Source organism: Pleurodeles waltl, chromosome 6 (assembly GCF_031143425.1).
Source record: "Pleurodeles waltl isolate 20211129_DDA chromosome 6, aPleWal1.hap1.20221129, whole genome shotgun sequence".
Taxonomy (NCBI): Eukaryota; Metazoa; Chordata; class Amphibia; order Caudata; family Salamandridae; genus Pleurodeles; species Pleurodeles waltl.
The window spans coordinates 1685042229-1685114317 of NC_090445.1; positions in this window are offsets into that span (position 1 = coordinate 1685042229).

The following is a 72089-nucleotide window of genomic DNA, read 5'->3' on the forward strand; positions in this document are numbered from 1 at the left end:
TAAATTGAAAATAAAAAGTAAAATAGTGGACATAAGCGAGCCGGTTCAAAGCACCACGGCCGCCATGAGCGTGAGCATGAAGGAGAGACACAAAAGGAAAAAGAAGTTCGCTCCCTGTTAAACATATCGTCAATCGTGCAACTATCCATGTAACAGGGTCAATAGCCAAGGCGGTAACAAAACTGCTCCAAGGAAGGACAAACGTAAAACATTTACCATTGATGATAAAAGATTTTTGAAAGGCAAGCTTATGAACAAGTGATACTGATGGGTGTGCCGTGGCCGTGGTTAAAAGCCCACATTGATACCAACATGTTGGAAAAGCAGCATTGAGCACTGCTATGCTCGACCTAAAAAAGGATATGTGCAAAAGTAGGATGAACCTAAAGCGTTTAAGCTTCAATGCTTAATCAGGGGTAGTAAGCACTATGGGCCAGATGTATCAAGGTTATTTGCATTCGCAAACGGTGCGAATGCCCGTTTGCGAATGCAAAAAGCCCTTTCAGAATGTATGAAAGACATTCTGAACGCAATTTTAAGGAATCGCTAAAATAGCGATTCCTTAAAATTGAGACCCTGTTTAGAGAGTCACAAATTGCAACTCTCTAAATTAGAAATCGCAAATAAGGATTCCTTATTTGCGATTCCTTAGCACACGTATGAAGCAATTCCTAAATGCGATTTGGGCATTTAGGAATCGCTAATTACCACCAAGTTGAACTTGGTGGTAACCATGTGCAAAATAAAAAAATGCATTTAAAATGCATTTTTAAAATGTACATGTAAAGCACACATGCACTTTTGGCATGTGTGCACCTTACATGTCCCCCCCAAAAAAATTGGGGTGCAGCAGAGGGTGCCTTAGGCCCCCAGCACGTTAAGAAATCGTAATTTTGGAAATGCAAAAAATGTGCAGATGTGCGAATGGGGCCGGTATCACAATTTGCGATTTGGTAATAGCATTTGCGATTTTTAAGAAATCACTATTACCGATTCGCAAATGTGATACATGGCATTTTGCGAGTCGGAAATAGCGGTTTCTTAAAAATCGCTATTTCTGAATCGCAAAAGGCCTTCATGATACATCTGGCCCTATATAAATACAATTACAATTACAGTAAACCCCAGAGAGACAGTGCATCACCCCAGGTGTTCCATCTGTCGCTGTGAGATGAGCTTCAGTAAACAATAAGCATTAGCAATGCAAAGGGTCTTGCATTTGCTCAATTAGAGCTATTAGCGTTGTAAATTCCTAACAGGACTTTTCTTGACACATAAATTGAAATGAAAAGTAAAACAATCGACATAAGCAAGCCTATTCAAATCACCATGAGCTTGAGAGCGAAGGAGAGACACAAAAGGAAAAAGAAGTTCGCTCGCAGTCAAACGCATCAGCAATCGTGCAATTATCCATGTAACAGGGCAGTCTGCAGTGTGGTAACAAAACTGCCCAAAAGAGGGACAAACGTGAAGCATTTACCAATGATAACAAAGGATTTTTCAAAGGTAAGCCCACGAACAAATGAAAGTGATGGGTGTGTGATGAGTGGTTAAAATCACACACTACTTACAACAGGTCAAAGTGCTTGAGTGCTCGACCTAAAAAAATTTGATGGGTGAGATACTTGAATCACACTCAACCGCTGGTAAATACTTAGGGCTGCATCCCAGTCCCTTGCTTTTTTCCCACAATGCCATCTCAGTTTGGACCAAGCCTTATGGAAATTAGCCTTGATCCTGCTCCAGTAGGAACCGTCCAGTCCAAACTTCCAGGTGCTGTATGAGCTGGAGCACACGCAACCCAAGACTGGTTTAAACTTAGTTGGGGCTCTTCAGTTGGGTGCAGCTTGGTTCCAGTGGCAAAGTGAGCACAGGACCCAAGTCTGGGCATCTGCACTTACGGCGTTACACTACAATAAACAAAAAAACCGATGGGTGGTATGCTTGATTTAATCTCTGCCACACCCTAGACCATATGGCTGGGTCTAGTATGAGGTGGCATGGTGGGCAAACGAGCCATGGGTTGCAAGGCTACCCCAGTGACTGCCAGCGGTTAGACTTATTGCAAGCATTTCTTCCATCGCTTTTGTGGTCTTTGATGGACCGCCCAAAGCAGTTTCAGTGGGGCAGATCAATGCCTGTGTTATGCATTGCGTATTCCAGGCCTTCACTACCAGTAATGTTGCAGAGCTGGGCACTGGGGGCGGCACACACAGCCCATGCATGTGTGGCTCATGTGGATGGTGTGTGTGGGTGGGGGGTACCAGCGGTCCTTGTGGAAACCCTCTGGATATTTCTAGGGGACCCAGCTACCTCCAGTAGTTAGTTCAAGGAGCACCCTCTCAAAAAATATACTCCTTCCAGGCCTGCCAACCCTCCAGCTGGCAGTGCCAGGTCTGCCCATCAGTGATTTTCTTCCGACTCTACATGGGGCACATCAGATGTCAAAATGGGCCAGACTGCCTGCAGGGCAGAGGGAGAGGGGTTTCTCTACCCAAGCACTAACTGTGCTGTACTGGCACCCGAGTGGCACTGTTCTCACGAGCCCCTGGCACTATTTGTTAACCATAGATCAGGGTGGGTGCTGGGCTCTTCCTTGTGTGAGAGTCTAAAGTTGGCTTTGCCACACAGTGGTTTCCAAAAAGTTGGTGGAGGGACAGCCTCGTCGACTAGCTGAAAACCTTGCAAATCCAATTGGGGGGGAATGTCAAGCTGAAACTGTGAGCAAAGGTCAAAGGTCGCAATGTTAGTAATTCACAGCCTAGACCTTACTGCTACCTATGCAGTAGTCCTGGGCTTGTGATCCCCTGGACTCCAAGCAGGGCTGACCTAGGCCACCAGGCTCGGACTCATTATTCACGCACGCCTGGTTGTAGATGCTACCCAAATATTGACTGCTGGGGACAAGAGGGGGTCCACCTCCTGTCTCCAGACCCTTAAAGCACTTCTGTGACTTCATGTCCTCCGGGGGTGGGCACTGGAGTCACTGAGCGTGGTTTACTGAGATCACCTGCATTGTGACTTTATCTCTTGTCGGCATGTGCTGTGAAGCGACAAGGTCGAGACGCTGTGTAAATCCTTGTAATCCCTGCTTTTAACCAAAGCTAACGAAGCGCTTCGTGCTGCTTCATTAATAATTGGGGGCTGCATTTCTTCTCAATGCATTGCACACGGAAAGTGGAATTCAGAGTCAAACAGAAGAGCGAAGTTATTTCAACTCGCGGTTTAAGAAATTTCAGTTTTTCACGCCAAAGTTGCCCACAGTTTACAAACATTGAAATAATTTCGAACTTGGCGACGCCCCACTTTGAACAGAGGCCCAATCTTGTCAAAAAGGTTTGCAGGAAAATTCTCAAGCAAAAAAATCTATTTTTTTTAGGAGGGCCAGAGTTGAAAAACTCCGAAAACAATGAGGAGGCTGTTTTTCAGTGAAATAGAATGCAGGCCTTTCTCATAACTCTGATTGGCTGTTGCCAGCCAATCAGTGTGAAGGTGTGTTTCACAAAACTGAAAATGTGTTGGCATGACTGAGGGATGAGGATTAGGGATGATGGATGAAGAGTAGGGATGATGGTTGAGGCATGAGAAGTAAGAATGATGGAAGATGGATGAGAAGTAGAGATGAGAAGCAGGGATGAGGGATGAGAAGTAGGAATGATGGAAGAGAAGTAGGGATGATGGAAAAGAAGAATGGATGAGAAAAAGGGATGAGGGATGAGAAGTAGGGATGATGGATGAGAAGTAGGGATGTATGATGGATGAGATGCAGGGATGATGTATGATGGATGAGAAGTAGGGATGATGTATGAGAAGCAGGGATGAGAAGTAGGGATGAGGAGTGAAGAATGAAGATGTCCTAAAATGGATGCTGTACCTTTGTCTCACAGATATGCATTAGCCTTGGGATAACTGTGGCCCACTAATCGTTTTGGAGGTCCCTGGAGAGTCTTCACACTTCAGGACAACATTGATTACACACAGTAACATTTCCTTCAGACCCATGCCCAAATCGGACATTACACGCCCCACAGCCACGTAATGTATGTATTATGAAGATTACACACGACCAGAGTCAGGGAAAAATACATATTTATAAAAGATATATTTGTTTTACATTTTGTCGCACCGCACCAGAACAATTTACTTTCGCGTGTCAGGCACTCCATCCTACCTATATGCTGTGAAACTTACATGGATTAGTGCATTGTCTTGCACTATATACACCATTATTGCACTAGTGAGTTGGGTGTAATGTTAGTGCTCGGAAGTGTTGTCAATGCCTTCAAAAGTACTCACTTGGGGTGGGGAGTCACCTATTTTGCACTGAATTTCCCTCATCACTTACCTGGACCTCTGCCATAAAACACCCACTTCTAGGCACTTATTTGAAACTTAGGAGTGCCTGTGACATGCGCACTTTGAGTCAGTTACTCACGAGGATGCTGTCTCTGCCCAGAGCCTTCATGTGATACCAGTGATCAGGGTAGACTCAAGCTGAGCTTTGGGTTTTTCATTTGGAGTCCCGTACTGCGCATAGCAACCTCTGCACAAGTTCTCGTATTCTGCCTTAACTCACATGAAACCAACCATTCATACAGCGGGCGGTGTAGAAACCAGCATAAATCACCTATAGATATCACACCACCCCCAATACATATGTCCCTTTTTAATAAGCCCCTCAAGAGACATTGAAAGAGCTCAGTAGAGCTCCTGCTGAGAGTCCGATGTGCTTCATAGTGCTTTTTCAATGCCACAGAAATGTGTTTTCAACGCCTACTTCTATTCTTCAGATCTGGTTTCCTCAAACCTCAGTGAACAGACCTGCACCAGCCTGCACCAGCATTCACCAGCCTTCACCAGCATTCACCAGCATTCACCAGCCTGCACCAGCCTTCACCAGCATTCACCAGCCTTCACCAGCATTCACCGGCCTTCACCAGCATTCACCGGTCTGCACCAGCCTTCACCAGCATTCACAAGCCTGCACCAGCATTCACCAGCCTTCACCAGCCTGCACCAGCCTTCCCCAGCATTCACCAGCCTGCACCAGCATTCACCGGCCTTCACCAGCATTCACCAGCCTGCACTAGCCTTCACCAGCATTCACCAGCCTGCACTAGCCTTCACCAGCATTCACCAGCCTGAACCAGAAATCACCAGCCTTCACCAGCATTCACCAGCATTCAACAACATTCACCAGCCTGCACCAGCCTTCACCAGAATTCACCATCATTCAGCAGCCTTCACCAGCATTCACCAGCATTCACCAGCCCTACACCAGCCTTCACCAGCATTCACCAGCCTGCACCTGAATTCACCGGCCTTCACCAGCATGCACCAACATTCACCAGCCTGCACTAGCCTTCACCAGCATTCACCAGCCTGCACTAGCCTTCACCAGCATTCACCAGCCTGCACTAGCCTTCACCAGCATTTACCAGCATTCACCAGCATTCACCAACATTCACCAGCCTGCGCCAGCATTCACCAGCCTTCACCAGCATTCACCAGCATTCACCAACCTGCACAAGCATTCAACAGATTTCACCAGCCTTCACCAGCATTCACCAGCATTCACCAGCATTCACCAGCATTCACCAACATTCACCAGCCTGCACCAGCCTTCACCAGCATTCACCAACCGGCACCAGCCTTCACCAGAATTCACCAACATTCACCAGCCTGCACCAGCATTCACCAACATTCACCAGCCTGCACCAGCATTCAACAGCATTCACCAGCCTGCACCAGCATTCACCAACATTCACCAGCCTGCACCAGCATTCACCAGCATTCCCTCACTGGACACAGATAAGTGATGCCCTGGTTCTACCACCCCGCCCCCCCTTTGATTAACACAAGAGTGGGTTCCACGGGCCCTTGTGCAAGAACAGAAAAGAGAGGGGAGGCGAGTGGCCAAGCAGCTCAAGCGGCCACCAAGGGGACCCAGGTTTGAACACTCGCCGCGGCACGAGACCCAACATCATGTGATTCTGTGCAAATCATGTACTCTACCTGTGTTTATAAGGGGTTAAAATGTATCTGTGTAATCCCCGCTTGATGTAGACAATCTACCCCTTGATGCTTCAGAGCTACTACTTTGTGCTATATACATTTCAATACATACGAAAATGACCCCAACAGCTCTGGTTGGGAATAAAAGGCTGCCTTAAGTGAGATGCAGTGAGTCCTTCACGCCCCAGACCCTGGTGTCACTGCACCTGATGCACTAATGATAGTTACAGGTCTCTAAGTTTCTCGTTTTATCTGCCATTTCCTCTCTTCAAGTGACGTGCAGCTGGTATGTGCACTGGCTGACACACCCTTACCTGGTGCTCCACTTCACTGGCCTCGGGCCGTGCCAGTCTGTTATGGGCACAAGAACATGGCCGTTAGCCAGCCCCTGCCCTTTGCGTTTGGTACAGCCAGAGGGACTGGATGACTCGTGGCTCATTAAGCCTGCCTGTTTGTGCCAAGGCACGCCTATCTTAGGAAACTGCACTGTGCCAACCACAGTTCACCCCAGCTTCGTGCCACTGCATGACAGTAATGATCACACCAGCTGGCACCACCTGTGCACTTTCTTATGCAGGCCGAGTGTGCTGAAGGAGCACATATGTTTGCACCGCTCAGGCCTGTATGGGCTCGCCTGCAGAAATCTGTCTGTATCGCCCCAAAATAAGGTCATGTGTATTTCGCACAACTCAAGATCGTGCCACTTGTCACTGTTCTAGAGATGCCAAGCAGCATGGCGGCCCCTTTAGGCCCTGCAAAGTCCTACAATCATTTAACTCAATGGGCCTGGCCTTGGCAAACTGGTCTGATGGTTAATTTTTTATTGCAGTGTATGCCACAAAAATAAACCATCCCATATGCTTGCAATAAAAACGTTACATTAAAAAATAATAACCATTACATTTAATTTTAATAGAACAGTGTGCATGTTTTCTAGCAGATAAGTAGAACCGATGTAGAAACCACTTTTTAGTTTTTTCTATATTATAGCAGAATTTAGCACTTATTATGGCAAAGAAAATATAATCTATTACTGTTGCCTGGAAACATTGGTTAAATACACTACAATGGCTAAACAATATAAAACGGTGACAAATGGAAAGCCAAGAGGAAAGGGAAAGTAAAATACTGGCCCATGAGGCCTGGCACTGATGGGGGCTTCTTTTTAGGCGTACGTGCACATGTGACTTGGAAAAATTACTAGCACTCACAGTACATGAGAGCCAATGAGTGACGTCAGCTGGCCCAATGCTCCGCCCATTGCTCAGCAGAACCTAAATGGGTGTGTCAGTTGGAAAGACCAATCGGCGAAGACGGATGACCCAAAGCCTCACTACGTGTGTGTTTGCATCTGTATTCTTTATGTATGCGTGTTTTGCTTGAATGACATTGGCCAGACCCTAAAAAGTAAGGAAACTGCTTATGCACGTGTTTTTGCACTAAATTTGAGCACGTGCTTGGTGCAAATTATACTTACTCCACTCTAAACACACACATTCAACAGGCAGAGCACAAAATTGTGGTTGTAATGTGGGAGATAGACATAAAACTGTCTGATCATCAAAAGATCTCACTACATGTGTGTGTAAAAAAGGGTGTAAATTAGCGACTGACTAAATTACTTCTAGAAAGAGGTTCCGTAAGCATTGGGGCGGAATTTGCACTGATCTAGAGATGCAAAATTTGGAATGAGATCTTGCAGAATTGCGTGCAGTTTGCACCCAGGCCTTAACTGCCACGAACCTTGTGGGCAAACCCCTGCGCGAGGTAGAGTTTGCACCCAGCGTGGAAATCAAAGTTTGGTTGCACAATGGGTTTTGCCTAAAATAGCAAATACCTCCTGCGTTGTAAGGTAGGACTCAGTAAATCATTTACTTCCATATTTTTAAATGCTTATGTTTTTGCATTATCATTGGAAACATTTAGTAAAAAAAAGTTTAAAACAATTTTTTTTTAAACATTGCTATTTTTTCAAACTAGGACTTGCCATAAGTTTGACATTTGACCATTACCTTCCATTTGCTATCACTTTAAGCAAGCAAACATTCTGTTTTCAACACCAGACACATCAAATTTAGCCACAAGAGCCGAGTCCATCTGGTTAACTTGAAGTAAAGGCCAAATATTGAATTTAATTTATTTTTCCCAAAGTAAATGCTTTTTAAAATAAACATTTCAAACTAAACGCTCCTAACACTAAGGCCCTCATTCCAATTCTGGCGGGCGGCAGAGGCCGCCCGCCAGAATTCCCCCCTCCAAAATACCGCGCCGCGGTCAAAAGACCGCGGCGGGTATTCTGAGTTTTCCCCTGGGCTGGCGGGCGGCCGCCAAAAGGCCGCCCGCCAGCCCAGGGGAAAACGGCCTTCCCACGAGGATGCCGGCTCGTAATCGAGCCGGCGGAGTGGGAAGGTGCGACGGGTGCAGTTGCACCCGTCGCGTATTTCACTGTCTGCCAAGCAGACAGTGAAATACTTTTAGGGGCCCTCTTACGGGGGCCCCTGCAGTGCCCATGCCATTGGCATGGGCACTGCAGGGGCCCCCAGGGGCCCCACGACAATCCCTACCGCCATCCTGTTCCTGGCGGGCGAGCCGCCAGGAACAGGATGGCGGTAGGGATTGTCAGAATCCCCTCGGCGGCGCAGCGAGCTGCGCCGCCTTGGAGGATTCTAAGGGGCAGTGGAAAACCGGCGGGAGACCGCCGGTTTTCCCTTTCTGACCGCGGCCAAAGCGCCGCGGTCAGAATGCCCCGCGGGGCACCGCCAGGCTGTCGGCGGTGCTCCTGCCTACAGCGGCCCTGGCGGTGTTACACCGCCAGGGTCGTAATGAGGGCCTAAATGTTGTCAAAGTGTTTTCCTCGAGACTTCAGTACAAGAGGAACGTGTATGTTTGTAGTTAAAGGCTAGCCTTGGCCAGGCCTGCGTTGCACACACGAAGCGTAACCTTTTTAACAACAAAAGAAGCCGGAAAGGTCACCGCCACCCCATCAGAAGCGTTTCATCCCGGTGGAATGCCAAGCCTCCTACATGCTTGGGAGAGTCCATGCAGACAGCACATTCCTCGACCTCCCCCTGCTGCCAGGGAACTCACAGGGACCTGTGTGCAGCCAGGGTTTAGCATCTCAGATGCAGAGAAGGACATGCCAGGAAACAGGCCTGGAAATCTTATGGGCTGAGATTGCAATGGGAATCTGAGAGCCTGCTCTGAAATAGCAAACTAAAGTATTACAAATGTAGATTTATAATACCTGTAGGCTGCTTAGTGGGTTAATGCGTGTGCTGCAAAAATCAATGTGCAACCTGGGTTTGAGAAAACTAGTAATACACGGTTGAATAACAGCGAAATCTGCTGTCGATAGTGTTAGGAAGCAGCACATTCAAGGCTGCAAGCACTATGTAATGAAAAACAATTGTTTTGTCTGTAGCAATACTGTGCCTCTGGGCCTTATTTCGAGTTGGCAGACGGGTTACTCTTTCACAAACACAGCTGATGTCCTGTCCACTACATTACAAGTGGATTATATGTATAGGATAAAGTATCCTCTGCCATACGTTATGAGGCTATTGCAAGTCGCAGAGGAGCTCCAGAGGTTACAATACATACTCACGCAATCACCCTTCCCTTAAATTATCTCAATCCTTGGGGGCAGATTTAAGAGCCCCTTGCGCCACATTAGCCCCGCCTTAGTGTCATTTCTTTGACGCTACAGTGGCCTTTTCCCCACGCCATATTTACAACGTGGTACCACTTTGTAAGCCCTTCCGCCACATTATGCCTGCGCCAGACATAATGTATTCATTAGGGGGCCAAAAAAATAGGGCAAAGAAATCTAAAAGATTTCTTTGCACCATTTTATTTCAGCATTTTCAATGTCTGCTCAGAACAGGCGTTAAAATGGGGCCCACCATTGGTTACAATGGGCCCCTATGTACTGTTCAGGATTTGCGCCAACATTTTGGCTCTAACCCTGAACAGTACATCAATAGCGACAAAAATTCTGATGCACTTGCCCCCTACCCTGCGCCATGGTGCACCGTATTTTAAATACATGGTGGCGGTAGTGGGGCGCAAGGAAAGTGGGTGCAGAACACTTTAAAAAAAATCTGCCCCTTAGAGTCTTGTTCTTTCGTATTAATTGCAGACAAAGATTCTGGTGGTCATTATGAACACGGCGGTAACAACCGCCGTGTTCATGCTGGCGGTCAAAACACTGACCGCCAGCGACCCCAGAACCCCGCCGGCCACATTATGAACTTTTGAAACATTGTTTCCGCCCGCCGGCTCACAGAAAGGCTCGGCCGGGGACATTGACGGCGGCCCCCACATGGAGCAGCATTCAATGCCTCTGTGCGGCAGGTGCAGTTGCACCCGTCGCGCAGATCACTGCCCGAAAATCGGGCAGTGACCTGCGCGACGGGGATCTGCAAAGGGGCCCCTGCACTGCCCATGCAAAGTGCATGGGCAGTGCAGGGGCACCCCCTCCACCAGCCTTTTCCTGGCGGGATCCGCAGGGTAGCGCAGCCTGGTGGTGGGTGACGGCTGCTGCTGGCGGCCGTCACCATGTTCATTTATATGGCGGTTTGGCCTGCCATGCCGGCTGGCGGCTTCAGCCGCCTCTGCCAGCATGGCGGGCCGAACCGCCATGTTCAAAATGAGGGCCTCTATCTTTTCTATAATGACTTACAGCAATGGTTGTTAAACTTTTGACATCCTTGAGCCCCCTTAATCAGTACTGGAACCCAGGGCCCCCCACTAGATCATCATTGGAATTCAGTGACCCCAACCTATTCAATTTTGATGATATGTACTGCAAAACAATAAACTAAAAATACAGAAATTAGCACTTGTCAAACTAATACACAAATGATGAAGTATTCACAAGCAAGGATAAACGGAAATGGAAAATGTAACATTAATGGGAAATTTGAAGCTTTTCAAAACTCAATTGAGGCCACTCGTCATCCACACTATATTATGTTTGAAGCTGTTGCACGGCTCCCAGGAATCAATCTAAGGATACCAACTTAATTTTTAGCCTCCAATTTCACATTCTGCTACATTTACAGAATGGTCTAACATTTTTATATTATTGTTCTTTATTTATATATGCTTTATTTATCTTTAATATTATTTAATTTTCCAAGCAGTCACGGACCCCCTAAGTAGGCTTTGACGATATACACGGGTCCCTGGACCACAGGCTAGGAAACACTGATTTACAGCACAGAAAAAAAAATCAGTTTGCCATGTTAATGCACAGTAGCAGGCCCTTTGTGAAGATCGACCAGTCAGCTCTCTGTTGCTTAATGCTGTACTTGGGAGTCAGACTGGTGCTAAGGATGAGAAACCATTGCCCAGATAGTGTTAATGTGTAAAAATGATAAAGTAATGAGGTATTACTATTCCAGAATGTGCTGCATTATGCCTTATAATTTGCATTTTCTTGCTGCATAATTTAGAAACTGCTGCCACATAATTTGGTCCTCCCTTGCCTCATAATTCCAGGCTCCCTGATTATAGCCTTGTAAAATGGCGGATGGGATAGCCGTCACGTTCTGCCTGACCATGATACCCAGTACACATTTTGATGGGCCTGGTTTTGGACTTTGAACCTGTTTTCTAGGGCCTGAAAAACAGGCTTCAATTTACAAACCTGGCCACTTCGGTATTAGACCCGCTAATGCTTCCTTAGCACCTGGACACCCTATTAGGCAAAGGACTAGCCTCAAAAAATACCCTCTGCCCCCCACTTTGAACCATATCCAGAGTGTGCAAGTGAGCCCACTACTTGTTAAGTTGCCTCCCTGAAGAAATGCTGAAAAATATAGCTAAAGGTTGCCTTTCACATCTCAATTCTCAATTAATTTGGCCAACCTTTGCTTCTTCTCTCCACCCTTCCTTCTCTCCATCCATATACCCTATTCATCCATCCATCTCTCCATTCATCCTCCCATTGCCATCTTTCTCTGCAGTCTTGCTTCTACCCATCTTTGTCATCCGTCTCTCCATCAACCCATCCTTCACTCCATCTAGCACCCCTCCCTCCTCCTTTCCTTTCATGTGCTCACCTCACTTACTCCCCCCTCCACCACCCTCCCCCCAACAGCTCAATCATATTTGCTGGCAGAGGTATTTATGTTTGGAGACCCTAGCTCTGCTCAAAGTTAAAGCAGCCTTGAACAACATTTGAAAGCTTTTATGTTACACACACTGCCAGTGGCACCCCTCAACCCTTACTTCTAAAGTGGGGTGTTCACGAGGCCCCTGATTTTATGGGGTAAGTGGCTATACAAATTAACCTTCATCATCATCATCATCTTCAAAAACATAATAGGACCATATTTCCAGTGACCATGCATGACACACAAAGTTGTGTCTTCAATAAGCAACTCTACAAACAACACCCTCGTAATCAGACATCATAAAAGGGGTCGATATGTATTCGTCCACCCTGAAAGTGCTTGGAGCCTCGCAAGGAGTAAGAAAGCGCTATATAAATAAATACTATAAATAGCAGGACAATGTATTCAGAAATGTTTGGCTATGTCCATAGTGTACATTTACATTCCCATATTGCAGCACACAGTGCTTGTTTAGAAGCAGCAAGGGGACCTACATGTGAAACAAGTAATATCCTATTTAATACCATTGACAGTTTCCAATGGCATCTCTGTATTTTTGGCTGATTATATACACCTTCAGCACCATAAAAGATGTGCAGGACATTACACAATGTCCTGTTCTCTCTTGCTAACATTCCTATGCTGAGCAGTTCTTCTTTGAGTAGTATTGAGAAGAATGAGGGACCCCAGGTGCTAAAATAAAAGTTCTAAACACGAGTTGCCTTTTGGTCTGAGGGCTTTTTTCAGAAGCTTTCTCTATGTATCACTGCTGCTGCAGTGAGTGTACTTTATAGAATCTTTATCTAGTTTGGAGGAATCTTCTATCTTATGAAAAGCTGCACATGGTAATTCTCATTAATTGATTAAAAGCAGAAATTATGACTTCTGTAACACGGAAGAAGAAGGAGGTCTGTGAAAACTATTCAGTGCTCATGAACATCAGCTGAAGCAGTGTTACCAAAGAATGGGCTGTTTCAGAGCACTAAGCCCTAGTGGATGAGGCTGTTTTTAACAGGTTTCTACATTTTCGACTATGAGTAAGAGAAGAGGCCTCCAGGGATCGCAAGCAAACACTGACAATCTTTCTTATTATTCTCTGGGTCTTCCCAGTTATTGCTTTAAGCTTCAGAGGTCTCCAAAAGTCTGCTTGGGAAATTGTGTTTTATTCACAAACTCTCAAGGGTACTTGGAAAGAATTCCACCAATTTCTATAAACAATTTTCACATTTTTATTGGATAATCATTTATTTTGAAATATCTATGGAGAAACAGGAACAGCTGGCAGAAGGTGCATTTTCAGCATCTCATGAAGGAAGTGTGCGGATCTTCCACTAAGGCCCAGGAATAATCATGGGATTTTCGCACCAATGTATATGACCTGCCCCTTCTCCCAGAGCAGAGTGCACAGTTGGGTTGTCTAGACAAAGTCTGACAGAAGAAATAATAAAACAATATATTACAGAGAAAAAACGCAATCGACGGACGCCTGGGCCCGGGAGCCAACTCAAGAACATATTGGACGCTGTTGTGCAACACCCTGGATCCTTCCTGGGATCTGAGAGTCAAGAGAGAGGGTGATCTGGCCCATTAAATGGAGCAGACTTGAGAGATGTGCTGATTGCCTCTCGAGAACTGGCCATCTCTCATCTCTGGGTGCCATGGTGAGGATACCTCAAAATTAACATGCCCTAATTCGGACATGCTGTAAAGCTAAGACTACTGTACTGGCAACTTGATTGTATGATGCATCTATTTTGATACCATTTCACGGTAGACAGATCAAAGTGTGACAAGTTTTTATGCCTTGGTTTTTAAAAAGTAATAACACGAGTTTATAAAAAAAAAGAAAACACTTTCCAGTCTCGCTGAAGGAACATGCTTAGATGATGTGTTTGCGGCACCGACTGGAGTTCGAAGTTCGTGTCTCCGTTTCCTATTGGCGTGCTGTGTGACGTCAGGGATTTCAGCCTCATTCACTCAGAAACATTCTGAGGCTCTTTACGAGTGAGGCCTTTTCCAGCCTGATATGAGTTTGATCCTTTTCTTATCCTATCAATATGCCAGTGGCATCCAAGAAACACCTCTTTAGTGGGGAATGCAATGAAGTGTGTGGACTCAATTTATGTGTCTCCAGACCTAAACTCAACTTCACGTCCCAGCTCTAAGAGCTTCCCTCAAGACCTTCTTCCTAAAATCCTCAAGCGCCATCATCACTGGCACACTTGTCACAAAATTAATTAAGGTCCTGGGCCTTGGCCTCTCAACGTATGAAGACATCTCACATCTCTCTCCATCGGATGAACTCTACAGCATAGCAGAGTATTATTTCAGTTCACCTATGAAATGTTCTTCCATACTTTACTCCCTCTTACTGCAAGATTGGAGCAATAACTCTTGACAACTCCACACCTGGTCCGTAACCCATTTATGCCCCTGCCATAGTATGTGTCCTTACCTAGAGGATTCTGCAGTAGTCATCACAGCACTGCACCCACATCCCTAATAAATTGTGCATCTACGCATGCACTCAATCCACTGCAAGGCTGTGGCCTCTTTCTGTGACCTTCAATCCACTGCACGGCTGTGACCTGTCTCTGTGATCTTCATTCCACTGCGTTGCTCTACCTGTCTCTGTGACCTTCAATCCACTGCATGGGTGTGGCCTGTCTCTGTGACCTTCAATCCACTGCATGGGTGTGGCCTGTCTCTGTGACCTCCAATCCACTGCATGGCTGTGGCCTGTCTCTGTGATCTTCAATACACTGCACAGCTGTCGCCTGTCTCTGTGACCTTCAGTCCACTGCATGGCTGTGGCCTGTCTCTGTGACCTTCAATCCACTGCAAGGCTGCAGCCTGTCTCTGTGACCTTCAATGCACTGCACAGCTGTGGCCTGTCTCTGTGATCTCCAATCCACTGCATGGCTGTGGCCTGTCTCTGTGACCTCCAATCCACTGCATGGCTGTGGCCTGTCTCTGTGACCTTCAATGCACTGCACAGCTGTAGCCTGTCTCTGTGACCTTCAGTCCACTGCACGGCTGTGGCCTGTCTCTGTGATCTCCAATCCACTGCATGGCTGTGGCCTGTCTCTGTGACCTTCAATCCACTGCAAGGCTATGGACTGTCTCTGTGATCTTCAATCCACTGCACAGCTGTGGCCTGTCTCTGTGACCTTTAATCCACTGCAAGGCTGTGGCCTGTCTCTGTGACCTTCAATGCACTGCACAGCTGTGGCCTGTCTCTGTGACCTTCAATGCACTGCACAGCTGGGCCTGTCTCTGTGATCTCCAATCCACTGCATGGCTGTGGCCTGTCTCTGTGACCTCCAATCCACTGCATGGCTGTGGCCTGTCTCTGTGACCTTCAGTGCACTGCACAGCTATGGCCTGTCTCTGTGACCTCCAATCCACTGCACGGCTGTGGCCTCTTTCTGTGACCTTCAATCCACTGCACAGCTGTGACCTGTCTCTGTGATCTTCATTCCACTGCATTACTATAGCCTGTCTCTGTGACCTTCAATCCACTGCAAGGATGTGGCCTGTCTCTGTGATCTTCAATCCACTGCACAGCTGTCACCTGTCTCTGTGACCTTCAATCCACTGCAAGGCTGTGGCCTGTCTCTGTGACCTTCAATGCACTGCACAGCTGTGGCCTGTCTCTGTGACCTTCAATGCACTGGACAGCTGTGGCCTGTCTCTGTGATCTCCAATCCACTGCATGGCTGTGGCCTGTCTCTGTGACCTCCAATCCACTGCATGGCTGTGGCCTGTCTCTGTGACCTTCAGTGCACTGCACAGCTATGGCCTGTCTCTGTGACCTCCAATCCACTGCACGGCTGTGGCCTGTCTCTGTGACCTTCAATCCACTGCACGGCTGTGGCCTCTTTCTGTGACCTTCAATCCACTGCACAGCTGTGACCTGTCTCTGTGATCTTCATTCCACTGCATTGCTCTAGCCTGTCTCTGTGACCTTCAATCCACTGCAAGGCTGTGGCCTGTCTCTGTGATCTTCAATCCACTGCACAGCTGTCACCTGCCTCTGTGATCTTCAATCCACTGCAAGGCTGTGGTCTGTCTCTGTGACCTTCAATGCACTGCACAGCTGTGGCCTGTCTCTGTGACCTTTAATCCACTGCACAGCTGTGGCCTGTCTCTGTGATCTCCAATCCACTGCATGGCTGTGGCCTGTCTCTGTGACCTCCAATCTACTGCATGGCTGTGGCCTGTCTCTGTGACCTTCAATGCACTGCACAGCTATGGCCTGTCTCTGTGACCTCCAATCCACTGCACGGCTGTGGCCTGTCTCTGTGACCTTCAATCCACTGCACGGCTGTGGCCTCTTTCTGTGACCTTCAATCCACTGCACGGTTGGGACCTGTCTCTGTGATCTTCATTCCACTGCATTGCTCTAGCCTGTCTCTGTTACCATCAATGCACTGCACAGCTGTGGCCTGTCTCTGTGACCTTCAATGCACTGCACAGCTGTGGCCTGTCTCTGTGATCTCCAATGCACTGCATGGCTGTGGCCTGTCTCTGTGACCTCCAATCCACTGCATGGCTGTGGCCTGTCACTGTGACCTTCAGTGCACTGCACAGCTATGGCCTGTCTCTGTGACCTCCAATCCACTGCACGGCTGTGGCCTGTCTCTGTGACCTTCAATCCACTGCACGGCTTTGGCCTCTTTCTGTGACCTTCAATCCACTGCACAGCTGTGACCTGTCTCTGTGATCTTCATTCCACTCCATTGCTCTAGCCTGTCTCTGTGACCTTCAATCCACTGCAAGGCTGTGGACTGTCTCTGTGATCTTCAATGCACTGCACAGCTGTGGCCTGTCTCTGTGACCTTTAATCCACTGCACAGCTGTGGCCTGTCTCTGTGATCTCCAATCCACTGCATGGCTGTGGCCTGTCTCTGTGACCTCCAATCTATTGCATGGCTGTGGCCTGTCTCTATGACCTTCAATGCACAGCTATGGCCTGTCTCTGTGACCTCCAATCCACTGCACGGCTGTGGCCTGTCTCTGTGACCTTCAATCCACTGCACGGCTGTGGCCTCTTTCTGTGACCTTCAATCCACTGCACGGCTGGGACCTGTCTCTGTGATCTTCATTCCTCTGCATTGCTCTAGCCTGTCTCTGTGACCTTCAATCCACTGCACAGCTGTCGCCTGTCTCTGTGACCTCCAATCCATTGCAAGGCTGTGGCCTGTCTCTGTGACCTCCAATCCACTGCATGGGTGTGGCCTGTCTCTGTGACCTCCAATCCATTGCAAGGCTGTGGCCTGTCTCTGTGACCTCCAATCCACTGCATGGGTGTGGCCTGTCTCTGTGACCTTCAATCCACTGCACAGCTGTGACCTGTCTCTGTGATCTTCATTCCACTGCATTCCTATAGCCTGTCTCTGTGACCTTCAATGCACTGCAAGGCTGTGGCCTGTCTCTGTGATCTTCAATCCACTGCACAGCTGTCACCTGTCTCTGTGACCTCCAATCCACTGCATGGGTGTGGCCTGTCTCTGTGACCTTTAATCCACTGCAAGGCTGTGGCCTGTCTCTGTGACCTTTAATCCACTGCACAGTTGTGGCCTGTCTCTATGCCAGTGTGGTACCCAAGAGTGTTACAGTTTAAAACAATCACTGATTGTGGTGTCTGTATTTCTGCCTGTACATGGAGCCCAGGTGTACTTTTCATTCCTGGGACTAAAATCTTTAAAACAGCATCTCCATCATGCATTCTGGGGAGATGTACTATTGGTGAACATTCCTCATACTCCCCATCCTCATGCAAGCACATAGAAGTGGCCCTGAGTTGCTACATATTCTCACTTTGCCATCCACATGGTGTACCTCAAAGGAGGAGGCAGTCATTTTAAATTAGGTGGGCTGTCATAGACCTTTTACCTGATGTGATAGGGGACCAACAGGGTAAACTTGTGTGGGTGTGTAAAAATAATTTTGTAGTGAACCTCTTTAATATCAGGACCATAGAAAGAACAAATGTTGACTCAAAAAAAGCTGAAAGGAAGGTGTTAGAAGTGGGGTCTCTAGTTGGCAGTCGGTTTGCATCCTGTCCAAGTAGGGATACCCAGCTCAGCAACCAAGGCTCACCCCCTTGGTAGCTTGGCACAAGCAGTCAGGCTTTGCTCAGAAGCAATGTGTAAAGCATTTGCACATAACACACAGTAATACAGTGAAAACACTACAAATGGACACCACACCAACTTTAGAAAAATAGAAAAAATATTTATCTGTGTAAAAGAAGACCAAAACGAGAAAAATCCAACATATAGTAATAAAGATATGAATTTTGCCAGAATTAACTTAAAAATACAGTTCCTTGAAGTCAATAGCTCCGTCTGGGGCTATGACTGCGTTGTGAACAACAAATCTGACAGTTCCGGCCGGCCGCTGTGGTGAGGGACAGCTACAGTGTCGGGAAGACCCGCAAACAGTACCTTGGAAATGTAGGGCATTGTGATCCTCACGATGAGATCTGGAGTGCGGCGTCGCTGGTGTGGCAGGTGTCGGTTCCGGACATTGGTGCGGAGGTCGTTGGGTCCTTAAAGTCACACGAATTGAAGATTGAACTCCGGGCTAATGACGAAGTCAGGAGCGTGGGCATGGATGGCGTTGGGGCTGCGGTGAGAAGCCGGAAGATGCCACGTGCAGTGCCCACAGGTCACAGTGCAGGCAGCAGCTCGGTGATGGCATCCTGCGGCATCGGTGAAACCAGGGCTGTGGTGGGAAGCGGGGTGGTGCAACGTGCGGTGTCTCCAGGTCACGGTGCAGGCAGCAGCATTGTCGTTGCTGAAGCGCTGTCATCAGTAGGACCAAGGTGGCGGTGCTGCAACTGCAGGCCAACCCAGCAAAGCACACACAGCAAAGGGGCAGTACTCCTCCTCCAGCTCTTCATCTCTTCTCCTTTGCAGAAGTTCCTCTTGATCCAGAAGTGCTCTAAAAGTCTGGAGTTTTGGGTCCACTACTTATATCCCTTTCTGACTTTGAATTAGGCAAACTTCAAAGGAAAGTATCTGTTGTTCACCAGATCCTGCCTTGCCAAGGCTGGGCCCCAGACACACCGGGGCTTGGAGAATGGATTGTGTGAGGACAGACACAGCCCTTTCAGGTGTAAGCATCAGCTCCTCCCTCCCCACTCTAGCCCAGGAAACTCATCAGGATATGCAGGCTGCATCCTAGCTCCCTTTGTCACTGTCTAGAGGGAATTCACAATAACCCAACTGTCAATCTGACCCAGACTTGGAATACACAAGCAGGCAGAAGCACAGAATGGTTTAAGCAAGAAAATGCCCACTTTCTAAAAGTGGCATTTTAAACAGACAATTTAAAACTCAACTCTACCAAAAGGTGTATTTTTAAATTGTGAGTTTAGAGACCCCAAACTCCATTTCTCCACCTGTTCCCAAAGAGAAACTGCACTTAAAATATATTTAAAGGCAGTCCCCATGTTAACCTATGCAAGAGATAGGCCTTGCAACAGTGAAAATAGAATTTGGCAGTATTTCACTGTCAGGACATGTAAAACACATCAGTACATGTCCTTCCTTTGGCATACACTGCACCCTGCCCAGGGAGATACCTAGGGCCTACCATAGGGGTGCCTTACATGTACAAAAATGGATGGTTTGGACCTGGAAAGAGGGTACACTTGTCAGGTCGAACTGGCAGGTTAGAACTGCACACAAAGACACTGCAGTGGCAGGTCTGAGACATGTTGACATGTTTACAGGGCTACTCATGTGGGCGGCACAATCAGTGCCTCAGGCCTACTAGTAGCATTTGATTTACAGGCCCTGAGGATGCATAGTGCCCTTTACTAGGGACTTATGAGTAAATAAAATATGCCAATTATGGGTAAACCAATCACCAACACAATTTACATAGGGAGCACTTGCACTTTAGCACTGATCTGCAGACAATAAACCAGCAAAAACAAATCAGAAAAAATAGGAGGAAAAGGCGAAAAGTTTGGTGATAACCCTGCAAAAAAGGCCATCTCCAACACTACCCCCTCCAAGACTAAAGCCAGGGTAGGCCAATCAATACCTTGCTGGACTTCCCTGCTTAGGGCGATAGAACTTGGACAATGGCCCACTGCTTCAGGGACTCTTGCCCGTTCTACGCCTCTTTGACCCCAGATGGATCCCTTGGTCAACACACTCAGGGCCCACTGAACTAACCCTGAGGGAACCCTTCTCATCTGAGGACTCTATCTGTGCAGCACCTAAACTTACGCCACCTCCCTCCATGCTGCGTTGCAGTTGAGGAAATTGAGGAGCAACAACAGACTGTGACCATGTGTGCTCCTCGGCGTGGAGCTTATAGCATGAACCAGGGAGGATGTGTGGCCAGGTACTTCTTGCAATCACAGAATGTGTATTCATACTTCCACTGCTGCACCTTATTCTCCGTAGATCCAAGTCCATTGAAGAAAAGGCAAATAAAGCCAAAGAATCCTGCCAGGAAGCTATTGCTCTGCTGTGTCTGAGCAAGTGCGTCTGGCAGGCCCCAAAACAAGATGCTTTGTCTGAATGCTTGATATGCTGCTGCCTAACAAATGCCTATTCAGGTAGGGTTTGGGATATTTGCAGAGTATTTGCAGGTTCAAGGTGCCCCAGGGAGATTCCACGAGGCGCATTGTTTATTCTTTGTGTTCACCTGTTGTGCCAGGACTGTGTGTGAAGTCTGACCTCAGCTGAGAATCTTTGTGCTGAAGGGTTTTTAACATTAAAGATTAGCAGGGTTGGGATGTTGTTAGTGTTTGGAATGAGCACTGTCTCTCCTGCATCCAGAGTGCTGGACAGGGGCCTGTTCCTGAAGCTGCAAGTAAGGCAAGGTAGGACCGTGGTGAAAAGTGAACACCCACCAGCTATGCCACCTGTGCCAACTTCTCACTCAGTATCCCACTGCGGACAAACTCACTGCTGTGAAGGCGATGTTTTCACCCCAGATGGCTAAGGACAATATGTTCCTGTTTAAGACGCATGCTGTCACTCCCTAATTTAATTGTTTATTTTGTTGCCTGTTGTTAGAAATGGGGTTTTTGGTTGGCAGTCAGGTTGTCCTCTGTCCAAGCAAGAACCCTCACTCTAGTCAGGGTAAGTCACACACAATCCAAAATCAGCCTGTGCCCACCCTCTGGTAGCTTGGCACGAGCAGTCAGGCTTAACTTAGAAGGCAATGTGTAAAGCATTTGTGCAATAAATCATACAATACCATAATATAACACCTCAAAAATACACCACACCGTGTTTAGAAAAATATATAATATATATCTGGGTATTTGCAGGTCAAAACGATCAAAGATGCAATATGAATTTGTAAAGATATCACTGAAAAGTGATATAAAGGGGGTCATTCCAACCTCGGCGGTAAAAGGCGTTTACCGCCGTGCAGAAGACAGCCATAACACCGCCGCGGCCGCGGTAAACCGCCATGGTCATTCTGACCCACAACAGGCAAACCGCCAAAATACAGACATCCACAAAAGTCCGCCACACCAAAGGCCAGCGAGAAACTGGCGATGACCAAACTTCCACCGTCACACCAACAGAAATACGCCCACACTATCACGACACACGAATCCACGCGGCGGTCTTTCAACCGCGGTATTCCATTGGCGGTACACACCGCCGCGCTCAAAGTACACACACTCTTACTAAACACAGCCACATTGGATAAATCGAAATACACACACCTGAGACACATACACACACCACTCCCACACACCCAAAACAATATAAAACACACACCCACATCACCCACAAACCCCTACCCCTAGAGATTCGTGAACACGCACAGAGATAAGAGACCCGAGCACCCAGACGCGCAATTCACTGTCACCCAGCAATATTACCACGCACATCAAACTACACACCAATACACATCACCACACTTAGCACCACACAATCCACCCCACACATCACCCAAACCACCCCATGGCACCGCAAAGACACCCCAGGTTTTCTGACGATGAACTCAGGGTCATGGTGGAGGAAATTGTGCGGGTAGAGCCACAGCTCTTCGGGACACAAGTGCAGCACACCACCATTGCCAGGAAGATGGAGCTATGGAGCAGAATAGTGGACAGGGTCAACGCTGTGGGACAGCACCCAAGAAATAGGGACGACATCAGGAAGCGGTGGAACGACCTACGGGGGAAGGTGCGTTCCATGGTATCCAGGCACAACATCGCGGTGCAGAAGACTGGCGGCGGACCCCCACCTCCTCCCCCAGAATTTACAACATGGGAGGAGCAGGTCTTGGCGATCCTGCATCCTGACGGCCTCGCAGGAGTAGGCGGAGGAATGGACTCTGGTAAGTCAAATCTTAACTACTTCATCCCCCCAACCACACCAGCATGCCAACCCATACCCCCACCCTCATCCCCACCCCCCTCACACCTACTCCTTGCAAATGTCTCACCCTCACAACCCACCCATCCCAACACCAAGCCCTGCATGCGACCACAAAGCATGGACACCCATCACCTAAGCATGCCCACTGCACATACCCATCCCCCCCCAAACCACCGTCACAAAAGCCCCCACACAGGAATGCAAGCACAGGGGTACATGGGCACCCACCCATTGCACGCTATGGCACACACAGAAGCAATAATCATACATTTATACCCCTGCAGGACCCGAACGCCACGTCACTGCGCAGGAGGGTCCACAAATGTCCACTCCACCCCCAGAAGAGGCCCACAGTGATGACAGCACCTCTGTCTCCCTGGATCTAGATGACCAGCCCGGCCCATCGGGGACCTCTGGACAGTCGGTTCCCCTCAGACAGCCACAGGCCACAGCAGACCTTCCCCCCTCTGGGAACACCAGCACAGCACCCACCCAGCGGGCCAATATCTCTGTCCCCAGGACATGTCAATCAGCTGTGTGTCCACCCCTACAGGGCACCCAGGTTAACCCACCACCCCAACAACAACAGGGACCTGGGGGCAGTGGTAGTTGGCACACAGTCCAGGGGACAGAGGCACAGGGAAACAGGGGAACAGGGGAACTGGGAGGGCTGCTGTGCGACAGGGGGGGGACAGGCCCAGGGAACCCACCCTCCACGAGGCCCTCTCCTCCATCATGGGAGCATACCACCACTCCCAGGAGACGATGGCCACGGTCCTGGCAAGGTTTCAGGAGATCCAGCTTCTGCAGGAGCAACAGTATATGGGGTTCAGGGAAGAACTAAGAAACATCAGTACCGCCATGGGCACCATCGTAGTGGCTCTGAATCAGGTAGTCACCACATTGCGGGACACTGTTGCACCACAACGGGCCCCTGACACTAGCATGGACCAAGAACTGCCTACCACCTCCGCCGGCGCTAGTGGACAGGAGGCCCCGACACAAGACCAACAGGCCACCAGAACCCCACCCCCTGCAGAAGGAGAACCACCCCGCAAGCGGGCCCTGAGATCCAGGAAGAAGACAGAGTAAGAGGCCAAGACCCCCGCCAGCAAAGGATACCTCCCTGATTGTCATCCCACTGTCCCACATTGACACCCTGTCCAACCTTACACTGCCCCTGCTCCACTTTCCACAGGCATCTGGACAATGCACCTGTGATACTGATAGTCTGGACTCTGCCATGGACAATCCTCCACCATCACACCTGAACGATTTGCAACCACCCACCAATTTTGAGCACTGTAATAAATACACATATTGCATAAAACAATCTGGAGTCTGGCTGGGATTTTGTACAAATGTATAAGACATTATCGTGCCAAATGGCATATACACATTGTGATGCCAACATACCAATGTCACAAAGCTGTAGTCCATGGGGAAATAAAGCAGATGTCACGCAGTGGGGCCCACATCTCTGAAATCGGAAGGGAAAGTCACAACTCAGTTACCATACACTGGGGGAAAAGGACAGACAGTAGAGAGGTAGTATGGGTTAAGTATATGTAATATGCCGGTGTGGATTCTTACCTGTGTGTCATTGAAAATACTGGTGTATTACTGTGTTCCTGTTGTCTATGTCGTCCTCTTCGCCTTCCTCCTCTTCACTCTCCACAGGCTCCACAGCTGCTACAACACCACCATCTGGCCAATCCTCCTGCAGAAAAGGCACCTGGCGTCGCAAAGCCAGGTTGTGAAGCATACAGCAGGCCACGATGATCTGGCACACCTTCTTTGGTGAGTACATTAGGGATCCACCAGTCATATGGAGGCACCTAAACCTGGCCTTCAGGAGGCCGAAGGTCCGCTCTATCACCCTCCTAGTTCTCCCATGGGCGTAAGTGTTTTTTGTTTTTTTCGCTTTTTCCAGCGCCGGCGCTTCTGCCCCCTTTGTGCCCCCCTGATTGCTGTCTCCCCGATCGTATATTGTGCCATTATTGTTTTTCTGATTGTGTGCTTTTCTTATTGTAACTGCTTGTATTTTGCTCGTTTTCAGTGTTTTGCCCCTTGTGCGCTCCCCGTTCCCTGCCGCTGCCTCCCTGCGGCCCGCCCCCCTCGCGCCCCCATTTGCCGCCTCCCAGCTGCTCCTCCCTCCCCCCTCCCTTCTTAATGGCTGGCGCTGCGCGTCCGCGCAGCGGGCGCGCCGCTGGCGCGCCGGAGGCGCGCCAGAGGCAAGCCCGTCTGCGCCCGTCCGCGCCTGGACCGCGCCCAGCGCCACACCCCCTGGCCCTCGCGTCCCCCGCATCCGCTACTCGATCAACGAACTCCGCGCCTTCAACCCCGGCCCCTCCACTGAATGCTACCGGGCATCCCCGAAGCACACTAAAGGACCTTTTTCCTGCCGTACCTGCAACTTCTCCTGCATCAGAACGACCAATCCAACTACGAAAACATCCAACCCCAACCACCTGAACTGCATCCTCATCAACACCCGCTCCGCACGAAAACACGCCATCGAGCTCTGGGATTTGCTCGACACCACTGCTCCTGACGTGGCTTTCCTGACCGAAACCTGGTGGAACGACTCCTCGTCTCCGGACATCGCCATCGCCATACCGGACGGCTACAAAATCACCAGAAGAGATCGAACCAACGGAATCGGCGGCGGAATAGCCATCGCTCACAAAGCTACCCTCAAAATCCACACCCACTCGGACGACACCCTCAGGACAGCCGAACACCTCCACTTCCAGATCCACACGGACCCCAACACGACCCTCAGAGGAACCCTCATTTACCGCCCTCCAGGACCAAGAGCCCCCTTCAACGACACCATCGCCGACCTTGCAAGCACCCACGCCCTCGCTTCCCCGGATTACATCCTCCTGGGAGATCTGAACTACCATCTGGAAAATGCCAACGACGTCAACACCGCGTCACTGACCTCCAACCTCCTCAACCTCGGTCTCCGCCAGCTAGTCAACACACCTACCCACATCGCCGGTCACACCCTTGACCCCCTCTTCACCTCCAGCAACCACATTTCCTTCAGCCACACCTCCGAACTCCACTGGACTGACCATCACTGTGTCCATTTCACCTAGAAGAAAACCACAGAGCAACACCGCATCCAGCTTCCTCCCCACCGCCGCTGGGGCAAAGTCACCCAAGAACAACTGACCAGCACCCTCATCAACAACCTTCCACCCGACGCAATCGACCTGAGCACAGCCGCCAACAACCTCCATCAATGGATCCTCGACTGCGCCAACACCCTTGCCCCTCTCAAGAAACCCACCACCATCCAAGGAAAGAAAAAACCAGCCTGGTTCACAGACGATCTCACCACCTCCAAAAGCAACTGCCAGAAGCTCAAAAAAAAAATGGATCCAAGAACGGACACCCGACAACCTCGCCGCCCTCAAAAACGCCAACCGCGAACACCACCAACGGATCCGCACCGCCAAGCGCGCCCACTTCACCGAACGTATCAACAACAACGCCCACGACTGCAAAGAACTCTTCGGCATCGTGAAGGAACTCTCTAATCCGAAAGCCAACTCCAACGACATCCCGCCCTCCCAGAAACTCTGCGACGACCTCTCCACCTTCTTCCACCAGAAAATCACCACCATCCACGACAGCTTCATCACCGGTCCACCGCCAGACCCCACCCCCGACGTCTCCTCCCGCGACTGCCGCCTCACCGCCTGGACCCACGTGGAAGAGGCAGAAACCATAGCAACCATGAACACCATCCACTCAGGCTCCCCCACGGACCCCTGCCCCCATCATGTTTTCAACTCAGCCAACGCCACCATCGCCCCCGAACTCCGCAAGATCATCAACCTCTCCTTCACTTCTGCCACCTTCCCGGACAGCTGGAAACACGCAGAAATCCAACCCCTCCTCAAAAAACCCAAGGCTGACCCCAACGACCTCAAAAACTTCCGTCCAATCTCTCTCCTCCCTTTTCCAGCGAAAGTCATTGAGAAGATCGTCAACACTCAGCTCACCCACTTCCTCGAAGACAATTCCATCCTGGACCCCTCACAATCCGGATTCAGACGAAACCACAGCACTGAGACCGCCCTCCTCGCCGCCACAGATGACATCAGACATCAATTGGACAACGGCGAAACCTCAGCCCTCATCCTCCTCGACCTATCAGCCGCTTTTGACCCCGTCTGCCACCGCACCCTACTGACCCGCCTCCAGGAAGCCGGCATCCAAGATAAAGCCCTCCACTGGATCTCATCCTTCCTCTCCAACAGAACGCAGAGAGTCCGTCTCTCCCCTTTCCGCTCCAAAGCCACCAACCTCATCTGCGGCATCCCCCAAGGATCCTCCCTCAGCCCCACGTTGTTCAACGTCTACATGGCCCCCCTCGCTCAACTGGCCCGCCAACATCATCTCAGCATCATCTCCTACGCCGACGATACCCAGCTCGTCCTCTCCCTGACCAAAGACCCGCTCACCGCCAAAACAAACCTCCACGAGGGACTAAAATCCATCGCCGATTGGATGAACAACAGTCGCCTGAAACTCAACTCCGACAAGACGGAAGTCCTCATCCTCGGACGCACTCCCTCGGCCTGGAACAACTCATGGTGGCCCTCCGTCCTCGGACCCCCACCCACCCCTGCCAGCCACGCAAGAAACCTCGGCTTCATCCTGGACTCCGCCCTCACCATGTCCAAACAGGTCAGCGCCGTCTCCTCCTCCTGTTTCAACACCCTTCGAATGCTCCGCAGAATCTTCAAGTGGATTCCAACAGAAACCAGAAAGACGGTGACCCAGGCCCTCGTCAGCAGCAGACTTGACTACGGCAACGCACTCTACACAGGCATCCCAACCAAAGACATCAAACGCCTCCAACGTATCCAAAATGCCTCCGCCCGACTGATCCTCAACATACCCCGCCGAAGTCACATCTCCCCTCACCTAAAGGAACTCCACTGGCTCCCGGTAGACAAGAGGATCACCTTCAAACTCCTGACCCACGCTCACAAGGCACTTCACAACACCGGACCCTCCTACCTCAACACCAGACTCAACTTCTACACTCCAACACGTCAACTCCGATCCGCCAACCTCGCCCTCGCCATCGTACCCCGAATCCAGCGCAAGACATCCGGCGGCAGATCCTTCTCCTTCCTCGCCGCCAAGACCTGGAACTCTCTCCCCACATCTCTTCGCCAGACCCAGGACCTCCTCGCTTTCAGAAGGCTCCTCAAGACCTGGCTCTTCGACCGCTAAACCAGCAGCGCTCCCCCCCCCCCCCCCCCAGCGCCTCGAAACCCTGACGGGTACATAGCGCGCTTTATAAATACTATGATTGATTGATTGATTGATTGTACCATTCCTCTGCCCTTGTCCTGGGATTCCTCACTGGGGTCAGTAGCCATGACAGGTTGGGGTAACCAGAGTCTCCTAATAGCCACACACGGTGCCTCTGGAGTTGACCCATCACGTAAGGGATGCTGCTATTCCGCATGATGTACGCGTCATGCACTGACCCAGGGAACATGGCATTAACATGGGAGATGTACTGGTCAGCCAAACACACCATCTGGACATTCATGGAATGATAACTCTTCCTGTTCCTGTACACCTGTTCACTCCGGCTGGGGGGGACCAAAGCAACATGTGTCCCATCAATGGCACCAATGATGTTGGGTATATGTCCAAGGGCATAGAAATCAGCCTTCACTGTAGCCAAATCCCCCACCTCAGGGAAGACGATGTAGCTCTGCATGTGTTTGAGCAGGGCAGACAACACTCTGGACAACACCTTGGAAAACATGGGCTGGGACATCCCTGATGATATGGCCACTGTTGTTTGAAATGACCCACTTGCTAGGAAATGGAGTACTGACAGCACCTGCACTAGAGGGGGGGTCCCTGTGGGTTGGCGGATTGGTGACATCAGTTCTGGCTCCAACTGGGTACATAGATCCTGTATAGTAGCTCGGTCAAGCCTGTATGTCAGTATGACATGTCTTTCCTCCATTGTCGACAGGTCCACCAGCGGTCTGTACACGGGAAGATTTCTCCATCTCCTCGCATGTCCCAGCGGATGGTGCCTATGAAGGACAACAGCGAACACAGAGTCAAACAACCCACAGGTACGTAACCACAGCTTGTACATAACACGATTCCCAATGCATTGAATGGCTTGTATGAGTGTCGATGCAAGGCCTAGGTATGTGTGACGCAGTATAAAATAAGGCATGTGGGCCCTTGAAATGGCGGCTGCCTGACCTGTGAAGTGCGACAATGGGATGTGAGGTCAATGCGCTGGCGTGGGACACCGTGGCGGTAGGCGGTCGAAGACCGCGGCGCAAAGCTGCATTGGTTAACATTGAAGCCTATGGGTCTCAGGAGCCAATGACGATGTGCGACGGCGGTCGCGGTACGCACCGCCGCGGTATGCACCGCCGCGGGCGTGACCGCCATTTTCTATCTGCTTAATCACTCGATACCTGATCTTCCACAGGTGAGGACCTACACTGCAAGTGCTGCTGTGACCACGGTCTGGAAGAGACAATGGCTCATGCGACTGGGGAAAGGGCCGCTGCCTTCACTGCTCAGGAGTTGGAGAAACTCGTGGATGGGGTCCTCCCCCAGTATGCGCTACTCTACGGTCCTCCAGACCAACAGGTAAGTACACTGGGACCATGCTTTGTGGCCAATGCCTGTGTTGAGTGGGGTGGATGAAAGATGGTGGGGAGGGGAGCGATTGAGGCATGGATCAAAGGACGGATGAGAGCATGTGCCACATGGCAAGGGTGGGGATGGGGGGGCCACTCACATCGAGCATGCAGAAGGTGATGATTATTCTTCTCTCCCTGTACATGTCACATAGGTCAGCGCCCACCAGAAAATCGCTATTTGGCGTGCCATCGCCAAGGACGTCCGGACCCTGGGGGTCCACCAGAGACGGGGCACCCACTGCAGGAAGAGATGGGAGGACATCCGACGCTGGAGCAGGAAGACGGCAGAGGCTCAGCTGGGGATGGCCTCCCAACGTGGGAGGGGTGCCAGTCGTACTTTGACCCCCCTGATGTCCCGGATCCTGGCGGTGGCCTACCCGGAGTTGGATGGGCGCTTAAGGACATCACAGCAGACACAAGGGGGTGAGTACAACCTCATCCTATGGACTTTGCGTGCAGTGGAGCTGTCTGGGTGGGGGTGGTGGGCTGTGGGTGTCCCTAGGCCAGAACGAGTTAGGTAGGCAAGGCCCCTCCGTTATGTAGGCCATGTGGCACTCTACCCCAACTCAAAATAAAGTCAAATTGATGTGTAGTTACCCCTTTGCCATCCATGTGGGCAGATTTCTACCACTGCCATGTAGGCCATATCCCAGAAATTGCATGTGCAGAGGGCAGGAGCACGGCGTAATGCAGGGGGCTGCTGCGTTTGTCTTGTCCGCCAACGGTAGCGGTATGCCATGCACTAAAACTCTCTTTCTTCTGTCTCCACCCTTTTTCTGCTCTTCCTGTCCTTCTGTACATCAGCATCAACAGGCGGAGGTACAGTGGCACCGGAGCACGAGGGAGCTGCATCCCACATGGCCATGGAGGGCCACACCACAGACTCTGAATTCACCAGTGGGACGGAGGGCGAGGGGAGCTTCACGTCGGCCACAGGATCACCAAACAGCGACACGGACTCGTCCGCCGATGGGAGCTCCCCTGTGGTGGCGGCACCATCTGTGCGCCCCACTTCTACAGGTACAGCCGTCACCTCCCCTACCAGCACCGCCCTCCCATCAGCCCCTCAGCGTTCGCCCTGTGCCCGCTCACCCAGGAGGGTGGGCATCACCTTCGCCCCAGGCACCTCAGGCCCTGCCCCAGTCACTCCAGCTGCCCTCAGTGAGGAGGCCATTGACCTCCTCAGGTCACTCACTGTTGGGCAGTCTACCATTGTGAATGCCATCCAGGGTGTAGAACGAGAGTTGAAACACGGTAATGCATTCCTAGAAGGCATTCATTCTGGTCAGGCTGTCCTTCAGCGAACCCTGCAATCTCTGGCCTCAGCACTGATGGCAGCCATTGTCCCTGTGTCCAGCCTCCCCCCTCCAACTTCCTCCACCCAGACCCAATCCCCTGTACCCCAGCCCATCCCAAGCACACCTACAGACCAGCATGCACACAAGTCAACACACACAAGTAGCTCAAGCAAACATAGGCACCACACACACCACAGGCACTCACACAAACATCAGACCCATACAGACACAGCAACATCCACTGTCTCCACTGTGTCCCCCTCCTCCTCTTCTCCCTCCTCCCTCCCAGTGTCGTCTACACACACACCTGCATGCACCACATCTACAGGCACTAGGACTCGCACCAGGACACCCAGCACCACAAGCCGCTCACCTGCACTCACCACCTCCACTGCCATATACATGTCCCCTGTGTCCTCTCCCAGTGGCCTGTGACGCCCCCTCCCAAAGTACACAAACGCCGGCAATCACTCACCCAACATCCATCCACCTCACGACAGCCTCCAGTACCTGCACCTGCACCCAAAACACCTAAAGTGACACCTCCTACAATCACCTCCTCTTCCTCCACTCCCAGAGCCCCTCCAGCTACCCATCCCAGTGTATGTCAGAAACTGTCCCTATGTCAAATTGACCTTTTTGCCCCCCCCTCCAATTCATCAGTCCTGTCGTAGCGCCTCAGCCAAAAAGCCTCCAGTACCAGTGGTGCGTGTACCAGGTTTTTGGAGTGCCCCGTACACCAGGGCAGGCAGTAGGACCCGGAGCCAAGGCACTGTCAGCCCACCGCCTGTAAAGGCTCCGAAATTGGAGAGTGGACGACGGGACGTGTCAAGACTCCTGGTGGGACAAACAGTGAAATAGGATCCAAGGCGATTGGTGAGTCATCTGTAACTCAAAAGAAGGTGGGGAAGGTCCCGAGGAAGTCTCCCAACCTGTAGTGAGTGTCACAGCGGAGAAGTGCGCCATCATTTCTGGCGGTCCAGACACAACCGCCAGCACCGTCGTTACTGGTCAGGAGACCACCGCCAGAGTCACAGCCCAGGAGGGCTCAAGTATCCTAACTGGTCAGGAGACCACCGCCAGAGTCATAGCCCAGGAGGGCCCAAGTATCGTCACTGGTCCAGAGACCACCGCCACCGCCAGAGTCATAGCCCAGGAGGGCTCAAGTATCGTAACTGGTCAGGAGACCACTGCCAGAGTCACAGGCCAGGAGGGCTCAAGTATCGTAACTGGTCAGGAGACCACCGCCAGAGTCACAGCCCAGGGGGGCTCAAGTATCGTAACTGGTCAGGAGACCACCGCCAGAGTCACAGCCCAGGAGGGCTCAAGTATCATAAGTGGTCGGGAGACCACCGCCAGAGTCACAGCCCAGGAGGGCTCAAGTATCGTAACTGGTCAGGAGACCACCGCCACCGCCGGAGTCACAGCCCAGGAGGGCTCAAGTATCGTAACTGGTCAGGAGACCACCGCCGGAGTCACAGCCCAGGAGGGCTCAAGTATCGTAACTGGTCAGGAGACCACCGCCGGAGTCACAGCCCATGAAGGTCCAGAATCCCACAGCCCCGCTGGGCAATGATGGAACGTCAAGCCACACACCAACGTCCAGTTTGGAGTTCATCATGCCACACACCAATGTCCAGTGTGGAGATCGTCATGCCACACACCAATGTGTAGTGTGGAGATCGTCATGCCACACACCAATGTCCAGTGTGCAGTTCGTCATGCCACACACCAATGTCCAGTGTGCAGATCGTCAGGCCACACACCAATGTCCAGTGTGGAGATCGTCATGCCACACACCAATGCCCAGTGTGCAGTTCGTTATGCCACACACCAATGTCCAGTGTGGAGATCGTCATGCTACACACCAATGTCCATTGTGGAGATCGTAAAGCCACACACCAATATCCGTACCAGAACCGCCATGGCAAAGCACCGCTGAACAGGGCAAAGACTGCCATGGTGAAGACCGCTGAACAGGGCCAAGACTGCCATGGCAAAGCACCGCTGAACAGTCCATAGCCAGCCATGGCAAAGCACCGCTGAACAAGGCCAAGACCGCCATGGTGAAGACCGCTGAACAGGGCAAAGACCGCCATGGTGAAGACCGCTGAACAGGGCAAAGACCGCCATGGTGAAGACCGCTGAACAGGGCCAAGACTGCCATGGCAAAGCACCGCTGAACAGTCCATAGCCAGCCATGGTGAAGACCGCTGAACAAGGCCAAGACCGCCATGGTGAAGACCGCTGAACAGGGCAAAGACCGCCATGGTGAAGACCACTGAACAGGGCCAAGACTGCCATGGCAAAGCACAGCTGAACAGTCCATAGCCAGCCATGGTGAAGACCGCTGAACAAGGCCAAGACCGCCATGTTGAAGACCGCTGAACAGGGCCAAGACTGCCATGGCAAAGCACCGCTGAACAGGGCAAAGACCGTGTGGGTATGAATAGTCCGGCACATCAGGCATCGTTCTCCCATGTGCAGCTGGGACTGTGACAGGACATGTACTTTCACTGGGAGACTCATCCAGTCTAGGCACCAGTCCCACCCAGTACCAGTAGAGAACTGCATCTACTTGCGAAGATGTGTCTTTGCACTCCCCAGGATGGCACAGTGGGCAAGCCACCCACTTGTGAGACTTGAGAGACTGTGGCTTTGCACTCCCCAGGATGTAACAGTGGGCAACCCACCCACTCTAGAGACTTGAGAGACTGTGGCTTTGCACTCCCCAGGATGGCACAGTGGGCAACCCACCCACTGAAGTGACTTGAGAGACTGTGGCTTTGCACTCCCCAGGATACATCAATGGGCATGGAGCCCCGTCGTGGATCTGGCTTTGCATTCATCTGGCTGAGGTGCCCCCCCCTTCCCTTCCCCCTGAGGTGCCTGTATTGTTTCTATCTGATGCCCCGGCAGTGTTCTCTCGGATTTTGGTCAGGTATCTATTGTGGGCGTCGCCCATGCATTTTTGGACTGTTGGTGCACGGACATTGTTGTGTACATCTCTGCACTACTTCTTGTATTGTACATTTATTTTTGACAGATTTCGTGATATATATATCCGTATATTTTTTAATGAGTAGTATATTGGCACAATACAAAGTTTGACCGCTATTCGCATTGTCTTTGCATTCTTCCGGGGGGATTGTGGGTTGTTCTTGTGATTTTTGTGAATGCATTGGTGTGTATGTTGTAATATGCGAGGGTGGGGGTGTTTGGTGGGTCTCCCCGTAACTTTTGCCTCTCCCCTCCCCTGTGTCGTAGGTGCTGTACTCACCGGTATGTTCTGCGCCTACGTCGCTGTTGGTCGTAGATGAGCAGGAATGCAAGAGCAGGGAGTATTTGTAGTTCCGGCTCCATGGTGTCCTCGTTCCTCGTGGGATGTGTTGAGGTGAGCGTTTTCCCATAGCACAAGCTGTTTCCGCCGTGTTTTTATCCACGGTGAATCCGCCCCGGAAAAGGTGGCAGATTGGTGTGTTGTGATAGTGTGGGCGGTATATTGTCCTCCGCCTGCCTGTTGGCGGTGACCGCCGCGCTGTTTGTCTGTACCGCCGTGGCAGGCGATGTGTTAAAGTGGCTGTCTTAGTTGGCGGTTTCCGCCAGGGTCGTAATTCCCTTTTTTTGTCCGCCGGCCTGTTTGCGTTATTTCCGCAGCTTTAACAACGTCCGCCAGGGTTGTAATGACCACCAAAGTCTCTTTCAAGCACAAAGTACCTGGTTTCTGGTGGAAAATCTCCTCAGAGGGCCACAGGAGAAGTGATACGTGGAAAAATGGTGTGTGCGTCGATTTCTCCCCAGCACACACGGACTTGCGTTGTTATTTTTCACGCGGGGAAGTCGTGCGTCGTTTTCCGGCACGCGGACAGTCTCTTTCTGTGGATCATGGGGATTACCAGATGTCCCGGGTCTGTGTGTGGATTCTCCTGCTTGTTTTCCGGCTGTGCGTCGTTCTGCGGGGCTGCGTGTCGAAGTTTCGCACTTACGGCAGGCGTCGCGTCGATTTCTCCTCTGGAGGTCGGGCGGCGTTGTCCTTGCGAGGCCGTGCGTCGAAGTTCCGGTCGTCCCGAAGGCGTTGCGTCGATCAGCGTCGGTGTGTGGCGTTTTTCTCGCCGCGGAACAAGCTGTGCGTCGAAAATTTCGGCGCACGAAGCGTCCAAATGAAAAAGTGAAGTCTTTTTGGTCCTGAGACTTCAGGGAACAGGAGGCAAGCTCTATCCAAGCCCTTGGAGAGCACTTTTACAGCCAGACAAGTGTTCAGCAAGGCAGCAGGCCAACAGCAAGGCAGCAGTCCTTTGTAGAAAAGCAGACAGGTGAGTCCTTTGAGCAGCCAGGCAGTTCGTCTTGGCAGGATGTAGTTTCTGGTTCAGGTTTCTTCTCCAGCAAGTGTCTGATGAGGTAGGGCAGAGGCCCTGTTTTATACTAAGTTGTGCCTTTGAAGTGGGGGTGACTTCAAAGAGTGTCTAAGAAATGCACCAAGCCCCCTTTCAGTTCAATCCTGTCTGCCAGAGTCCCAGTAGGGGGTGTGGCAGTCCTTTGTGTGAGGGCAGGCCCTCCACCCTCCCAGCCCAGGAAGACCCATTCAAAATGCAGATGTATGCAAGTGAGGCTGAGTACCCTGTGTTTGGGGTGTGTCTGAGTAAATGCACAAGGAGCTGTCAACTAAACCTAGCCAGACGTGGATTGAAGGGCAAGGAAAGATTTAAGTGCAAAGAAATGCTCACTTTCTAAAAGTGGCATTTCTAGAATAGTAATATTAAATCCGACTTCACCAGTCAGCAGGATTTTATATTACCAATCTGGCCATACTAAATATGACCTTCCTGCTCCGTTCAGATCAGCAGCTGCCACTTCAACAGTGTATGAGGGCAGCCCCAATGTTAGCCTATGAAGGGAGCAGGCCTCACTGTAGTGTAAAAACGAATTTAGGGGTTTTACACTACCAGGACATATAACTACACAGGTACATGTCCTGCCTTTTACCCACACAGCACCCTGCTCTAGGGGTTACCTAGGGCACACATTAGAGGTGACTTATATGTAGAAAAAGGGGAGTTCTAGGCTTGGCAAGTACTTTTAAATGCCAAGTCGGAGTGGCAGTGAAACTGCACACACAGGCCTTGCAATGGCAGGCCTGAGACAAGGTTAAGTGGCTACTGAAGTGGGTGGCACAACCAGTGCTGCAGGCCCACTAGTAGCATTTAATCTACAGGCCCTAGGCACATATAGTGCACTCTACTAGGGACTTATAAGTAAATTAAATAGCCAATCATGGATAAACCAATCAATAGTACAATTTACGCAGAGAGCATATGCACTTTAGCACTGGTTAGCAGTGGTAAAGTGCCCAGAGGTCAAAAGCCAACAACAACAGGTCATAAAAAAATAGGAGGAAGGAGGCAAAAAGTTTGGGGATGTCCCTGTCAAAAAGCCAGGTACAACACCTGTGTGGCTGTGAAATGTGAACCACACTCTTGCAATTTTAAGAGGAAATCAAGAGTCCTCCAACTTGTACCAAACAGATAAAGAAACTCCATCAGCACTGGACAATAGAGGCCAACTACGTTTGGAACGATACTTCTGAAAATCAGAAAAAGTTACCCCAATCACATCTTCAGGATTACATAATTCATGTAGTAAAATATGTGCTTTTTCTTGTTCCATACAAATGTACTCATGAGACTGATAAGGCTTTTAAAAAATGTCCGAGAGAGCTTTACAGGGGGCATTGGTAAAAAGAAATTAACAACTGGGTGCATCATCATTTTGATGGTATCTAATCTGCCCCACCAGGACCAATACAGAGGTGAACCTTCCCTGACATAGTGAGAATTTCATGATTAGCCTCAGACAACATAATTGTTTCTTTGATAGAAGTAGTATATTTAATTCCCAAGCATTTGATACTTTTCGAGTTCCATGTGAATCCTGAATTTTTTAACATTTCTTTTAAGCAGTACCTGTTTAAGGGCATGACTTCTGACTTATCAATGTTTAATTTATAGCCAGAGTATTCGACTATTTGAGTATATATTTAACAGATTAAAAAATCAGGAATAGAGGTCTGCGGGTCTGAAACTTAAATTAAAACATCGTCTTCATATAAAGTGAATTTAACTTGTTTCTTTTTGTTTAAGACCCTGAAAGGAAGGTGATTGAAGGGTTTCTAAAAAGGACTCCAAGAATAAAATAAGCAATAACAGTGACAATGGATGTCCCTGTCTTGTGCCCCCATGTAAATTGAAATAAGGAGATCGAAGATCGTTAAAATAAATAGCAGTGTTAGGTGAAACTTATAACAAGTTAATGACTTTTAAAATCCCAGGGCCTAAACCATGCCATTGTAAAGCTTGCACCATAACATTACAATTCACACTGACAAAGGCCTTCCTTTTCCACATCTAATCTTATAGCCTCAGTAGGGGCATTGCTTTTCGATGCAAGATGTACAATATCTAGAAATGCCCTAGAACAGTGGTTCCCAACCTGTGGTCTGGGGACCCCTGGGGGTCCATGAAGCCTCCTCAGAGGGCCCGCGACAGGTTATCTCCCCAGCTTCCATCAATGACTGAGTGAGGGGGTCCGTGGACTCCAATAATGATTCAGTGGGGGTCCCCATGTTCCAGTAATGATAAAGTGGGGATCCACAAAAGTCAAACGGGTGGGAACTACTGTCCCAGAATTTTCTATCATGTATCTATCCTTCACAAACCCTGGTTGTTCTATCTCAGTCAAATTCGGGATAAAGTAATTCATACGCATATTCAAAAGTTTTGCAAAAACCTTGCAATTTGAATTCACGAGAAATATTGGCCTATCGTTGTTACAAATAGAAAAGTCTCCATCTTTCTTGGGAATTAAGCAAAGCATAGCTTCCAAAAAGGAACCAAGGGCCTCATTTTTAGAAAGAAAATAATGAAATAAAGATCATAAATGTGGGATCCAAATATGTGAAAACTGGGTGCAAAGCTCGACTGAAAAGCTATCTGGGCCAGGAGCTTGGGGCCTCCTTATGATCTCGGCAGTCAAAACCCAGCGGGGGAAAGGGCCGTAACATTGACAGCGGCTCCAAATGGAGCCGCCGCCAATGTTGGTGTGCGGCAGGTGCAGCTGCACCTGTCGCGCAGATCACTGCCCGTAATTCAGGCAGTGACCTGTGTGATGGGGCACTACACGGGGGCCCTTGCACTGCCCATGCCAAGTGCATGGTCAGTACAGGGGCAACCGGGGGGGCCCAAATCACCCCAAGATACCCATTCCGCCCGCCTTTCGCTGGTGGGTATCATTATCCAGAGGGCAGCACTGCCTGCAGCCCTGCCCTTTCAGATAGGAATACACCGCCCCACCAGAATTACCGCTGGCGGTTTCTTCCGCCGTGGGGTTTTGGGCGGTTCATAATATGGTGGTCTGGGCCACCATGCTGGATGGCGGTATTTACAGCCACCGCCGGCATGGCGGCCCAGACCGCCAAGTTCATAATGAGCCCCTTTGTCTTTGGGTAATTTGGCAAGTGCTGCTTTTATCTCAGGTATGGTCATATCATTGTCTAGGAAGGAAAGACCCACAAACTAGTGGTGGTGTTAGGGAGAAACTCAAAGAAAGAGTTTGAAGCCTCTCCTAATGGAGAATGTTACAGTGTGTATAATGCCTGCTATTAAACCATAAAGCAATTCAAGATTTTGTAATTTTGAAATGCATATTCCCCTCACTGGCATCAATTTTTTACTTTTGTTTCTACACTTTCAAGTAGTCGGCTAGGATTTTACCTGCTCTATGGCGTCCTCCAAAATATTTTGTGTTAATTGTAATAACATATCAGAGGCACTTCCAATTGAGGTTTTGATTAAATCCAATTTAGAGTAAATGATGCATTTTAGTGTTGTTGCTTTGTTTGAGGTGCAATATTCATGTTCAAGTTTTTCAGTGGAAGCTAATGTACAGGAAGATTCCTTAAGGGCTTTCTTCTTCTTCAGCGCAAAATAATCTATAATATATGCACTGGCCTTTTGTAGGAAACTGGCCCCTTGCTTCCAGTACCCCTCACTTTTTGCCTGATATCTGATGCTCACTTAACTAAGTATTTGCGGGGATTCTGCTAACCAGCCCCAGAACCTGTGTTCTTTCCCTAAAAGTGTACCATTGTTCCACAATTGGCACACCCATGGCCCACAGCTAAGTCCCTTGTAAAAGGTACAAGTGGTATCAAGAGTTGTGACCAGGGAGGGTCCCAAAGGGCTGCAGCATATATTGTGTCACCCTAAGGGACCTCTCATCAAACACATGCATGCTGCCAATGCAGCTTCTGTGTGCTGGTGGGGAGAAAAAGATAAAGTCGACATGGCATCCCAATCAGGGTGCCATGCCCACAAACAAACCACTTCTCATGGCATAGGTAAGTCACCCCTCTAACAGGCCTTACAGCCCTAAAGCAGGTGAAGGCATAGTTGCATGAGCAATATGTCCCTACAGTGTCTAAGTACATTCTTAGACATTTGTAAGTGCAGTGTGGCCATACTGAGTATATGGGCTGGGAGTTCGTCATTACGAACTCCACACCTCCATAATGGTTTCACTGAAGTCTGGTAATTTCGCTATCAAACGTCTCAGCACAATAAACCCACACTGATGCCAGTGTTGGATTTATTGAAAAATGCACCCAGAGGGCATCTTAGAGATGCCCCCTGTATTTTACCCTATCCTTTGGTGCAGGACTGACTGGTCTGTGCCAGTCTGCCATTAAGAGTCAAGTTTCTGACCCCCAAATGGTGAGAGCCGTTGTGCTCTCTGAGGCCAGAAACAAAGCCAGCACTGGGTGGAGGTGCTTCACCCCTCTCCCCTGCCAGAACTGTAACACTTGGCGGTGAGCCTCAAATGCTCAGGCCTCATGTTACAATGCCACAGGGCACTCCAGCTAGTGGAGATGCCAGTCCCCCCGGACAAATCCCCACTTTTGGCTTCAAGTTTGGTGGGAAACTTAGGAAAAACAAGGAGGATTGACCACTTCAGCTGTGACCAACCCCTAAGGTGTCCAGAGCTGAAGTGACTCCCTCCTTGCAAAATCCTCCATCTTGATTTGGAGGACAGGAACCAGTAGGGTTAGGTCTGTGTCTCCCTCCCCAAAGGGAGTGGACACCGGAAGGATGTAGTCATCCTTAGGGACAGTAGCCATTGTCTACTGCCTTCTGACCCCTGTAACACCCATAAATCCAGGATTTAAGGGCCTCCCTGAACCCAGCTCACCAGATTCCTAGCGACCTCACAAGAAGAAAGAAGAAAGAAGAAAGAAGAAAGAAGAAAGAAGAAAGAAGAAGGACTGCTAAGTTGACCCCAAGCAGAGAAGACTGAAGACGCAAGCTGACTTGGAGACAGGCCGGTTTTAGCTCTGCTAAAAGAATGCGACGCATCCTGCAGGACCAGCAACCTCTGACAAGCCTCAAGAGGACTGCCTGCACCCCAGAGGAATAAGAAATCCTGTGGACAGCGGCCCTGTCCAGAAGGAAACACCAACAAAGTACTTCAGAACTACCTCGGATCCGCAAGTCCTGCCCACCCTGCACCTGGCGCTCACAGCCCATGTCCAGGTGGCCCAACCAACTCGAGCTGGTCCCCTGGCAATCCTGAGCAAGTGCCCACCCTGGGTTGACCCCTCCTGTCCAACACAACGACGCCTGCAGCCTAAATCCGGATGACCCCCAGACCCTGACAGAACTGGACGAAGATTCCAGATGCCAAAAGGTACCCCTGCACCCGCGCCCCATGATCTTGGGGAATCTGACCTTCAGTGCAGCAACATCCATCAGGCAGCCCTCCTCCTTGTCCAGCCTGTGGTTTCTTGGAACCAAACCGCTGGACCCAGCCTGCAGCCTCTTTGTAACCCCGGGGTCCCCCTATAAGAAAGCATTGGGAGGCTGATGCTGTGTTTGCACCCGTCCGCCCCTGCACTGCGGAGGGCGTGTATTTGGTGCTGACCTGTGGCCCCCTGGTGCTCCTCTTAACCCCCCAGGTCTTCCCTCCAAAGACCTGGGTACTTACCTGCAAGCACGCCTAATTCCGAGTGCCCCCAGTCTCCATAGGAGCCCATGTTAAATCAACCTCCGCTTTGACCTCTGCACCCGGCTGGCCCCGTGTTGCTGGTGGTGGGTGTTTGGGGTTAACTTGAACCCCAACCTGTGGGCATTCTAACCCCAAGAGACTGGAACTGTAAGTCTTGTACTTACCTCAAAACTTTACTAACTTTTCTTCCCCTCTAGAACTGTTTCTGAAAATTGCACTGTCAACTTTTAAAACAGATAATTGCTATTTACTGGAAAACTATTTAAATTGCCAAATTGAAACAAAGTGGTATTGATACATATTTTTGATACTTACTTGCAAATGTACATACTTGCAACTTGAATCTTGTGGTTCTAAAAATAAAGTAACAAAATATATTTTTGCTATATAAAAACCATTGGTCTGGAGTTAGTCATTGAGTGTGTGCTTCTTCTATTGTCTGTGTGTGTACAACAAATGCTTTGCACTACCCTCTGATAAGCCTAACTGCTTGACCACAATACCACAAAAGAGAGCATTAGTATTATCTACTTTAGCCTCTGGGGAACCCCTGAACTCTGTGCACACTATGGGCCTGATTCCAACTTTGGAGGACGGTGTTAAACCGTCCCAAAAGTGGCGGATATACCACCTACCGTATTAAGAGTCCATTATATCCTATGGAACTCGTAATATGGTAGGTGGTATATCCGCCACTTTTGGGACGGTTTAACACCGTCCTCCAAAGTTAGAATCAGGCCCTATATCTCATTTTGATATAGTATATACAGAGCCAGCTAAGGTATTCCATACAAAATTGAAATTAGTATCCAGATGGATAGTAGCACCAAAAAATTATTTTGAAAATGTTTCGAATTGTTTAAAAAAAAATGGTATCCCTTGCCTGGGCCCCCGGCCCTGGACCCCAAGCCCTGGACCTCGCCACCCTCACGAGTGGTTTCGCACCTTAAGGCATGGGGATGCTACGGGGGTGGGGGTGTTGTCCGGCTTCTACAGCCTCCTGACCTGTCACCTGTATCCCTTCCCCTGCTGGACAGCCTGCGCACCAAGTGGCAGGATCACCTTCAAGAGGAGTAAGAGCTGGAGGACTGGCTGGAACTGCTGGAGGCCATGGAGCCAGGGATGCCCAGTTGAAGTTCTGCCTTTTCAAATTCCTCCATGACTGGCACTGCACCCCTGCGAAGCTACCGGCGGTGAGGCTGCTGCCCCACTCCAACTGTTGGCACAGCGATAATGCACATTGTGACCTTGTCCACATCTTTGTGACTGCCCCACTCTCCAGCCCCTTTGGAGAGAGGTTGGCGCTATGCTGAGTGAGGTCTTGATGATCCCTGTCCCACAAGCTCAACCTTTGATCCTGCTCCACAGACTCACAGACTCTCCAACCCTCTATTGACATGACTGACTGCTCCATACAGCGTTTGCAGTGGTGAAGAACTATATTATCCGGCGTTGACGCTCCCGACTTCCCCACACAGACAAAGAGTGGCTCTCGGCCATGTACTAGGCAGCCTTGTATGAGCGAGTTATAACCTAAAGGATAAAGCAGAGACCATTCTCCGCATCTAGGCACCCTTTTTGCCTAATGGTGGGTGCTGAGTGATAGGCGCTGGCCGAACGGTGGGTGGGTCTGCTGGGCCTTTGCAGCTCCCTGTGCTTGGGCCCTGACCCTGCGGGTCGTTCCTTGGGCCGCGGCCACCATCGCGGGCCTGTCTCTGGAACTCCCATCTCCTTGAGCCACCTCCTCTACCTATCATCACTTCCTCTACCTCTCTCTCATCTCCCCCCCTTCCTGGTCACCCCATTCCTCCTTCTTTTTACATCACTCAACTGCTCTCCTCCCTCTTTTTCTTCTCTCTCGCTCATCTCTCCTCCCTCGCCCCTCTCCCTTGACCCTTTTCCCCCGAATCTGAGCCTCCCTCCCCCCCTTTCTCCCAATGGGTCCACACAGAAATGAGTAGATGACAGTGTTCAAATGCATCCACACTCGACTTACTCTCTAGCTCCTGCCCTGGAAGGAGGTTCTGGCAAGGCGAGAGCTCTCCGCTCTCCCAGTCAGTCATCCATGAGATGTCCAGAAGCAGTAGGGCTTTCTACTCATGTGACATATGTGTATTCCATTCTATGCTTCTGCAGTCCTGAGGATGAAAAGAGTATTTTGCCCCCTAATTGCCTCTCACTGAATGACGCAAATCTCCTTCGAGGCGTGGCTCACGTGACACAAAAAAGATGCACTGCTACGTCATTTCTGATTTGGGGCCCTTCAAATACAGCCTTAGAAGCCTTTTGCATTTAGGGATCCTGCTCTTGCAAGCTACAAACAGACGGTATAAGGTAAACTCTTTCTAATTATTCCTACAACTGGGTGCTGCTTCGATAGGAGCTTGGTGAGCAGTCTGCTGACATTGAAAAGTACAAGGACATTAAGAATGCTTTGTATTTCATTCCTGCTCTGGGTTTGAAGTGCTCATGTGAACAGATAGTACTTTTGGCAGAAGAGTGGAACTAAGTGATGATGTGTGCGGCAAATGGCAGCTCTCAGAGCCAAGGTATCAAATGTAGGCTATATTTAGACATTCAAGTTCGGTTTGATTGGCCCCTGAGCTGTGATTTGACCCAGAATCGTCAGTGGTAGATAACTGCAGCACATCATACTAGACCCGTCTCACTGAAATAGCAACACCTGTAGTAAATAAGCACCAGTCTACTTGTGTGGTGGTACGTCATGACATAGGTGCGCGTAAGTGCTACCAGGTCCGTGGCTTGCCACGGCTATAAATAAAAGGGGCAGGACTGTAAGTCAGTCCATGCCACACAGAGACATGGTGTGAGTGTGAGTCGCAGCGCAGCAACGCCCGCATGGCTAGGTCCTGCCAGGTCTGCCCCAGAACACTGACGACGAGGACAGGAAGTCGACTGCTTCACGCCCCGGGGAGCCAGCCCAACGCATCCGCGGCAGCGCTGCTCACCGGGAGGAATAAAGAAAAAATAAAGAAAATAATAAATAAACCCCCAACGCAAAAAACTGATGGGTCCCCCCTCCACCATGTGACCCACATATAGATGGCGAGCACAGTGGGGAAGCGACTGCACACCACAATCAGACTACCCTGAAACAGTGGCAAGAAAAAAAGAGAAAAAAAAAACGAAATAAAATGAAGAACTAAATCACATAAGCTGTTGATCACACTGGCCCAGTGGCAGATAACCAGGCACAAGCAGGTGGTTCTGGCCTAGCCCAACCTCAGCCCCAGCACAGCATGGCAAGTGCACTGCTGCCGTTCAGTGAACTGCCTGACCCTGCAACTGCATCACCACCGTGGAAGTTGTGGATTGCTTGGCTGGAGAACTACTTTATGGCCACCAGCCAACACGACGGAGCCGTCAAACGGTCGCTACTGCTCCATTTTGGCAGCGATGAGATCTACAAACTGTTTAAGCACCTGCCTGACACGGGGGCAATGGATGACTATGACTCAGCGGTGAGTGCCCTGAATGCCCACTTCGACCCCCAAGGTCCTAAGAGGCCTCATTCTGAGGCAGCCCAATTTCACCCTGGAAGACATCCTCATCATTGCGTGATCGCATGACTTATCAGCGGCCAGGGCGGATGAGATGGACCTCGCCAATGCACAAGCAGCTGATAAATAACCGGCTATAAAATTAGAACTGGTCGATCTGGCGAAGACTGGCCACAGAGAATGAGCAATCAGACACACCCTGTGGTGAAGCGGAGTGGACAATGTGACTATTGCGGTAAAGAAGATCACCCTCCAAGCAGTGTCCCGCAAAGGGAAGGATATGCTCTTACTGTGGGTGATCGAATCACTTCGCGTCTGTTTCTAGGGGAAGCCAGAGGCAGAAGCATGAGAGGTCAATAGGAGAGGCTCAAGGTGATCAAACAAGTAGTGCTGGAGAACCCCAGACCACGCAACACACGGCCGCAGGCCAGCCAAGACTGACCCGCAGAATCCTCAGAAGAGGAGGAGGGAGAAGAGGCGTTCTTGATATCCTTCACAGAACATCACAAGCGACACCACTGGCCTGTAAAATAAACATCGAGGGATCCTCAGGGACAGCTCTCATAGATACCAGGGCTGCGGTCAATGTAATGGGCCTACAGCAATATCGATGTTTTCGGTCGAGACCACCACTGGTGAACTTCGAAAACAGGATTTTCACACATGGGAGTGATACCCCACTCCTGCTAAAAGGAAGATGTTGGTGACAGTCAAGACGGGGTGCCATGAAATTCAAGCCACGTTCCACGTCATAGCCCGCAAGGCAGACAACCTGCTCAGAAGTCACTCGGCTGAGGTCCTGGGACTGGTCTCTTTTGCATGGTGTGTACGGGATGTCCAAGTAGACGAACTGCTAAAACAATTTCCTGATCTGGTCAATGGCCTAGGGTGACTGAAGGCACTACCGATCCGATTTCATATAGATCGAGCAGTCAAACTGGTCTCTCTCAGGCACTGCTGCATCCCTTACCATCTTCGCTCTCTTGTGGAGCAGGAGCTCAAGAAGCTAAAAGAACTTGGCGTAATCGAGAAGGTGATGGGACCCACACTATGGGTGTCACCTCTGGTGATAACCAAGAAATCAAAACAACCAGGAAAAATAAGACTCTGTGTTGATATGAGACTACCCAATGCCGCGATGAAGCGTGAGAGACACATCACACCGACAATCGATATCATCACCGACCTCTACGGGTCAAAGTGGTTCTCTTAACCTGGCTCTTTGCAGGGTATCACCAATTGGAGCTGGAGGAGGAGAGCCGGTACATAACAACATTCTCCACACATCTTGGGCTGAGACGGTATAAACGACTTAGCTTCGGAATATCCTCGGCGGCTGTGATATTTCAAGATGCCATTAGGAATACGTTATCAGGGCTGCCGTGGTCATGAATGTGAGTGACGACATTTTGATTCACTCGGCCACTGCTGAAGAGCACCACCACAATGTGGAAGCAACAGTTCAATGACTATCAGAGCACGGCCTCACGCATAACAGGCAAAAGTGCTCATCCTCAAACCCTCCATGGAATTCTTTGGCTACATCTTCAACCAGAAGGGCGTCAAGGTAGATCTGCGGAAGCCCCTGGACAACAAACAGGTGCCAGCTCCCCGGAACGTGACGGAGGTGAGAAGCTTCCTGGGGATGGTCACATACTGTGGCCGGTTCATCCTGAACGTAGCGATACAATCAGAACCTCTAAGAGCGCTCACAAAAACGAAGACACCCTGGCAATGGGGCACCCTTGAGGAGGAGGTGTTGCGGAGGCTGAAGTCGGCACTACTTGATGATACTACGATGGTCTACTTTGACCCGGCAAAGAGAACAGAGTTAGTCATTGACGCCAGTCCCGTGGGCGTAGGAGTGGTGTTAACCTAAGAGACTGACCCAGGGAAGTGGGCACCCTTAGCATATGGCAGTTGAGCACTCACTCAGACTGAACAACGACATGCCCAGATAGAATGGTAGGCCCGGGCGGGCAAGTGAATGTGTCAACACTTTCACTTATAATTGTGTGGGAGGTCATTCACAGTAATCCGGGACCATCAGCCCCTAGTGCCCCTGTTCAGAGGTACTGCTCCTCACCCACCACCGAGAATCAAATGGTAGGCCGTGCAACTGCAGCCGTATGGTGCGGAAGTTATGTACAGATCTGAAGCAAAGAATCTTGTGGATTTTCTATATCGACATCCGAGGCCACAGAGGTACACATCAGCGCGACTGCCAACAACAGTTGCCCGAAACACCTCAGCCTTGAGGAGATTGCTTAGGCTATTGAGGAAGGCGTGATGCTGGTGAGGGTGAAGGAATCCTTGGAGAAGGGGTCGTTGACCGACTTCCTGAAAGGAGTAGACAGGTAGGCAGATGCCAAGCAAGAAAGACTACGGAAACTGTGGAGGGTTCGCAGCTAACACAGCTCCACCCAAGAAGGACTGGTACTGCGGGGGCATCAGCTGGTGAGTCCCAAAACTCGGCAGAGGCAGGTAATGCAAATTGCCCATGGTGGCCACCAGGGGACGGCAAAAATGAAGGCCCACATGCGAGGAAAGGTGTGGTTCCAGGATCTCGAACTGGAAGTGGATGCTGTAGTAAGACAGTGTCCCGGGTGTCAGTTTACTAACATTCCAGAAGCACCAGCCCCCATTGTGACAGAGGAAGCGTGTCACAAGCCGTGGTCCAAAGTTTGCATTGACTTTGGCGGTTTCCCAGATGGGCGTGTCACCATGGTCTTGGTTGATGGATACTTCAAATATCCGGTAGTGGAGGTCATCAGCTCAACTGCCTTTGCAAATGTGGCACTCGTGCTTGAGAAAGTCTTTGCTATGATCGACCTCCAAAGGGAGCTAAAAACGGACAACGGACCTCCCTTTCAAGGCGCGGATTTTGAAGCGTTGCTGGCAGACTTTGGAATTCATCACTGGTGCATCACGGCCCAATGGACGCAGGCTAACGGGGAAGTGGAGCAATTCATTCGCACCCTGAATAAGACATTCTGGATAGCTGTCCTTGAGGCCCAGGACTCAGGTGAGCCCTCACCGCTTTCTTAGAGAGTATCGGAGCACTCCACACTGCGCCACGGGACAGGACCGTGGACGCTGATGCTGAACAGTGTGCGGGGGGATGTGCTACCTACCTGTACTGAGTGGTAGCCAGCCCCGTTTCATCCTGAACATGCCCAGTCCAGAAGAAGGAGGGGGCCACTCGGAGGCAGGGAGCCAAAGCTTGGTACCTCCAGGTTGGTGACAAAGTGATTCTGAAAGATCGCAAACCGGGCTGGAAATTCCGCACACTATTTCAACCTGACGTATGGACTGTCAGCCAGATTCTGGGGTCCATGATAACCACTCTCTCAGGGCATGACAGTGACCAGAAACATTTTGTGGTTCCGCAAGGTGAACTTCACTTCACTTCTCTGTGAGTGAGAGAGGTGGCCCGGGTCTCGGGTCATGAGATCCGGCTCAGTCAGACTTATTGTGAGTTATGATCCAGTTGGGGAGGGATGTAGTAAATAAGTACCGGTCTAGTTATGTGGCGTTACGTCATGACCTAGGTGCATGTGCGCACTTCCAGGTCTGTGGCGTGCCACGGCTATAAATAAACGGGGCTGGACTGTAAGAGTCAGTCTGCGCCACACAGAGACACGGTGTGGGTGTGAGTCACTGCGAAGCGCAGCAAAGCCCGCGCGGCTAGGCCCCACCAGCGCACGGCCCCAGAACAACACCTTGACTGTTGTGGGTTTAAATCAAACCGTATTACATAGATCTGTGGTTTGATGGCAAACCTGTTCTGGTTGAACACAAGGTCCGCGCCTATTCCAGACCAGTACCCTCAGGTATGACCTGCAGGGCGCCAGGGAGTTAGGGTAGGTGGAACTCCTTGAATGGCCTGCTCAGGAGATTAGAACTCTATGACCCTTCCCAACACGAAGGCCCAGGTCCCGTAGAAGTCGTACCCACATAGATAGGAACACTCGTGTAAGGATGGGGATCCCTCTGTGGGTCCCCTGAATCCCAAGACTTGAGTCTTCTCCGCTGCCAGCTGCGTGGTGAGGTCTGTGGTGCTCTGCGTGTGATGTTAACTGCACAGACCACCTCCGCCCTGCCTCCTTGAGCTGCTGTTCACAGTCAAAGGACAAGAATTGCAAATATTTTGGTAGGGCATTTCACCTTTCAAACACAAACGAGTGAATCTGGATGCTATTATGTGTCTGGGACCTGGAGTCTTAAGCAGTCACGGAAGGAACAGTACAGAGCTCCATTTAGGAAGGATGTGTTTCTTCCCAATAGGTTTATTCCAAACAAGCATTTTCAATGCAACGGGGCTCGCATTTGCTCGAGTTGGAGCTATTTGCGTTGTAAACTCCTAACCTAACTTTTATTGCCACACAAATTAAAAGAAAAAAAACACAGCGCGATTGCGCTATGTAAAATGCAGCACGATCACGCTGAAATTGAAAATGAAAAAATGGAGCGCGATCGCGCTATGTAAACCCCAGCGCGATCGCGCTGCGGGGAAAATTAACAGAGTAGTCCAGAAACCAGGCTGAAAACATCGAGCCTCGTATGTTTCTAGCAGTTTACCGGTGCTGTGTAGGCGGGCTAAACACCGGAAAAGGCATGACGTATGCATGAATTTCACAAATGAAAGCAAGCAGATATTAAAGAGCAAGCCCAGGAGCCAATGAAAGAGACTGACGTGACCTGGGCGTGGTTTGAAGCCCAAAGAGAGATTACTTTATGGGCAGAGCGCTTTGCGCTCGCCTGTAAAAATGAGCAACGAACTCACGCACAAAATGCGTACCATTACAAAAACAGCGGAAACAAGCAGGAACCTGCGCATCTAGGATTTATACATGAGCGTGTGATCTGAATGTCCAGACTAGGCCTATGCAGGGGCGTACCTTGGGGAGGGGGGAGGTGTTTGGGGTGTTACACCCCCTAATAAATCTATTTTCTGGTAAATATTTTAGTACAGGTGCTTTAAATCGGGTATGGTGATGCGTCTGTCGGATTCCACCAGGAATGTTGACATACACACAGACAAAAACGCTCACACACTCTCTCCCTCTCTGTCTTGAAAGTCTGAAAAAAGTTGGTTCACAAAATATCTGTTTTCCATCACTTGGTATCCCACCAATCCGCGTTCCTCTGCCTTTACACCGCCCCTTAAGTCCCCCTCATGCGCCCTGCTTGTTGTATAATGCATTTTAACTAGGGTGACCAGACGTCCCGGATTTCCCCGGATGACTGTCCCGGTGTCCCGATGCTTCTCTTAATTTTAAACAAATGTCCCGGTTTTTGGGACAAAGGTCAGATCAATACATAAATGTCCCGGTTTTTGGGACAAAGGTCAGATTATCTAGGGAAGCAGAAATTAAAGCTATGCTCTCCTTTAGCATTAACAAAGTATGCAATAATTAATTTATCTGTTACTGTCAGGCAACACAATCCCCTGTCTGCTCCCAGCAGAGAGATGAAGTGGGGAGCAGAAAGAGGTGGGGTGGGGGTCGGTTGGGGGTGCAGGGTTGGAGGTCAAGCCATAGCTAATTTTATATGTGTGATCCTGTAAATGTGTGTGTGTGTGTGTATATATATATATATATATATATATATTTATAAACACACACATGTATAGACACACATTCACAAAGCTACGCAAAAAAACGGGACAGGCCAGATATAAAAGTGAGTGTAAAGTCGTTAGTCCTTCTTTTATGTCTGACCTGTCCCGGTTTTTGCTCCTCAAAATCTGGTCACCCTAATTTCAACATTATATGCTTGTGTGATTGTTGAAATATCTGAAGCTCTGCCCTCCCCCCTACCCCCCCCAGTCTTACTCACCAAGCTACGCCCTGGGCACATGACTCGATATGCAGAATAGGAGGCGCCAGGGTGTTGCCATTCAAACGAGGGGGAACAACAAATTAAGTTATTACCACAGGAAATTAGCAGAGCCACAGAGACAGAGCAACTCAATTTGTAAAAAAATTGTGTGATTTTGCATAGCTCCTCTTCAAAATCTGTCATTTTATTGGACACATTTCGCTAATGCAATTGATGCAATTCAGGGGCACTGGACCTGAAGGCCATGCCCATCATCATTGCAGTAATAACTTTTTTTTTTAATTAGTGCATTCTGCAACCATAGCAGCCTCGCAGCGCTGTGGAAAAGTAACTGACATTATCTACTCTCCTTCATTGGTAACCAGATCAATGAATCATAAAGGGGGTTATTCCAACTTTGGAGGATTTGGTAATCCGTCCCAAATGTGACGGATTTACCACCAGCCGTATTACGAGTTCCATAGGATATAATGGACTCGTAATACGGCTGGTGGTATATCCGTCACTTTACCGTCACTTTTGGGACGGATTACCACTTCCTCCAAAGTTGGAATAACCCCCAAACTGTCCTGTATTGGTATGTATAGGGTGCTTTCTAGACTGCCCTTGGGGCCTAAAGTGCTTTCCGGGTGGTCCACTTACATCATTGATATAGCGCTGCGTACCCCTGGCAAGGTCAACGAGTTACCATCGGCTACTAATTGCCTTTCGGGGTGCATGATTGAGAAGGTGTTGTTTATGGGTTGGTCTTAGTGGGATATACTTAATGCGGTGCTGAGGTTTGACTGCATGGGGGCGCACAGCGCATTGGTGTATGAATAGATGCAGCCACACATGCAGGTACCTGCCTTACCATGGGTGGGCGGAATTATACATATGAACCACCGTTCATGTGCATCAGGAGCATTCAATAGCGTCTATGATGGAGTAATCCATTGGAGGCAATGTTAAACCACCAAGGTGTCGGAAGTGGAGTCTACCCAGAAGCACATGGTGCAGGAATCAAGCCTCCATTGAAGGTGACCCCGACCTTGCAAGATGCCTCAGTCCTGGGAGAATCAGGAGGTCGATCAGTTCTTGGAGTTCTGTGGTGCATGGAAAAGAAGAAGGGGCGAGAGGGACATATCTCTACGTTCATTCTCTCTATCTTCAGAGAAGTCCAGAGATACATATGTTCTTTAGAAACAAAGCATCATTTTCAAATGTGATGGACTACAACATTTCTTTAGTGAAAAAGAAAAATCCATCCCCATTACATTTACTCATTCCCATTACATTTACTCTCTGATGTATCCACTCAGAATTCTAAGAGGCACTGCTAAAACACCTGGAATTCGTGTATTCTGGCGTATTGGGTCTTTAAGAAGCTACATAAGCCTCATTTCCGAAGCACCACTAAGCTGCCCACCACTACAGACCAGAGGGACTCAGGCCAAAAGCCCTGACCTCAAAACACTGCCAAGCTAGCATCAAATTCCACTGGTTGACCCCGGAAAATATGAGAGAAACTCAGCTTCTGAAGAATCATTAACCCACCACTACATAAGGTACTGAGTCTACTCAGGGGCATGAGCCCAGCCCCTGAGGCACTGAAAAACCACCAGAAGATCCCATTTAAGGTGTGGTCTTCGTGTTATCCAGGGTTATTAATTCATTGAGGTAGGTGCTGTTGTTGGTAGTGGTGCAGTTTGGAAATTACTATGGGACGAAGTTTTTTGGTTAAGTGAAGAGAGAGGGAGGGGGTGACAGAGTAGGGATCTGGGCAGAAAGGCAGGGTATCTAGCCCTAGGCCCCTTCAAGGCCTTAATCGATCTAAACAGTGAAGATGTTATAGGAAGACGCCTTTTATCCCTACACCCTGCAGGTGACTGCGCCAGGATAGAAGGTAAACAGAGGTACCAGGCATGAAGGCAAGGGATAATCCATCACAAGATGGAGCAACCGTTGGGGCAGAGCTTGAAGGATGGGCTGTGGAAGAAGCATGAACACTTCCCTCCGTCTGCTCTTGTCAGGCATGGTGGTGGCACCTTCCCTGGCGCACGCCATCTAAAATTATGACAATGCTGATGAAAATTGTATCCATGAAATCTGTTAGTTGGTATTTATACTCCATAGAATGAATAATGTTAACAATATCACTATCTGTAATCATGTTAACATGTCTCACTCTGTCATGTGCCATCCTTATGCGAGTCATCAGCAGAAATATCACAAACGCCGGTGGATTACCGAGTGATAATGTTCATACGGGTCAGAGCACCACTGATGCTGAGGATGTGCTCTCATAGGTGCTAACAAGTGATGGGTCTTCTTGACCATGGCTGGTTTACCCTGATTGGCCTTGTAGACTCTGGCCAATGGAACAACCAACATCTTGCTCATAACCAATTTTCCCAAGATCATCCTGCCCTTGATCACTCTGAGTGACTGATAGATTGATTAATTTATTCATTGATTATAAGCTTTATTCACGATTGGACTGGGGCAAAAATTGGCCCAGACACTTAAATAAAAGAGACCTCGGGGAGCGCACCGCATAGCTAAAAAGTTGGTCCACATTTGCAAATCATGCCAGTTTTGAATTTGTAAGGACACGCTGTGTGGGTATTTGCAACGTATGGGAGACTGCATGGATTTGTGTTTACTGCAAGCAATGATCGTGGTAATATCAGGGAAATCAAAAGTAAACACAGGCCCACTAGACTATAAAACAGGCCCACAAACTGCTAATCTGAAAGATTACAAAAAATTTCCATAATATGACACTCTGAAAACAACTACCAATGGGTGGGCTATTCTAAATGCAGCAATTTTAGATTTGTGTTGGGATTGATTTAGTGTGCCTCTTTTTAAAGAATTCAGGTGCAAAATATGAAGGTACCGGCTCTTAAAAAGTTTCCTTACCTTGTACGTGATTCAGTGTAAACGGCGATTTTTGAACATGTGATGTTGCTGTATTACTTGATTACGTCACAGATGTTTTGAATTCTGTAACAAAATAAGAAACCATGTGATGTCTGCCAGGTGCCTTCAGAATGTGGGACCCGTGGGAAATCCAATCCTTCACGGATGGAGAATGTGAAATTAACAAAGGCGAGAGGTTAAGATGTGCACATACCTCTCCCAGGGGGGAAGAAGACACAAGAGTAGTTTAGAAAATAAAACTGACTAATGTAGGAGTCCATGAAACCTCTGTATTTTGGATAAATGTGTCATACAAGTCAACGCCCTCCTCAGCAGGGCATGAATACATCGCTCTGTTACTTTGTTTTGAAGCAGGGTTACCCATGATCATTCCTTGGTATATAATACACTGTGTGATTGATGCAAGTGTTTGGGGAATGCTGTGTGTGTGATTCATTCCCACCATCTGTTCATTACACTTTCCAGTTCTCCTTTACAGGGGCTGTGGGACTGGCGATTATTTCATAAACCAGGCCAATGTTTATACATTAACCGGCTAAATCGCCTTCAAGGGGAATTTCGCCTAGCATGAAGATTTGTACTGCCCTCTTGTAAATTGCAATCAACCAGTTATATTTTTTTCTGGTTAGAGTTGGCGAATATGTGTTTTTTAACATGTTTGGAAATTCCACTGCACTCCAGTTGCATTCTGTGGTTTTTGTTCATGTTGAATGGGTTTATTTGGCTTTTTAGTCAAAAGCGCTTCCCTAGTTTTCTCTGCTAGATCCACATCTTTCAATGGTGTTTTACCAAAATATCAAATCTAAAACATCAAGGGTCACAAATATAGTGGCCAGAATATTGCAATGTCCAAAAAAATATACAATATTGTGGGGCTTAATATAGAAGGTAAGAATGTCGTTTTTAGGTATTTATTATATTTGTTAATATAGTTCCATATAATATAATTTCATGTAAAACAGTTGTATAAAATATCATTTTAATTAGTTTAACACATATTCGTTATTTTAGTACTAAATGTTAGGTATTAATATAATAATATTTGTGTTTATTTTTTTCTAGTATTGCTTGCGTTTATATGAAATGTATTGTTTCGATTTAATTAGAAATTGTTAATTCAGTAATGGGTTGTTGGGTTTGTAGGAAAACAGGGTAAGCAGTTTTTTTTTTTTTTTATTATATTCAATTCATAATTCATTTGTATGCAATTGAACTTGATAATTAACTATGTAATTTATTTAAATAATTATTTTTAAAAGTTGTTGATCTGTAGTTGTTTTTTAATTGGTTGGTTTGTTTCTCTCCTGATTTTTTAATGATATTTATCTATCGCAATGTTTTTGTTCACAATACTTTTGTCATATATCTATTTCAATTGCCTAAAAAATGTTTCTGCCTCTAGTTCAAGTAGTAACCATTTGTAACTAGCGAATTGAAATTATACGCAGGAAAGATCATGATTTGGGACCTTTCTATTTTCTTCTGCCTTTTTTGCTTTATTTTCACTCGACAAAACATCCTTGTATTATTTATTATACAAGAGGAAGGGTGGTGCAAAAATTACAATCCTGCGTGTCTTTCCCTCCTGACACCTACAAAATAAAATAGCAAAATTTAAGAACAAGGGTTTTACTGAAATATTAATAAACACCTACAGGCTTCAGAGACTGAATTGCAAAGTCGAACTTTAATAAATCAGAAATCTAGCCCTGTAGTTTACCTCCAGTGTTTACTTTTGAGTACATTTATAACGTTTTGGAGACTCGCCAACTTCTCCAAGAGTAGTCCTGGATTTATTCACCCGCAGTAAATTTCCAGGGTTGTGCCTACTTTAGAATATTTAATATTGGAGATTTACACAATAGCTGGAAGATCCACAAGATTCATACAAATTAGTTTGAACTGTTATTGTTGTAAAATATTTGTTTTCCACTGTAAGAATATTTGGAGAAACTGCAGTACAACTATTGTTGGGAGTAACATTACACAAGTTTCTACATTTGAGATGGGCGGCGTAAAACGTAAATACCCACAAACGAACAGTATTGTGGGTGCGCCATACAGATGGCTCGACAACACCAAAAGTATGCTTTTGCCACACCTAACCATAATCATAGTCCATTTGTAAATTCCCCTATAGTAGTAGGTTTTCTTTTTTCATAAACTATTTTTCAGTTCTAAAATTACATCTATCGGGAGTATACTCTGGCCTATTTAAATTAGGATGTAGAATTCAGAATTGTAAACTACTTTTTTACGCACTTTAGTTGAACCTCCATTTACAGAGGAATACATTCTGCATCCATTGAGATTGAACAGGACAAATGAATTGGACACTAATTAATTTGTAGCTGTGTTTATAAACTTCCCAAACTGAGTGTAGGGTGAGTGATTGTGTGAGGTGAAAGGCTTCATCAGTCTGTAGACTCTGGTCTTGAGGGTTTTTGAATTCCTTTGTGGTAGCATACGTGGTATACAAACCATCTGCAACACGACACAGCACACAAAGTTGTGAACTCCTCTGGTTTATACTCCTCATGCTCAATCGGAGGAGAAGGATCTGCCCTGTACTCGCACATGTTTGATGCCGCTGGTGAAAAAGCTGTAACATGGACTCTCACAAACTATAGAGGAGAGTGTTACTTCGGGATTGCAAGAATAGCTTTTGAGACTTCAGCTGTGTGTCAATGATAAAAAGCACAGTCCTTCTTTTTTAAAATAGCATTTCCTGGTCCAACAAACTCAAAACTCGTAGTTGCAGGTGATCTGGTCTTTGATATCTCTGATATGGAGTGTCTGAAGTTCTAGGACTTCACATCAATGCACTTTGTGAGGTTATGGCATGTGTCTTGATATGTGCATGTTTACCCAAAGTTCTAATGCTAGTCAACACCGGAAGCAGTATGTAACAATGGAGAGGCCACGGTCAGGTAAGGTTTATTATAAAGGCACGCTCTTGGCAACAGTAGTTTTCAATTCCCTCCTGAAGACAGGATGATCTTCACTGATTCTCAAATGTTTAGGAAGGTTGTTCCAGAGTCATGGGGATAGCCAAAGAAAGATGGGCTCTCTATACATATCGTCCATATTTCCGAAAAATAAATTGAGTCTATCGAACGACAAACCGCCACATTCTGCAGTCTCTGAAAGGTTCTAAAAAGATACTGCAGCATCCCAAAGAAGACTCAGTTGGGCAAATCCACATGACTGCAAACAACTTTACTCATCCTCAGAGGGTCACCAGATGCAGCAATGACTTCTGCATTGACCAAAGATATACTAAAAACAGCCATTGGCATTGCTGTAATTTGAGGTTCCATTATCACTCCTTGACCAAGTAGGACTTTCCAGGTTAATGACTAAGGATGCTGGGGTCAGGCAGCTCCTAATTGCAGGGAACTAAAAGGAAGTCATTTGAGTTATGGTTGGGAGTCCAACGTCAAATGAGGAGCTTGGCAGACTTTGAGAGTTGTCTCTAGGACTATTTTTAAGTATGGTTACAGGCAGATTGAGCTATAGAACCCTCACATTACGAATTATTTTAAACATTACAATAAAAAATACATTGAAAGAGAGCGGACCCAGGGTCAGTGCCCTTCTGCCATTGGCGTTCATGCATTTTCCATGGTTACGGGAGTTGCATCAGGTGAATAATACTTTTAGGGTGGTTACATTCTCCAATGTGTGTTTCCATTAGATATTTATGATGGGAGGTCACGTACAACTTTTTGAACAGACTTGGCATGTAGCTTGTTATTGAAACCCAGTGTGTGTTCTCTGATGTATGTACTTTACCGGCATGATGATATTATATTTGTAGATTTATGGCTTTTTGATTTAGGAAGCAAAGCTGTTTGAATGCCTTAGACTGTCATACAGACACAGTGCAATCCGTTATACCTCTTGAACACTCGCTGATTTAATTTATCATGATAACATATTTTTAGCTTTACAACATTATTGTTGACAAGTCAAGAATCTGCTCATGCATACACTTTCTTAAAAATACAGCGAAACATCTGTCCTATTGTCACATGTTTCTGTTATGCAATAATTTGCAGTACAGTGCTCTGAATGTCTTGAAGTTCACAACTTACCATGTAAACAACTTCTGGCTTCCTTTCGTGGCACCCTTTGTTGGGGTACAGCTTAAACCAGCCTGTTCAGTACAAGGCCCCCCTCCAAGCTTCCATATGGTGGCAGCCCAAGATATATAATGGTACTTTTATTCAAAGGCAACTAGAAGCAACCCACACTCCAGTCGGCCAAACATCTCCCCTAGCAAACTAATGTGTGTTTGTTTGTCATCCAGGACACACATTACACAATAATGGGTTTTGTATGAGCAAAACGCACCTCGCCAATTTTACACATATTTTCCACGAGAGGATTACGTGGTTTGCACGACCATTTCCCACAACAACAGCTTTTGCAGGAAAAAAACATAAACGTTGCCAGGTGCAGAAATGGAAAAACCTCACAGATTGCCACTTGCTGAAGTGCACAAAGTATAAAACGCCCGAATTCTGCAGGTGGAAATCAACTTGTGGTGCATGCATTTTTTCTCTAATGTATGGGGTGAATGTCCCAAGGCAGCACGTGAGACAGTGGGAAGACTCCCCCCAGAAATGGAGGTGAATGGACCAGTCTGTTCCCACGCGTGCTCCTTTCACGTCTCGAGCTGACTAATGTGTACTCTCAGCGGCGGAGCCACAACACCGTTTTCTTAAATGACAGTAAATTCGCTAAAACAGCTTTGGGCACAAATCTCCCACCACAAACGATCAGTTGCATGAAATTCCCACTTGAAGCACAACACAAGACAAAAGGGTCTGTTCTTCCCCACAACTAGTTGTTGAAAGGGACCTCCTCGGGGCGCCCATTATTATGGAAAACACTGTAATCACAGGAGTGTTTTCTGATGAAAGTTTCACGTTATTAAAGAACCAGTGTTTACAAATTTCATAATGAATGGCGCGGGTAAATTCCTCGGCGGGTAATTACTTTCTGATGTGAATGTTGCTTTTAATTACTGTTAGGAACTAATCCAGGGACCTTTTCATTTTTGGTAATATTTAGCTCCTCTTTTTCAGTACAAGGAATTATCAGCTATTTCTCATTATTCAGGCTTTCTGCCATCCCTGGCCGGCAAGCTTTCTCTCATCACCTGAGACCTGCGGTGGTCAGCGCTTACAGTCGAGTGACCAGTCTGTATTCCTTTAGCTGCCTAAGTGCAGGGGCGACACCCTCCCCCACCAGCAGCATCAGCTTCCAAACTCTGTTTATTATCGTTGTATTGTAGAAGGGGCGGGGCCACGGGGCTGACGAGCACAGAGGGGGAGTGCTCAGCATTCCCCCTCGGTGCCCATGTATGTTTGGCCTTCTGTCTCAGGCCGGGCAAACATACATGCGCATTAAGCTCTGTCAAACCGCAGTGCCGGGCTGGCGAGAGCAGGCAGACTCTCCCAGTCTACCTTGGAGCGCCCTGGCTGGGCGCTCTGACCAATCAGAATGCAGCTGTCATGCTGCCAGCAGCATGACAGCAGCGTTCAGATTGGCCGCAGGGCAGGCTGGGAGCCTGTGCCTGCGGCGAAGGATAGAGGAGCACGGTGGTGGCGGCGGATTCAGGTAAGTCTTTTGTTTTATTATTAATTTTTCTCTCCTCCTGCCCCACGCCGCCCCCGCCATGCGCCGCTCGCCGCTCCTGCCTAAATATTGTATCAAGAGATAATGGTGTTATAAAATTGAATAATACTCAGGTTCCCAGTTTCAGAAGACTACTGGCCTGATTTAGATTTTAGCGGAGGAGTGTTTACTCTGTCTTAAGTACTCTACCCCCATGAGGGAGAACCCACCTGCCAAGTTTTGAGATGTCCACCCCACAGACATCTCTTGAATTTACAGGAAGAGCATCATGACAGGTCCTGTAAATGCGCTGAAAGTTTGATGGACAGCTTGTTCAGCATGATGGAGCCACGTGGCAAACTTTCTTTCAATGTTTTTTTTTATTTTCAAATACAAAGTTCGAAGGCAGGATTTCTTTTTGAAATGTCACATTTGCCATGAGAGTTATCTCCCACGGCGCAGAAGTCATTGTACAGCCTCTGTTCCTTTGCAACAGAGTACATTCTCAGCCAAACTATAAAACAGGCCCTAAGTTGGCTTTGCAGGCATTCAAACTTGTGTTTGCAGATCACAGCAAATGTTAGCAGTGAGTGTGTAACTCTCTATGCCATTGAAACAGTGAAAAGCTGGTATTGGGCTCAAAAGAGTATTGAGAAGACAAATGAAAATGAGTAAATGGATAAAACCATATATATAAGCCTCTAAGGGTCTTATCCAGGGGCGGCTCCTCCTTGAAGGCAGAGGAGCGTCAGCCCCCCCCCCCGCCAGCAGTGGCAGCTGCAAAACCTTTCACTACTACAAACTAGGTTTATTATCTTTTTCTTTGAAAGGTGTGGGGCCACAGGGGTAACAAGTGTCCCCTCAGAACGCATGTGTGTTTGGCCGGCAGTCTCGGGCCAGCCAAACACACATCCGCACGGGGCTTACTCCAGCCCAGCAACACCGTTGCCGTGCTGGGGCGAGCCTGCACAGGCTCTCAGTCTGCCTGGGAGCGTCCTCTGCTCTGAGCAGCGTCAGGATTGGCCGCAGGGCAGGCTGGGTGCCTGTGCCTACCTGCAGCCAGCAGAGGAGCGGGCGTGGCGCGGCTTTCAGGTGCGCATTTTTTATTTCATTTTATTAATATTTTCATAGCTGCCACCCCCCGCTCCTCCTGCGGGCCGCCCCACCCCCTTTAACACCCTCAAGCCGCGACTGGTCTTATCACAAGTTTCCTATTACGAGGTCTGGTGCCAGAATTAACAAAGTTGGCAATTATCTACCATGAGGTAATGGGGATCACAAGCTAAACTCCCCAAAATGAGGAGTGACCAAGCCAGGTCCAGAATTTCTGAGTTCTTTTGCACATGTTTTTTGCAATTTCAGAGGAGTTTACCACTCGCGTTCTCTTTGAGCAGGTGGTAGTGACAGCATTTGGGGTGGGGAGTGGAGGATTTTGTGGGCACTGAAACACTGAGAGGAGCATTATCTACTCTAAGGGCCAGATGTAGCAAAGGTTTTTACCCATTCTGTGTCTATGGGAAAATGTGTTCGTACATATGGCCCCTAAGTGTAGTGCATGAAGGGAGTGGGTGGGAGTCAGGATGTTCCTCTGTCTGCAGTCCCTGTCTGCTTTGTGAAAATCATACCAGATTCACGGATGCTTGAGGTTAAATGCACTGAGTTGCCCCCGAAACCCCCTTCCTAACCCAAACTCCTGCATATAGGAGGCTAGCACACTGTGACAAAAGGCTGGTCTAGCACAACATACGCGAAACCTTTGAGGCATTCTAATTGGCGTCTTCATGTCAGTAAACAGGGATGGTAAACAAAGCCATTGGAAAAGAATTAATGGCCTGAATGCAATCTTGGATGGAATGCTCCGTCACAAATGTGACAGAGATTCCATTCGCTGTACTATGATCTACATAGGATATAATGAAACTGTAATAAGGCGGGTGGGATATCCGTCACGTTTGTAATGGAGTAACCCCATCAGCCAAGATCGTAATCAGGCCCTATGTCCCACCTGTCTTCTAAGACAGCTGAGAACTCCAGATCCTCACCGGTTTAAAAGCATTGTGCATACATCCCAGTGTTGTTTTCGTGGTAGCGCCTACACATCATTTATTTGTATGGCGCTTCACAACCCATGTCACTAACCCTGAGTTTGCTTTAAAGGGCTGAGGCACAAGCCAGAGAAATGGAAAATCTGGATTATAAGAAAGAAGAGGATGAGACAAGTTGTAGTGAATCAGGAAGGAGCTTTGAAAATGGGTCTTCCCCAAAGCGCTAGTATCTGACTGGATGGAGAGTAGTGCATTGAATGAAGTGGCCCTAGGTGTCTGACAGTCAGGGAGGATGGGAGGAACGAGACAGATAATAAAAAGGGAGGGTCTGTGGGGAAAAGAAAGAGTGTCTAGCAAGCTGCTCCCCTAAGGCAGCGTGCGCCCAGAGAATTGCTCCCCTAAGGTAGACGATGCCTAGCGAACAGAGGATACCCAGTGATCTGCTCTACGAAGGTCCAGGGTACCCAGCGATCTGCTCTTCTAGGGTAGAAAGTTCCTAGCAATCAGCTCCATGAGATAGAGGGTGCTCAGCGTGCTGCTCCCCTGAGGTAGACGATGCCTAGCGAACAGAGGATACCCTGTGATCTGCTCCACGAAGGTCCAGGGTACCCAGCGATCTGCTCTCCTAGGGTAGAAGGTACCCAGCAATCAGTTCCATGAGATAGAGGGTGCCCAGCGTGCTGCTCCCCTGAGGTAGAGGGTGCCCAGCAATTTTCTTCCCTAGGGTAGATAGTACCAAGCGAGCTACACCCTGGATGGTAATGTTGCCCACCAAGCTGCTCCCCGAAGGTAGATGGTGTCTAGCAAGCTGCTCCCCTAAAGCAGGAGGTGTCCAGGTACCTGCACCCCTGATGTGAATGGTGACTAGTAAGCTACTCTACTAGGGTAGGTGGTGCCTAGCGAACTGTTCGCCTGAGGTAGATCATGCCTACCGAGCTGTTCCGCTTTTGTAGATGGCACCTAGCGACCTGCTCACCAAAGGTAGAGTGTCAGTGATCTGCTCCTCAGAGGTAGAGGGAGTCTAGACAAGTTGCTCCCCTAAGGTAGAGGGTGCTAGCGAGCTGCTCCCCTAAGGTTGATCATACCTAGCGAGCTGCTCCCCTGAGGTAGATCATACTTAGTAAGCTGTTCCCCTGAGGTAGGTCATACCTATGACCTAGCAAGCTGTTCCCCTGAGGTAGATAATGCCTAGTGAGCTGCTCCCCTGAGGTAGATCATACTTAGCGAGCTGCTCCCCTGAGGTAGGTCATACCTTGCCAGCTGCTTCCCTGAGGTAGATCATACCTTGCCAGCTGCTCCCCTGAGGTAGATCATACCTACTGAGCTGTTCCCCCTGAGGTAGATCATACCTAGCGAGCTGCTCCTCACTGTTCCCGTGAGGTAGATCATAGCAAGCGAGCTGCTCCTCTGAGGTAGATCATACCTAGAGAGCTGTTCCCCTGAGGTAGGTCATACCTTGCGAGCTGTTCCCCTGAGGTAGATCATGCCTAGCGACCTGTTTCCCTGTGGTAGATCATACCTAGGGAGCTGTTCCCCTCAGGTAGATCACACCTAGCGAGCTGTTCCCCTGAGGTAGGTCATACCTAGTGAGTTGCTCCCCTGAAGTAGATCATGCCTAGTGAGCTGCTCCCATGTGGTAGATCATACCTAGCGAGCTGCTCCCTTGAAGTAGACCATACCCAGCGAGCTGCTCCCTTGAGGTAGATCACACCTAGCGAGCTGTTCTTCTGAGGTAGGTCATACCTAGCGAGCTGCTCTTCTGAAGTAGATCATGCCTAGTGAGCTGCTCCCCTGAAGTAGACCATACCTAGCGAGCTGCTCCCTGGAGGTAGATCATGCCTAATGAGCTGCTCCCTTGAAGTAGACCATACCTAGCGAGCTGCTCCCTTGAGGTAGATCATACCTAGCGAGCTGCTCCCTTGAGGTAGATTATACCTAGCGAGCTGCTCCCTTGAGGTAGATCACACCTAGCGAGCTGTTCTTCTGAGGTAGGTCATACCTAGCGAGCTGCTCTTCTGAAGTAGATCATACCTAGCGAGCTGCTCCCCTAAAGTAGATTATACCTAGGGAGCTGCTCCCTTGAGGTAGATCACACCAACGAGCTGCTCCCCTAAGGTAGATTATACCTAGGGAGCTGCTCCCTTGAGGTAGATCATACCTAGCGAGCTGCTCCCTTGAGGTAGATTATACCTAGGGAGCTGCTCCCTTGAGGTAGATCACACCTAGAGAGCTGCTCCCTTGAGGTAGATTATACCTAGGGAGCTGCTCCCTTGAGGTAGATTATACCTAGTGAGCTGCTCCCTTGAGGTAGATCACACCTAGAGAGCTGCTCCCTTGAGGTAGATTATACCTAGCGAGCTGCTCCCTTGAGGTAGATTATACCTAGCGAGCTGCTCCCTTGAGGTAGATCACACCTAGAGAGCTGCTCCCTTGAGGTAGATTATACCTAGAGAGCTGCTCCCTTGAGGTAGATTATACCTAGAGAGCTGCTCCCTTGAGGTAGATTATACCTAGCGAGCTGCTCCCTTGAGGTAGATTATACCTAGCGAGCTGCTCCCTTGAGGTAGATCACACCTAGAGAGCTGTTCCCCTGAGGCAGATGTGCTGCCATCCCAGAGAGGACAGGAGCTCGCGTTAAGAACACAAGCAGGATGCAGGGCTCAGATGCCACTGTTTGTCCTGATGTCTCAAGAGTCATCTGTGCAGAGGTGCAAAGACCAGCTGCTTCCCTGAGACACAAGAAAGGATGCAGGCCAGAGCTGAACAAGGCCCTCCACCAGGGCCCCTCTCTTTCTGTGTCCAGAGGTTACAGCGGGCTGCACAAGTCCATTGATAAGTCCTGCCTGACCTGAGAACTGGACGGACAGCGGCCATCTGGGAACACTCTGTGGGCAATACAGTGAAGCATCGACAAAATGAGAGACCAGTGAAAGAAGAAGCCAGCAAAGGTAATTATTTTAATAACAATCCCCAGAAGGCAGCCAGGATGCATATTTGCAGAACCCCTGTAATTTGGGACTTCTACGGAACTGACGTACACAAGCGCACATCACAAAGGCATTGTGGGTGGTAAGGAAACATCCGAGACATGTTCATCTCTGAAGGAGACCAACATGTCCTGAAGTCCGTGTTTTGAGATCCGTGCATAGCAGAGGTTACTAATGTAAGGGTATATACGGCTTTTTTAACCCAGTAAAGTTTTTTGAAGTTCTTTATTTTCGCCCTTTGTGATTTTCGCAGAGGCCCAGTTTACCTCTCCTTTGCCCTCATGCTAATATCCACCACACAGAGAAACAGTTTTCACTCCAACGGAACCCAACAAGATGGAGAATGTAAGCAGAGTTATTAGCTCCGAAGTTTACTTTTTGTGGCACTTTTTCTCCAGAATGGCGCCGCAAAGGCGATACCCCTCTTGGTTCAGCAGTGGAACATCTAGAATTGTCTGTCTGGTGTCTGTTCTCCATTGTTTGGTCAAGTTCTATCACCAGTCTTTCAACTGTTTGTTTTTTAAGTAATCCGCTCTACTGTTCCACACTAATGTAGTGGTTTACAACAAAAATAGGGCACTGTTAATTCTGGCTCCGCCCAAAGCAGTTTAAACCACTCACGAGGGCTCTGCTTGGTGTAGGTCTGTCTGCCTCTTGCGGAAGATAGTTCTGTATTTTATACACACACACGTGTAGGTGGGATGGCTGTAATTGGGGACTACAACATAGAGTCAGGGTAGCTCTGGGACAGAAAATAGGCCGAGGCACCAAATTAACTGAGGCCCTCATCAATGAATCATATAGCTAAAAAGGCTTCCCCGTTTGCAAATCAGGGCAGTTTCAAACTTGTATAAACAGGCTGAGTAAGTATTTTGCAAGGCATGGAAGACTGCATGGATTTGAGCTTTCTGCAGGCAATGTTTGTGGCAATATCAGATAAATTAACAGCAAAAACCATCCTAAACGACCATAAAACAGGCACAAAAAGAGCCCAAAACAGCCCACGCACTGACCTGTCAGTGGCAGCACCATATTTCCCTATATGCTCGTCTGACCGACTCTGTATACAGTGCTTATCGAACCCAAAAGTGGCAGCTTCAACTTAACAGAGTGGCGGGGATAAAAAAAAAAGTTAAAATCACATACCTTGTCGGGAGACGGTTTTGTCGCCTCCATTCTCGTCCTCTTCCAGGAATGTCAGCATGGAGCAGGGTCGGCAGAGATGCCAAGTCTGCGGTGCAAGCATGACAATGCGGAGTGCGGGGCCCACAGGTCACGGTGCAAGCAGCAGCTCGGTGATGGTGTTGGTGAGACCAGGGATGCTGTGAGACATGGGGCATGCCTCTGTGTGGTTTTGTCAGGTCACGGTGCATGCAGCAATGTCGTTGATGGCGTCACAATGGTTTTTCTTCTGTTGTAGCACAAAACACACAGTTCCCAGTGCAGTAGGCAGATGAAGCTGAAGTCTTTGAAATCCCTGAGACTTCCAACAGGAGGCAAGCTCTACTCCAAGCCCTTGGAGAAACTTCACAAGCAGGATACACAGCAAAGTCCAGTCTTTGCCCCCTTTAAGGCAGAAGCAGCAACTGTGGGCCAAGTCAGCAAAGCACACACAGCAAAGGGGCAGCACTCCTCCTCCAGCTCTTCAGCTCTTTTGATTGGTAGAGGTTCCTCTTGATCCAGAATTGTTCTAAAAGTCTGGGGTTTTGGGTCCTCCACTTATACCCAGTTCTGTCCTTGAAGTAGGCAAACTTCAAAGGAAAGTCCCTGTTGTTGACAAGATCCTGCCTTGCCCAGGCCTGGCCCTAGACACATACCAGTAGGTCGGAGACTGCATTGTGTGAAGGCAGGCACAGCCCTTTCAGGTGTAAGTGACCACTCCTCCCTCCACTCTAGCCCAGATGGCCCATCAGGATATGCAGGCTATACCCCAGCTCCCTTTGTGTCACTGTCTAGAGGGAATTCACAATAGCCTAACTCTCAGTCTGACCCAGACGTGGAATACACAAGCACACAGAGGCATTGAATAGTTTAAGCAAGAAAATGCCCACTTTCTAAAAGTGTCATTTTCAAACAGACAATTTAAAAAACAACTTTACAAAAAGATGTATTTTAAAATTGTTCAGAGACCCCAAACTCCTCATCTCTATCTGCTCCCAATGGGAAACTGCACTTTAGGGATATTTAAAGGCAGCCCCCATGTTAACCTATGAGGGAGATAGGCCTTGCAACAGTGAAAACCGGATTTGGCAATATTTCACTGATAGGACATGTAAAACACATCACTACATGTCCCACCTTTAACATACACTGCACCATGCCCTTGAGGCTACCTAGGGCCTATTTTAGGGTTGCCTTATATGTACAAAAAGGGAAGGGAAAGTGGGTATACTTGCCAGGTCGAATTGGCTGTGCAAGACTGCACACACAGACACTGCAGTGGCAGGTCTGAGACATGTTTACAAGGCTACTCATGTTGGTGGCACAATCAGTGCTGCAGGCCCACTAGTAGTATTTGATTTACAGGCCCTGAGCACACATGTTGTACTTTACTAGGGACGTATGAGTAAATCAAATATGCCTATCATGGATAAACCAATCACTTATACAATTTACATAGAGAGCACTTGCACTTTAGCACTGATCAGCAGGGGTAAAGTACGCAGAGACAATAATCCAGCAAAACAGAGTCCAGCAAACCATAAAAACAGGAGGTCAGAACGCAAAAAGACGGGAAACACGCCAAAAGATGCCAGGTCTAACACATGTCCCCTCCAGCTGAGAGTAGGCGGAACTACCACACCCCTTGGAAGTTCTTCCCACTAAGGCGGAAGAACCTGGACAGACCATCAGCGTTGGCTTGTTCTGTGCTAGGACGCTGTTCCATCGTAAAGTCCATACCCTGTAGGGAAATGGACCAACGTAACAGTTTTAGGTTCTCACCCCTCATCTGCATTAACCATCTGAGGGACTTGTGGTCGGTCTGAACCGGGATGTGAGACCCAAACAAGTAGGTCTTAGCTTCTTCAGTGCCCAGACCACTTCAAAAGCTTCCCTTTCAGCTGCACTCCACCTCTGTTCCCTGGGGAGTAGTCTCCTGCTAAGGAAGACTACAGGCTGGTCTAGCCACTCTTCATTCATCTGTGAAAGTAATGCTCCCACACCATGCTCTGAAGCATAGGGATCCATGCTCTCCAGTGCTGTTCTGGTTCTAAATTGAAAAACATAGGACGCCTCTCAGGGTCGGACTGGAACTAAAATCAGCCCAGGCAAAAACATTCAACCCAGCTCACGCTCCGTCTTCTCTCTCCCTCTTTACATTCATTTGTTCTCTGTGTTTCTTCTTTTTCGTCTCTCCCTTTGTCTCATCTTTCTCCATCCACTCTCTTCCCTTTCACCTCTGTCTCATTTCCTCTCCACTCTCTCTCTCTCCCTTGCACCCCCACTGTGCCCATTGTAATAAACCCCAGGGATTTGGACAGAGATGCCAGGGCGGTAAAGATATCCAGAAACCCACTACCAATGACTACAGCTCCCACCCCCCACCACCCTTGGTGAAACACCTGATTAAATAGATGGTCAGTCTTGCCATGGACCTCTGTGCAGATCTCCAAGAGGCCTCATGCACTTCTATCACAACAGACGAGAATCACCAGACATGGGTTTAAGACGCTCTCACTAAAATCACCTGGAAAGGAGGCAGGAGCTTGTGTGTGCTGCCCAGTGGTCCCACTGGATTGTAGAACTTGATTGTGCCTGGGGGTATTTGTCCCTCTCTGGGGAGATTAAACTATATGAAGGCCCTGCTGGTTCTAAAGGTTCTATCTCTTCTCCTGCTGGTGCTTCGGAAGTGAAGACCTGTGGAGAACTGTTGCTGTTTTGTGTGGTCCAACTAAAGTAGACATAAATAGCCAAGCTAGCCCCAAGCACGATCCAGGAAGAAGAGCGGCTGAGGACTGTTCTCCACCAGGGATTCTGTCCAACACAGTGTGGCATCCTTACTCATCGACTCCAGACTGTCTCAACAGAGGTGTGCTGCTCTGACTTATTGGATGAGAAAGCTCATCTGATTTCCCTATTCCATTCATGATGGCCCATGGAGATTCCTGCAACTGCATATCTCACCCCACGCTGGTGGGCCAGACACCTAGGCCCTCAGTTTGAGTTTTGCGGATGGGAAAGCCCATCTGCCAAACTCCCGACAGGGTGGACGCCACCTTTGTGGTGACCACTTCGCCGGATTTATTAAGAGTTTCCTGCTAGGCCGGTGAGCAAAAAACCTTAGTTTCCGCCATCTGGCCTAGTGGGAAACAGACTACAGCATTGTCTCCGGCTCGTAATTGAACCGGCAGCAATGCTGTAGCCCGCAGGGTGAACCAGCACCCTCACAATGTTCACAGTCTGCAAAGCAGATAGTGAACATTGCAACGATGCAGGGCAGGTTGACCCTGTACTACCCATGCCAAGTGCATGGGCAGTGCGGAGGCCTCCCTGTATCCCCATGCACCTGTTCTATGCCAGCCTTTTAATGGCGGTGTTACCGCCATAAAAAGGCTAGCGGTGAACAAGGTCGTAATCCGCCACCCCTAGGTCACTGGGATTATGGATCCTGGCAATGCTGGTGGTTCTGTGGCAGTCTGACCTCCAGGGTCTTAATGTGGCGGTCGGACCGCCACAACAGCAGTAGTCCTGACCCCTACCGCCACACTCGTAATGAGGCCCTTAGTGACTTTCTGAAAAGTAGTACTCCATTGCCTAAGGCTCATTCCTGGATGCATGGACGTCAGGTCACCAGAATGCCAGGGGTAGTGGAAGTGACGTCACATGCTCTTTGACCTTCACTTTCACTCACACGCACTAGCTTATACGTACACACTCTCTCTCATGTAAACACACTCTCACCCGCAGGCACACACACAATACACATTCAAAAGCATTTCTTTACTTAGCTCAGCTGCCAGGGAAAGTCATATTCCAGCTAATTGTTCTCCGTGTTTTATTATACTAATAGTGAATTAGGTAATATTATTCACTGTTAGTGTAATAGAAAAATTGACAGAAACCAAAGATCGTGGAACCCCAACCGATATCCATAAGGATGAGCTGCCACTGTGTTCCTGGCACTGATTTTGCCACCTCTGAGGCAGGTCCTGGCGACCCCGTATGACGTCCATGCCTGGAGGGCTACAACACACCTGTTGACTCCCATCCAGATTGTTGGCATCTTTGCTTAGTCTCTGATTCCTTCTGGAAATGACCCCTGTCCCAGCTTAAGGGTCCCTCATCAACTGCCATGGTCTGGACTTTGACTCATTCTGCGCCCCTTCAGCTAGGTTTGCTTGCCCTGACATCTGGAAAACCTCTGCCTCCCTGGGTTCACTGTAGACTAATCCTCACAGCCCTCATCGTCCAAGGCTTGGCCACTTCTGGTCGCTCCAAACTATACAACTGACCCGGGACTGACCTATTGTCTCAGGGATGACACACCTTTCCACAAGGGTCTCCAAAGTGACAACCATGCCTGAACAATGGGGAAGTGGGGTGCGATCCTGGAGAGAAAAATGAGTACTAAACTGTTTCATTAACACTTGCCTAGCTAAAAGTGCATGTAATAAATTCTATTTGCTCCATACGTTTTCACTATTTGGTTTGTCCTATAAGCCTTGTTCTTTTTTCTTGTTCCTCAGGTATTGTCTTTCCTTTCAGGTGTCTTGGCATCAGCTGGTCTATCTCTGCAGGAACATTGGGGCATATTTAAAAAAAGTGGTCCTGCACACAGTGCAGCACCACTTTTCTTGTGCCCTTTAGCGGCCCCCTATGGCCCCATGTGTCCGCCGTATATAAAATACGGTGCACCATGGCGCAGGGTAGGGGCAATGGCATCATTATTTTTTACGCTATTGATGTACTCTGCAGGAGTAGAGACAAAATGTTGGCACTACTCCTGCAGAGTACATAGGGGCCCACTGTATTCTATAGTATGCGTTTTTGGCCTTCTAACGCCACATTAGCATAAACAATGACGCTAATGTGGCATTAGAATGGCGCTAGGGGCTCTTAAATATGCCCCATTGTCTTTAATAGTGAAGCACTCTCTGCTCAAGCCTTCAGCACCAGTGTGGGAGCCCTTCACAGCCCCCTAGAGGAATTCTTTTTCCACTCATTTTCCGTAAATCAGCACCCCTACCTCTTGCTAGTTCTATACTGTTTCCTAAATAAAGGCGTGGCGGAGACTCCTGTTTACCCTAAGAGCCAAGAGGCCTGAAGACCCTCACTATAGTGGTTAAACCTCATCACTCAGTGCACTGGGAAACCAAGATAGTATTAAAATAGCACTCTAAATTGCATCATCCAGTCACTTCGATAGAATTAGTAGGGGGTAGACGTGACGTCACAGGAAGTGACATTTTATGACCTTTGTCTCCAAATTAGACCACTGCACGTTTTAAAATATTTTTTGTAATTGATAAAATGAGAATCTAACAATCGGCTACTGTGACGAGCGACAAATTGAAAGGTCAGCAGTCACAATATTGAATCAATTATTGGTTGTAAAGTCTCCATGCCACTGACCATGGAGAGGAAGCCAGTGTTTCAATTCAGCCCCTTTTAGACCAGTTTAAACAAAGGGAAAACTTCAAAAATATGACACAGCGGTTCAAAAGCATTGTGTTCTAAATAGGATTTGCATATTTATAGACTTGGAAGGATTCTCAAACTGGCAGGAGTTCAGTTATTTCGCTAACTTCAAAAATCCCTCTCTCCAGTTACTCTACTCAGACTGGGAGTTACAAATATTTTTCTATGAGTAGGTGCAGCCTACCCTTGAAATAATCCTGACTTACTCCTTATTCTGCAGGAGTAAATCACGTCTAAACTTGGAAGAAAACTTATTGAATCAGGTGCCAAATTCTGTTGTCTCTCCCTTTGCTCTTTTGCTTTAAAATTTGAAAAATGCAAATCAGAAGCATTGCACCTGCAACGTATTGCCACCCATGCATTTTATCTGGTGAAAGTCATTTACTCCATCAATTTTGGAAATCAAACTATTTTGTAAGATGGAGGCACATATATTTGTCAGCTTCTGGAGTTGTAGGTCCTTTCAAGGCCTGTACAGTCCTTGAATACCTTTGCTAGTGAGCGAAGAGGGGCTCTCCGCCAGATGTAAGAATTGGTGGAGAAACAAGGAAGGGAGTGAAAGAGAAATTATGAACTGGATTCCACACACCTTCAAGGTTCGTCTGTTTCAAGGAACGACACCTCTTTGTCTACATATTATGGAATGGGGACGTCTACATCAGCTAGAAGACAGATTCACCAAAATGACTGGGGTAGTGGAAGTGACATCATATGACCTTTGACACTGAATCCTCCCAGGAAGTGGTGTGACAACCTTAAGCCTGATGACATCGCAATAACTGATTTCACTGAAGTTACATTATACGTGTGTCATTAATATAAGAATACAACACAAATGTCTCTTTTGGATACACATCTATTAGGATGCTGACATAACCTTTGAAAGTGGTGGGGTGTATATAATACAATACTTGCCCTAAGTTGTACTGAGCAAGGAAAATGAAGCAGAGCTCTTTTGAATGGGTTCAGGGGTGAGGGAGTTCACCTCACAAAAAAATGTTGAAAGAATTGGGTTAAATAGTGCATTCGAAATCAAACATTTTAGGTAAATCTGCCAAAAAGTCACAGACTATGAAAGGGCACTCCTTACATATATATAAGTCCTTCCATGGTGTGCCAAGCCTAAACAGCTTGACGTACCACGGTAGCTGACTCGCTTTAATGTGCTATAGTTGCCCCCATATGCCAAAAATATTGTCTGTTGTACCAGGGCTTTTTCGTCATGGGCGCCCCCATAAGCAAGGAGTGCACCCTTATGCCAGCAATTACATATATTAATATGCCAGTCCTGGAATGTTGCTATTAATGTTATCCATGTACTATGGGTGACCCTTATGCCAAAATGTGCCATTGGTATCATATGAGCAGCATTTTGTTATGTTTGTCCCCTCGTATATGCCACAGCTGCCATTCTTTATGCCATGAATCATAGCCAGTGTGCTAGTGCAAGCATCTTGCCATAGATGTCCCTTACCACATACCAAGAAGTACCTCTGAAATACCTGTGCCATCCTTTTGCCAGGAATGTCCTATATATCAAGTAGTATCCCTAGTATGCCAGATCCCTATCTGTTAATAATTGTCGCCAGTATGGCAAAGGCCAACAGCAGAGTGGCAAGAGTACCACATTCTCACTCACGCCAATTTGCATTCACTAACTCACACTCATCTACTCACACCCACTCAATCATTCTCACTCATTTATTTTCACTCTCTTGCACTCAATCTTTACACTCACTCACACATAGTCACTCAATCTTACACTGATGAACTCACACCTACTTACTCACACTGACTTGTACTCACTCTTCGCCTCAATCCATCATTCACGATTGATGTGCTGGTTTGTTGTATATGAGGTCCTATGTGTGTCTAAATAGTGCTCTATCTCTCTTCACCCAGAAGTGACCCTGCCCTTCGTAACTT